Below are 72,089 nucleotides of genomic sequence, written 5' to 3' on the forward strand. Positions count from 1 at the left end.
TTTGATTTTGAGATGGCTAAACTTGTCAAGCATTTTCTCAACATAGTGAGATTGACTTAAGGCATAACCCCCACTATTTCTTCTCACTTTTATACCTAAAATGGTATCAAATCAACAACATATAGACACGCCAAGATGACATAGCCATCACAAGTCTTAGAGTATAAGCACTTGTCTGCATTATTGTGTCTAAACCCATCTGAAACTATGGTTTTGTCAAACTTCTCATGCCATTTTCTTAGTGCTTGTTTTAAACCATTTAATGATTTAACAAGCCTACACACTTTATATTCATTTCCCCTTAGAAAAAAATCTTTCGGTTATTCTATATAGATCTCCTCATCGAGATCTCCATTTAGGAATGCATTTTGACATCCATTTGATGAACATAAATGTTATATATTGATGATAAGGCAAATAAAACTCTTATTTTGGCTATCCTAGTAACCGGTGCATCCGTGTCAAAGTAATCAATTCATTCTTTTTGTTTAAACCCTTTGGCTACTAATCTAGCCTCGAAGGTTTGTAAGGTCCCATCGGTGTGATATTTCCTCTTAAATACCCACTTGAAGCCAATTGGTTTTGAACCTTGTGGAGGGTCTACCAATTCTCATGTGTGGTTTGACATAATTGAATCCATCTCATCATTTATTGCCTCTTTCCAAAAAGCGGAGTCTCTCGAAGACATTGCTTATTGATAGGTTTTGGGATCATCCTCAACTTGAAGAAACATAGGAGATGTCCATGTGACTTCTTCAAGTTTATCGTAGAATATCTCTAATTGAGAGCATTTCTCAATTGATCCCAACTCTTTAAGCTTTAGGCTTCTCAGAGGCAATATAGGTTGCTCATCAACCTTTGGATCTTTCTCTTCATGAGATTCTCCAACACTTGTGGGGTTTTAAGAGTTCTTATCACAATATAACATATTCTCAAAGAATTCCACTTCTCTTTATTCAATTATCACATTAGGCTCCAAGTCTAAAAGACTATAGGCCTTGCTATTTGAGGCGTAGCCAACAGATGCACACTTAACGACCCTTGGACCCAACTTGGTCATTTTAGGCTACATGCTCTTGCAATAATAAGGACACCCCACACTTCAAGATAGGCTAGGTTAGACTTATTTGTTCTCCATAATTTATATGGAAACACATTTATCTTTTTCATAGGTATTCGATTCAATATATGACACACAACAAGCAAAGCTTCACCCCACAAATTATAACACAATTAAGCATAAAAAAACATAGAGTTAATCATCTCAAGATATGTCATATTCTTTCATTCAACTTTATAGATTTTAAATACATTAAATGCCTCATCCTTACTCTTAAGCAAATACACATAAGTATACCTAGAGCAATCATCTATAAAAGTTTTGCAGTATCTATTTTGTCCTCTAGTCAACATGTCATTTAATCCACATAAATCATTATGTATTAAATCTAGCAAGTTTGAACATCTATCAACACTTGCAAAATATTTCTTAACCATTTTAGATTTAACACATAATTCACATTTATCATGCTCATTCACATCACAATTAATTAATCCACATTTAACAACTCTTTTAATTGTGTTATAACCTATATGAGCAACTCTATTATGCCTCAAATTAATAGAACTAGACCCAATCACATTACAAGAATTAGATGACATGTTATTATTTTCATTATCAAGAGTACATAGTTTGATCATCCCATCACATGAATAACCTTTTCCCATAAAAGTACCCAATTTAGTCATAATAAGTTTCCCGGATTCAAACTCTATCTTGATATCAAATTTACTCAATAGAAAATATTAGTTAGAGTCACTTTCTTTACATTATTTAATAACAAATAAAAGTAGCCCCTTCCAAGTACCTTAGATCTCTTTTCATTTCTCATTTGGACTTCAAGTGCCTCTTTTGCACTTTCAAAGGTTTTGAAAAAAAATTTATCATAGGTTGCACGAATGGTGGCACAAGTATCATACCACCATCCTTGCACCTTTCCTTGGGTTGCATTAACTTCATTCAATGTTGCAATGATATTAACATAAATTGCATTGGCATGTTTACCTTCTCTTGAAGTTGCATTAGTCTCATCACTACATGCATAAACTATGTCAATGTCCTTTAGAGTTACCATACATCCCCCATTAAATGCATTATTCTCAATTAGGGTTACAATGCATTTCTCATTGAAAGCATTAAATTTAATTAAGGTCACAAAGATCTCATCATCAAATAAAGTAACCCAATTAATTCATTAAGAAGTGCAATGATCTCAACAACAATTGCCTTAGCCTTAATCTTATTACGACTAATTTTACAATTACCATATCTCACATGATGATCAATAATTTTACATACAAAACAAGCATAACAATAGCCCTTGAATTTTTCATTAACATTCACCATTGTACTCTTAACATAAACAATAAACTTGAACTCACAAAAATATGGCAGCAAACACATTTCATTCAAATTCTTGAAATCTACACATTTAGAAGTAAATAATTTGATGATACCATTCTCCTTAAGTATGTAATCTCATTGAGTTGTCTCATTCGTTGTTGATGAAGACTTTGAATTCATATCCACATTCATGTAGCACATATCCAAATTGATTTTTCTTTGATATCATATGGTTATGTGTTCAACACAAACCAAATCTTGAAGCAAAGATTTGAAGATTGTAGAAGATGAACAAATTTTTGTCATTGTTGATTATGCAAAAACACAAAAGAAAGTAATTAGAGATAGAGATAGAGATTTTGATTTTTGTGAATTTATAGCTTTACACTTTCTAATTCAACAATAAATAATAGGAATAATTCAATATTACAAACCCTAGATGCTAATCAAGAACCTTATTCAAAGTATGAATGCAAATCTTGATAATCAAATAACCATATTCAAAGTATGAATACAAATCTTGATAACAAATGATTAAGTGATTAAATGATTATAAGATTAATTTAGAAACATTTAATCTTGTACACTAACTATGTAAACACAATTAAAGAAGTAAATCATGAATATAATAACACAATTACAAAGTTAGGGTTTAGAGAGATACAACCTTCGTTTTGGAAACCAAGGCTTGCCACAATAAGTATATTGTTGTCCAAAATCTCTATTCCAAGTGTTCCCTTAATTGCTTGAAGCTTTACCAATATGGAATGAGAAGTGAGATTAAACAAGCCTTGAAACTCATGCAAGTCAAGCAATGCTTGATGAGTTTCTTGGAGAAAACTTATGATATTTGAGAGCTAGAGAGAGTTGTAAAGTGTGATCAAGACTTTTAACTTTAATAACTCTATTTATAGTGTAGGTACTATCATTAAGTCTAACCAATATGATTAGAGCTTTAGAACACATCATTTGGAGCTAAAACACGCAACTGTAGGGATACATTAGTTGATGCGTCACCTTACTATAAGCGATGCATCACCTGTAGTGTTTTGCCTCGTACTTTGCTTTAGGTGATGCATCGCCTCCTAGGTGGCGACGCAATACCACCTAGGCAGGTCAAAACTCTCAAAATTGACTTTAAACACCTTCAAATGCTCCCAAACTTGTTGGGCATACTTAGATACATCATTGTATCACTTTAGACCCATAAAAAGTCAATTATAGATGCCTACTATAAAATCTCATATTTTCACTTCAACTTAAGTGAAAATCATTAAGTGTTTTGCACCACATTGTGTAAACAACTTAACTATTATATTTAACCAATCTCAACAGAACCTTCTTGCCGGATGTCAAGAAATGATCAATTATTCTCTTTCCTTCAACCTTAAACATTTTCTCATTTCCCATTTGGATTTCATGTCCTTCCTTTGAAGTTTCTAAGGTCTTGAATAAAGATTTATCATAAGTAACATAGATGGTAGCACAAGTATCATACCACCACCCATTTACCTTTCCATGTATATCATTAATCTCACTTAGTGTTGCCACTAACTCTTCTTCGGTTGAGTTGACTCTTGCTTCATTATTGTGATTCCTCTTGATCATACAATCCCGTTCAAAATGGCCATTCTTGCCACACACATAGCAAGGTCCTTTGGAACTTTTAAATTTACCTTCATTCTTATTAGGTCCCACAGGTTTGTGACCCTTGCCTTTATTCTTCCCAATTCCTTTGTCTTTGTTGTTGCTGGGAGGATTCACCACCACATTGGCTTTAGAAGTCTCTCCATTAGACTCTTTCGCATTCTTATCTCTTGAACGGTCATCTTCAATCCTCAAGTGTTTGAGAATTTGCTCTAAGGAAATCTCCTCATTCTTGTGAATGATTTTCTTTCTATAGCCCCTCAAAGAAGAAGGCAACTTGACTATAGTGACACCAACAAGAAATTGCTCCAACAATACAATATTTAGGGTAGATAATTTATTTACAATAATTTGTAATTCATGAATTTGGGGAAGAAGGGGTTTCATATCATAAATCTTAAATTCCTTATATTGAGTAATAAGGAATTTCTTTGTACATTCTTCTTCCGATTTGCTCTTGTTCTCTAATGCTTCCCAAATCTCCTCAGCGGCCATTGTGTTGGCGTAGAGATCATACAACTGTTCTGATAGCGCATTGGGAATGTGGCCCCTACATATTAATTCATCTTCTTCATGTTTCTTCCTTTCTTTGATGACTTCTTGAGTGTCATCCTCCTTAGCGGGTTCTATGGAATTTAGATCCTTGTCCAAGACATAGAACACTTTGAGAGTGGTTAGGAAAATCCTAATATTTTCTTGTCAACAAAAAAAGTTAGTTCTATCGAATCTATCCAATCTAAAAAAATCTGGTGTCATGTATTTCTATGTCGAAATCGAAGAAGATTCTTACATGATGATGTATCTCAGATAATAGAGAATTTGAATGTTGGGAGAAAGTATGATTACACCACCACAATAATAAAAATCTACACATAATTTTCCTTGACAGAGGCCAACAAAAGATTGGGATAGAGAATGGAAACCTTAGATTTTAACCAAAAATTCTTGGATCTTCTTGAAAGCTTCAAGCCCTTGTTAGAACACCACTTGAACTTTCTTCTTTTTTGATGTGAATCAAAACAAGTCTTATACACAAGGAGTATAGTTATCTAAATTATCTATTTCCTAGCAGTTAATAGATGTTTGAAGCATTTCTAAGAGGAAATGAGAATTAAGATTGAACAAGCCTTTAAATTCACAAAGAAAAACACTTTCTTTATGAATTTTTTGGAGAAAAATTGCGATCTTGAAAGCTAGAGAGAGAGAAAGGCTATAGAGAGATTTGAGAGAGTGATCAAGTTTATCAAAAATCTATGAGAACCCTTTTATAGTTTAGGCACCGTCATTAGGTCTAACCAATAAGATTAGAACCTTAAAACACATTATTTAGAGCTTAAAACATGTGTCTCTACGAACACGTTTGGCGACGCGTCGCTTGTTGGGCATCGCCGAAACCCTAGGGTTTCAAATGATGCAACACCACTCCGGCAGTTCAAAGCTCCCAGAATTGACCTTAAACACCTCAAAATGCTTCCAAACTTTTTGGGCATCCTTAGAGACCCCATTGTATCACTTTGGACCCAAAACCACAATTTTTGAATGCCTATAGAAACTCAAATTTCACATATTCACTATGTGAAATAAGTGTTTTACATCTAGCTTGTGTAAGAACACTTGACTTTGTATTTTAACCAATCCTAACACCATGGACCCGATGACCTTTCGGAGAGACCAAGACGAGTCCAGCCCCGGAGACGTTCTCGTTTGACGAGCCCTCCACGTATAATTTTCATGTAAGTATTGCCTGGTCGACCATGTCCAGCTCCTTAGTGATTCCCTTGCACTATGCTATGAAGCTTGCAAGGTCTTGACCCTTAATCGCCATCCTCGAATGGTACTTTTACTGCCAAAAAAAATAGCTTGAGTAATTAAGTGCTTAAAGCATAATAATTTAAGTATTTAAGCTACAAATATCCATAAATATATTATATTTAATCATAATAAATTTTTTGTTGGGACTATAAAAAACATTTTATCTCTAAAAAATTGTATTATAATTTAAAATATTGTAACGTAGTAATATTTTTCTAAGTGAAACATTACCTGTAATATCTCTTCCAATATTACTAACTAAACTTTTATTCACACCAATATCAAATTAAATAGTCTATAAACTATTTAAATTTTAAAAAAATAGTTCAATAAAAAAATAAAACATTTCTTAATAATTATCATGGATGGTATTTATTTTATTAAAATATCAATAAATGTGTTTGTGTCTGTTGTATATTTTAACAATGAAATAAAAAAATGAAATCACATCTGGAAAAATATTTAATAATATTACTATTAAAAAAAATAGAGTAGCACATGGGATTTAATTTTTATAGGGATCACTAATTGTTTAATGGGCCTTTTATTATAGGGATCACTAATTGTTTAATACGACAGTTCTTCAATCAAGGTACAGTATTACGTTAGTATGGATAGTAACGCACAAAATTTCGATTTCCACAATTTATATATTTTATAATTCTCTTCAAAAAAAAAAAAACCAAGAAAAGCAAACAAATAAAATTTTACTTGTGAATTTCTTTGCCACCTAATATTCCACCTTGAGCAAAAAAAGAAAAAAAAAATCATATATAATGAGTTTGCCATTAGTAGTCATTTCATACAAGTGACAGTCAGTACTGAAAAGCATCTTGAAACTGGAGTAAACCAAAAACCATGTCCATCATGATGAGCATGAGTCCTTCTCCGTCACCGTCGCCGTTAGCGTCTTCACCGACGGTATCTTCCTCACCGCCGTCGTCACTGCCAGTGCGTACGATTCCAGGAAGCTACGGATTGCCGTTAGTGGGGCCCATCTCGGACCGGTTGGACTACTTCTGGTTCCAAGGCCCCGAAACGTTTTTCAGAAAACGAATGGAGAAATACAAGAGCACGGTGTTCCGTACCAACATACCGCCGACGTTTCCTTTCTTCAACGTTAACCCGAACATTGTAGCCGTGCTCGACTGTAAGTCCTTTGCTCATCTTTTCGACATGGAAATTGTCGAGAAAAAGAATGTTCTTGTCGGAGATTTCATGCCCAGTGTGAAGTACACTGGGAATATTAGGGTTGGAGCTTATCTCGACACTTCTGAACCACAGCACGGCAAGGTACCTGATTTCCCTCTAAAATCTTTGATGGTTATTCTTGATTGAAAAATTGAATTGGGTATTATTAATTAGTCTTTGTAAAAGTCCATTTATGCATCTAGCTAGCTTGTGATTTTCTTGGGGTTTCTAAAAATACTTAATGGGTCGTTATAGTATATGATTTTAAGAAAGAGGAAATGGATTTTAGGTTCCTTGAAATGTTTAGTGGTAACAATCAAAAGAACTAAAAAAATTTATGGAAATGGAGAGAGAGTGAGAGATGTATACATAAGGATTTGCAGTTGAAGGCATAGATTTTGTTTAGTAATTAATTCACTAAGAGTATATGATAAGATATTTAGCTGTAGAAAAGGAATCTGGGAAATTGAAATTATTGGTTCTGTGGCAGCTTACATGGAGCTAATATTAAATAATTGGGATCAGAGAAAAAAAAGGAGTTTCACGGTGTATCTTCTTGTTTAACAGATAATTATCTTTTTAAAATTAATTGTGGTGATAGTTCTCGTACATGTATATTAATAAATTGCACTTCGAGTATAGATTTTTTTTTTTTTGCATATAATATATAATGGAAAAGTCTAAAAGGTCCAAATGTGTAACACGTTGAGTGGACTTAATTATTCCATTTAAATGGAGAAGTGTGATCTCTGTCACACGTAAGGGTAGATGCAATAATATAGCTATTCCAAATTTTGTAAGTTTGCATGAGATTCTGACTTGTGAGTTCAACTAGAGAACCACTTCTCCACCCTATTCTGGGACCATTAATTCCCTGGTTGTCAATTTCCTATCATAGGTCCAATGAAATTATAGAACCCAACTTTAAGAATGGATATAATTTTTAGGTTTAGTAAATATATAGGCACACATCACTTTCACTTCCAAATTTATTTGTTTGGGATTGTCCCCATCCAATGTTGTTAGGATTTATTAATAATAATAATAAAATTCTTGAAAATATTTTTTACTTTTAATTCTTAAAAGATTATTTTTTTTGAATTAATTCTTAATAGATTAATTAAATAATTTTTTTAAATATTATAAATAATAAAACTGAAACTCGTCTAAAATTAAATTATTTATTTTTAATAATGATAGAGTTAATAAAGTTTTTTATAATTATTTTGAATTTTATTTTTTCATAAGAAATATATTTTTTAATTTTAAATTATACATATGACAGTGACGTGGCAATGACAAGTTAGTGACTAAATAGTCACGTCAGTAATCCGTTAGCCACATAGGATAAAATTTAACAGAAATGTCACTTTACACTGTAAATAGTTTGGGGGTAATTTTTAACGGCTCGAAAAAATTGGGGCGCATAATAATGTATTAGTCATAATTTGGGGGGCAAAAGTCCTAAACAACTTAATAATAATAGGAAAATTTACAAAATACACTTAATTTCGCAAAAAAATTACAATTTTGCAGACTATCAAATTTTTTTTTTAATTTTATGATTTTAAGGAATTTTTTATATTTTTACGGTTTTGCCTGTTTTTCGTATTTTGTGTTATTTTTAGTTGTTTTTATGTTGTTTAAGTTTATTAATAGTTGTTATCGTGTTGTTTTTCGTTGTTTAATTTTATGTATAATTGTTCTGTTGTTGGGTTGATGTCTAATTGGTGTTTAGTTATTTTTAGATATATTTTGATTTTTTTTTTTAAAATGTGTTAGTATGCAATGAGTTGACTTCTAGTTGTTGTCTAATTGTTGTTTTTTAGTTATTTTTTAATGCAGTGTTGATGTCTAATTGTTGTCCAATTATTATTTTTTAGTTACTTTTTTTACACCTTATTTTTGTAAATAATTTTTTTTTGAAAACGTAAGGTAGTCACTAGGAAAAAAAATTGAAAATTTAAGAAAATTAAATGAATTGATTCAATTGAACAAATCAAGTTGTAAAAAATATAAAAAAAAAATAACTGAGTTTTCCAGTCGATTTTTTTAGTCCGACTGACCAAACTTCATATAAATTTTTTTTTAATTTTTATTATATTTTTGTAATGCTTTATATTTTTATACAATAAAAATAATCTAATAGAAAATTCTGATAAAATACAATCATTAAAATTAGTATTTTTATACCTATTTTTGGAGTGTCACTATTCACGGCCCAGATCATGCCTAAGGCCTAGTCACTTGTAACTTTATATAATTTTTTGGCCAAACCCAACAACTTAAGCTCACACTCAAATGTAACCTTAACTCTTCAATATAAATGAGAGGAGTAGGGACCAAGAGAGAGATGAGAGAGGAAAAAAGGGGCGGTAGGTTTTCACAGAGAGAGCTCTCCATCTTCAATGGAGCCAAATAGCTAAAAGCTAAATACAAATGTAATTAATGACTTGCAAGATCAATGACAGTGACTAAGTTGATGTAGGTCATCTTTTTGAGGTTGAATCACTATAAAACTCTCTATCTATTATTTCTGGGCACTAGAAACATCTCATATACTTTATTTAGCTCTCACAAATCTTCTTAATATTATTTTATGGGTGTTAGACGAGTTAACGAAAAAACAAGTTTAACATTTTGGTGCTTTCGTTGAGAGTTGAACACAAGGAAAGAGACATTGGAGTCAATTAAATTTCCCCCAACGACTAGCTTTCCTAAGTCATCTCTGTTGGGCGATATCTCAAACATATCGCTACAGTAGCAAGCAAATCGACTCATCAGCTTCCCTGCACTGGCGAATAACCTCAATTATGCATATCTTAGGCTAGTTGGATATGGGAACCCATCTCCAAAGACGTGCTTAGATACTGGAACATGCCAAACGCAAAAGATCACTCCTAGGCGATACCGCATGTCTAAGATCGCTTGGGATTGTTTAAAGGGAGAAGTTGCCCTTGAGCATTCCTCTTGCTTGGTTCCTTGAGGTCCTCTAAATCTGGAGCATTCAATTTGATTGGTTCCTACAGGTCTTTGGAACCTTGAGCATTCATCTTGCTTGGTTCCTAGAGGTCCTCGGAACCTTGAGCATTCTTATTGCTTGGTTCATTGAGGTCCTCGGAACCTGCAACTTTCATTTTGCTTGGTTCCTAGATGTCCTCGGAACCTTGAGCAAAGTTTTGCTTGGTTCCTAGAAGTCCTCGGAACATTTGAGCATTCATTTTGCTTGGTTCCCAGATGTCCTCGGAACCTTGAGCATTCCTCTTGCTTGGTTCCTTGAGATCATCGGAACCTGCAATTTTCATTTTGCTTGGTTCCTAGAGGTCCTCGGAACCTTGAGCATTCATTTTGCTTGGTTCCTCGAGGTTCTCGGAAGCTTGAGCATTCAACTTTTCTTGGTTCTTTGAGATCCTCAGAATCTAGAGCATTCATTTTTCTTGGTTCCTAGAGGTCCTTGGAACCTTTGAGCATTTATCTTGCTTGGTTCCTTGAGGTCCTCGGAACCTAGAGCATTCATCTTAGTTGGTTCCTAGAGTTCCTCAGAACCTTGAGCATTCCTTTTGTTTGGTTCCTTGAGGTCCTCAGAACTTGCAACTTTAATTTTTTTTTGGTTCTTAGAGGTCCTCAAAACCTTGAGCATTTATTTTGCTTTGTTCCACGAGGTCCTCATAACCTAGAGCATTCATTTTGTTTGGTTCCTAAAGTTCATCGGAACCTTGAGCATTCATCTTTGCTTGGTTCCTTAAGGTCCTCGGGACCTATAGCATTTATTTGGCTTGGTTCCTAGAGGTCCTCGAAACCTTGAGCATTCAGTTTTGCTTGGTTCTTAGAGGTCCTTGGAACCTTTGAGCATTCATCTTACTTGGTTTCTTGAGGTCCTCAACCTAGAATATTCATTTTTTTTGGTTTCTATAGGTTCTCAAAACCTTGATCTTTCATCTTGCTTAGTTCCTTGAGATCCTCGGAACCTGGAGCATTCATCTTGCTTGGTTCCTAGAGGTCCTCAGAACCTTGAGCATTCGTCTTGCTTGGTTCCTAGAGGTCCTTGGAACCTTGAGCATTTTGCTTTGCTTGGTTCCTTGATATCCTCGGAACCTAGAGCATTCATTTTGCTTGGTTCCTAGAGGTCCTCGAAACCTTTAAGCATTCATTTTTCTTGGTTCCTAGATGTCCTCGAAACCTTGAGCATTCTTCTTGCTTGGTTCCTTGAGGTCTTCAGAACCTGCAACTTTCATTTTGCTTGGTTCCTGTAGGTCCTCGAAACCTTGAGCATTCAGTTTTGCTTGGTTCTTAGAGGTCCTTGGAACCTTTGAGCATTCATCTTACTTGGTTTCTTGAGGTCCTCAACCTAGAATATTCATTTTTTTTGGTTTCTATAGGTTCTCAAAACCTTGATCTTTCATCTTGCTTAGTTCCTTGAGATCCTCGGAACCTGGAGCATTCATCTTGCTTGGTTCCTAGAGGTCCTCAGAACCTTGAGCATTCGTCTTGCTTGGTTCCTAGAGGTCCTTGGAACCTTGAGCATTTTGCTTTGCTTGGTTCCTTGATATCCTCGGAACCTAGAGCATTCATTTTGCTTGGTTCCTAGAGGTCCTCGAAACCTTTAAGCATTCATTTTTCTTGGTTCCTAGATGTCCTCGAAACCTTGAGCATTCTTCTTGCTTGGTTCCTTGAGGTCTTCAGAACCTGCAACTTTCATTTTGCTTGGTTCCTGTAGGTCCTCGGAACCATGAGCATTCATTTTTCTTGGTTCCTTGAGGTCATCGGAACCTTGAGCATTCAACTTTTCTTGGTTCTTGAGGTCCTCGGAACCTAGAGCATTCATTTTGCTTGGTTCATAGATGTCATCGAAACCTTTGAGCATTCATCTTACTTGGTTCCTTGAGGTCCTCGGAACCTGGAACATTCATCTTGCTTTTTTCCTATAGTTCCTCGGAACCTTGAGCATTCCTTTTGCTTGGTTCCTTGAGGTCCTCAGAATCTGCAACTTTCATTTTTCTTGGTTCTTATAGGTTCACAGAACCTCGAGCATTTATTTTGCTTTGTTCCATGAGGTCCTTAGAACCTAGAGAATTTATTTTGCTTGGTTCCTTGAGGTCCTCAAGACCTAGAGCATTCATTTTTCTTGGTTCCTAGAGGTTCTCGGAACCTTGAACATTCAGTTTTGCTTGGTTCCTAGAGGTCCTCGGAACCTTTGAGAATTCATCTTGGTTGGTTCCTTGAGGTCCTCGGAACCTGGAGCATTCATTTTGCTTGGTTCCTATAGGTCCCCAAAACCTTGATCTTTCATCTTGGTTGGTTCCTTGAGGTCCTCGGAACCTGGAGCATTCATCTTGCTTGGTTCCTAGAGGTCCTCGGAACCTTGAGCATTCCTTTTGCTTGGTTCCTTGAGGTCCTCGAAACCTGAAGCATTCATTTTGATTGGTTCCTAGAGGTCCTCGAAACCTTGAGCATTCATCTTGCTTGGTTCCTAGAGGTCCTCGGAACCTTGATCATTTTGCTTTGCTTGGTTCCTTGAGGTTCTCGAAACCTAGAGCATTCATTTTGCTTGCTTCCTAGAGGTCCTCAGAACCTTGAGCATTCAACTTTGCTTGGTTCATTGAGGTCTTCGGAACCTACAACATTCATTTTGCTTGGTTCCTAGAAGTCCTCAAACCTTGAGCATTCAACCTTGCTTGGTTCCTTGAGGTCATTGGAACCTAGAGCATTCTTTTTGCTTGGTTCCCTAAGGTCCTCGGAACCTAGAGCATTCATCTTGCTTGGTTCCTAGAAGTCGTCGATTCCTTGAGCATTCAGTTTGCTTGGTTCCTAGAGGTCCTCCAAACCTTGAGCATTCCTTTTGCTTGGTTCCTTGAGGTCCTCAGAACCTTGAGCATTCATTTTGATTGGTTCCTAGAGGTCCTCAGAACTTGAGCATTCATCTTGCTTGGTTCCTAGAGGTCCTCAGAACCTTGAGCATTTTGCTTTGCTTGGTTCCTTGAGGTTCTCGGAACCTAGAGCATTAATTTTGCTTGCTTCCTAGAGGTCCTCAGAACCTTGAGCATTGAACTTTGCTTGTTTCCTTGAGGTCTTCTAAACCTAGAGCATTCATTTTGCTTGGTTCCTAGAAGTCCTCGAACCTTGAGCATTCAGCCTTGCTTGGTTCCTTGAGGTCATTGAAACCTAGAGCATTCATTTTGCTTGGTTCCTCGAGGTCCTCTAAACCTTTAGCATTCTTTTTGCTTGGTTCCCTAAGGTCCTCAGAACCTAGAGCATTCATCTTGCTTGGTTCCTAGAGGTCGTCGGTTTCGTGAGCATTTATTTTGCTTGGTTCCTAGAGGTCCTCCGAACCTTAAACATTCATCTCGTCTATCTCAAATCTTGGAGCCACTTTCCTAGCTTGAAAGTGGAGCGTCTCGGACAAGCTCGCCCAATTAACCTATGAGCAGCTCAGATCTTCTTATTGTCACTATTAAAAGATCGGTGAAGTAAATTAGTGATACGTCCAAGGCCTAAAGTTATGGTCCTCGTGAAGAGAAACCTGGAGAGTTCACACGATAAGTCCGCCTTATGCAAACATGAAGACTAGCTTGGGGGGCAATTGTTATACCCATTTCTGGAGTGTCACTACCCATCGGCCAAGATCATGCCTAAGGCCTAGTCATTTGTAACTTTGTATAATTTTTGGGCCAAGCCCAATAACTTAAGCCCACACTCAAATGTAACTCTTCAATATAAATAAGATGAGTAGAGACCAAGATAGAGAGGGGAGAGGAAACAAGGGGCAACAACTTTTCACATAGAGAACTCTCCATCTTCAATGGAGCCAATAGCTAAAAGCATAGTACAAATGTAATACATGGCTTGCAAGATCAATAACAGTGACTAAGTGGATGTAGGTCATCTTTTTGGGACTAAACCACAATAAAACTCTCTTTATACATTATTTCTGGGCACTAGAAACATCTCATATACTTTATTTAGCTCTCACAAATCTTCTCAATATTATTCTATAGGTGTTAGACGAGTTAACGAAAAAACAAGTCAACAAGTATATTATTATATTTAAGTTTTAAAAATAATTAAAATTTTAATTTAATTCAAATTAAATTAAATATTTGTAAAAAAAAATATAGTAAAACCAATCAAATGTTGTCAAATAAAAAGTTTCTATTTGGTTCGGTCGATTTTTTTTTTAATTTAGTTGGTTACTATCAATCGAATTCTGAATTTTTAATTTGAAAAATCGGACCTACACTCCTTTGTCAAAGTGAAACTAAATTTAAGTATTAGACATATTTAAAGAAGTTAAAGTCTAAAACATATATTATGGATGTATATGATATTTCTTTCACCACATTCAAAGTTCTTCTCTTAGATTTAGAGCATATATAGACAAGGTCAGATTCTACTTGAGAAAATATTCAAAATGCACACTATTACGAAGGTACTCTCTTAATTTTTATCTCAGAACTTAAACACTGCAAGACTGAAGAGCAATGATCAAATATATTAACATAGGCACTACCAAGAGGCAATTTCGAACTACTGCATGAATGGAGTTACGAAAATGTACCAAAGAGTACGAAATTGCTATACATTTCTAAAATATTTACTCTGAGAACTATTCATAGATATTTTTAGTATACTTTACACTACAACTTTCTAGTTATATTTGAGAAACAAAAAAAAAATACTTGGTTAAAATTCCTTCAAGTGAAAGAAGAATCTAGAACAAATAATACTAACCACAAAAGTAAAGTGAATTAGCCACTATATAAATAAATGGTGTAAGAAAAAACAAATAATCAAATAATAGCATACTATTAGCTAATGTATTCTACACTTATACTTTACTCTTCTAAACCAGCTATTCTCGTCCATTTTCAAATTAAACTACAACAAATTAATATTTTGTTTACCCCAAATTCATAAACCATCATTTGGACTTGTGGGTAAGCATTGAATCAGATAATTGTATTTTAATAAAAAATAATATAGCGATTCATTACAAGCAACAACATTTTTTGTGGCTCGTGATAAATGAATCCCATCAGCATAAATCAATTTTGCTGGTGCGTTAAGTTGCATTCAAGGTTTAGTCCAGTCTATTTTATGTCGTTAAAAGTGACTGTGACCGTAAAATTCAAATGTCTTTTGCAGGCGCAGAATTCTTGTTTTTTATTTGTAAAACTAATCACATGTATGCCCGACGTAGGAAGAGAGATAAAGCTTTTTCTTTTTTTAACATTTTGCCTATAAATATCAATCTAAACTTTAGGATTATTACATCAAAAAGTGTATGGTCGAATTGAGCCATATTATTACTTGTTAGCCATTTTATACGTATACTTAGTGAAACTATATGGTTGAAATCATGTACAGGTTAAGAACTTCGCAATAGATACACTAAAACAAAGCTCGAAGGTATGGGTGCCAGAACTGACATCGAATCTGTCGACAATGTGGGACACCATAGAGAAAGATCTAGCCGAGAAGTCATCCTCATCCTACCTAGTCCCACTTCAAAAGTTCGTCTTCAACTTCCTCATCAAGTGTCTAGTTGGTGCCGACCCTTCCAGCTCCCCCAAAGTTGCAGAGTCTGGCTACATCATGCTCGACCGATGGCTCGCCTTCCAGCTTCTTCCCACTGTGAAGATTGGTGTCCTTCAGCCTCTTGAGGAGCTTTTCATTCACTCTTTTGCCTATCCTTTTTTCTTGGTCAGTGGTGACTACAATAACCTCTCCAATTTTGTAGAGGAATATGGTTAGTTTACATACTCTACATATATACATGCACTACAGTATATCGCTGCTCTATATATTACTATGGGACATTATTGATGTCAACGTCATTTGATGTAATGTACAATTCTTGCTTGTTCCCTCTAGTGGTGTTGGACAATATAAGCCCACAACGATACTAAAACATATTATTCCAACTGTTAAAACAATTGATTTAGGTAAGAATTAAAACATATTTTTCCAAGCTGATGATTTGATAATAATTGATAATTGTGCTAGTAATATTTTTTATATATATAAACAAGTTTGAGAAATTATTTGTGTTTTTATAAACATTTTACAGGTAAAGAAATAGTACAGAGAGGGCAAACCGAGTTCGGGCTGAGTAAAGAAGAAACGATTCACAACCTTCTGTTCATTTTGGGTTTCAACGCCTTCGGGGGATTCTCTGTATTTCTACCAAGTCTCCTCGGCACCATAGCCAGTGACACAACCGATCTACAACAAAGACTGGTCAAAGAAGTCAGAGAAAAAGGCGGGTCAACTCTGACCTTTGACTCCATCAAAGAAATGCCACTCGTCCAATCGGTCGTGTACGAGACGCTCCGGCTCAACCCGCCGGTTCCGCTCCAATTCGCCCGGGCCAGGAAGGACTTTCGGCTAAGCTCCCATGACTCAGCCTTCGAGGTCAAGAAAGGCGAGCTCCTTTGCGGGTTTCAAAGCCTTGTCATGAAAGACCCGAAGATATTCTCAGAACCCGAGACGTTCATACCGGACCGGTTCATGAAAGATAAAGATCTGTTAGATTACCTTTACTGGTCGAATGGACCGCAGAGTGGTGTGCCGGGCGTGTCGAATAAGCAATGCGCGGGTAAGGATATCGTCACGCTTACGGCGTGTTTGATCCTGGCTTACACCTTCCGTCGTTATGATTCGATCAGCGGGAGCTCAAGTTCAATCACAGCAGTTAAAAAGGCTTAAGTGAATGAGAGAGGAGTGAGGTGAGGGACTATAGTACGCATGTCATTTATGTATATTATTAGGGCTGCGAAGACATACGCGGACCATGCATCGATGGTAAACGATGTGTTTAAATAGTGTTATTTGAAGGAAGGAAAAGGGTGATGAATTGTGATGTTGATGATTAGAAGAATAAAATTTTGTTTTTGTGGGACAGTTCTCGTGTGTTTTGCTGATGAATTTTCCTCAAAGGAGACTTCACTAAGTTATATAATTATAGGGGTGAGCATCTAAACCGGCAAACCGCGGCGACCGACTGAACCGCACCACATTATACTGCAAACCGCGATGTCGAAAATGGAATGGTTTGGTATGATTTGTATCTTAGCTAAACTACACGGTGCGGTGCGCGATTTGGTGGTGTGAAATTTTGGTTTGCACCACACCGCATCGTATACTTACAAATATGTTAAAAAAAATTACTTTATATATATACCATGTAACCCAATCTGAAATTAGGAGCCCACTTAAATTAAGGTATAACCTTATTCTTTAACACATCATACACGACAACAACGCATTCCTCTCTCATCTCATTTGCGCCTCCTCCCTATCACTATATCTCACATATTTTTTAACACACTTACACTGTGGAAAACCACCCAAACCACACTGCAAAAAATGGTTTGCTTTGGTCGGTTTGGTGCAATGAAATCACACCGCATGGCGTGTTCTAGCTACTACACCGCACTTGTGGCGTAGTGTACTAAAAAGTGTTCAAACTGCCCAAACCATACCGTGCACACCCTATATAATTAAGAGATTTCTACATCAAATACTCATTTTCCCAAAAAAAAAATTACTATTTTAACATGAACAATTTTTTTTTTAATTTTATGATTTTAAAGAAATTTTTATATTTGTATGGTTTTGTATTTTTTTTATATTATTTTTATGTTATTTTTAAATTTGTTTGGGTTGATGTTTAGTTGTTATGATGTATATATTATTTCTTTTAGTTTTTTTTTTTTTGTTGATTAGTTTTTTTAAGTTGTTTTTTAGTTTCTTTGTTAGAAACTTTATTTTTGAAGAAAAAAAAATAACACTCTTTAACAAAAATTTTAAAAAAAATGTGTATTTAAAAGAAAATCCTTATAATTGATGTAAGCGTAAATTTGACGAGACCCTCATAAATTATGGCCCAACCAAGAAAGGCTGTAGCCAATCCGAACCACACTAAAAAAAATGGGAATTTTAAAAAATATGGCTTTTATACCATCAATGTGCAAAAATATGGAAGTTATACTTTTCTTAATTTGTATGGGAAATTTATTAAGGAAAAAGTTAAGGTATGGGAAACACAATTAGTAGCTAACTAAAATATGGAAATATCACATTTTTTTTATCATTGTTATGTTTTCTTTGATTTTGAAAGTAATTTTTTTTTCCATCATTTTTTCTTTACTTGTTTTTTCTCAATTTTTTCCTTTTTCTTTTTTTTTTTTACTAATTTTTTCCTTCATTTTTTTTTCTTTCCATTTTTTCATTCTTCCTCTTCTTTTTTTCAATTTTATCCATTTATTTATTTTTTTCTTTAATTTGTATTGTTTTAATTTTTTTTTTCATATTTTTTCAGTTTTTTTTTTCATTCTATTTTTTCTTCATTTTTATATTTATTATTTTCTCCTTCCATTTTTTTTTCTTTTTTCACACATATAAGCTTTTTTTTTTCTTCTTCAATTTTTTTCTACCAATTTTTTCATTCATATTTTTTTCTTTTCATTTTTCCATTATTTTTCTTCTTCTTCTTTTTATTCTTATTTATTCATCTATTTTTTTTCATTCATCATTTCTTTTGTTTTTTTTTCATTTTTGTACTTATTCTTTTCTCATTCTATTTATTTTTTTTTTCTTCATTTTTTTCACACATATTTTAACATTACATAATTATTCTACTATTTTTTTTATTTATTATCTTTTATTATTGTAATTTTTTTTTATATAGTTTTTTCCACTATATGTAAAAAAAAATTCAAATCAATTTTTTTAGCATTTTCTTTTTACTGTAACACTTATAGGAATACCAAAATTTGGAAAGAAAACTAATAAAAATATGAAAACGTGAATGGGTAACTGGTTACCTTCACATTCTGATGTGTGTATATTTATGGTTTATTTATGGTAACTAGTTACATATGTTACTAAAATCATAGTTACTTCTTCTTCCTTTTTTAATGAAGTGTTCTTCCACTTTTTCTTTCAAATTTGATGTTTATTTTCATATTTAATATGAGTAACTCGTCACCCCTCTTAGGTAATTGGTTACCCATCTTATGGCAGAAAGTTACTCATCTCAGGATAACTGGTAACCACTGGTTACCCCTCCTGATGCATGTTATTTAACCTAGCTCTAAATTTTTTTTTACATAACTGTCAAAGATCAATAAAGTAACTGGTTACCTTACCCAGAATTTGAAAAAAAAAACATACAATCTAAAAAAAACGTGTTTATAATAAATAAAAAATAATTTAAAAAACAATTCATATTACAAAAAAAAATTTGCAAAACAACCAAAGAAAAATTTAATATAAAATTAGTAATATAAAAACAATATAAAAAAACAAATAAGCTAAAAAAATAATAATCAAATTTCAAACATACCCTTCCAAATTAATAAAACTTGATTAAGAGTAAAATTATGGCATAAACCAACTTTTATACAAAAATATGGGAAAATAAACCCATAAAAGTGAAAATTATTAAAATAAGCCATAGATTAACTTTTTTTTGAAAAAAAGTCATATTTTTGCACACTCTAATAAAAATCTCATATAAAATGTAATTTCAAAAAAAAAAAAATTTGGGGGAGTTTTTGAAATCAAGTTGGACCACACTATTGAATAATCAAGTATTGCAATCTTCACATTTGGCTGGACCACTGTCCTTCGACCATGATCTCACTGTCAGATTCACACACAAATTTGATATTAAAAAAAATAAAAATAAGGTCAAGACCATTTTATTTTTAAAAAAAATTAAGACGAATATGGTATAGATTAAAATTATCAGAAAAATAGATAATCAGTCTGGAACATTGGAATGTTTACACATCCAGGTGCTAAGCGAAAATGATCCCACTGCTGATGGCATTTGATTGTTTAATAGATTGTGTCTCATGCTTTTTGCTATCATCATAAGAATAAAAATCAACTGTTTCAAATTCTATATTCATTCACTGTCACACTAATGAAGCTGCTCTTTTTTTCTTCGTTTTGTGTTTTTCCATTAATTTGTATAGGGTTTATATTTTTTTAAATTATGTGTTTTGTCTCATTATCTGTATAATATTCAGTGTGTAGATAAATTACTTTTTGGATCCTATGTTTTGTAAATAGTTCAAATAGAACTCTAAACCTAATTTTGGTCAAAGCTTTCTCAACTGAAATCATAAATAATTCACCAAACTAGCAATTTAGAACAAAAATAAAATCATTCTGCTTAAAAATTGTGTTGTTATATTTTTTTTTTTTTTTATCAAAATTGAGTTTTTGTGTCTATTTAAACTATTTTACAAAATATAGGGTCCAAAAATAAATATTTTAAAACATAGGGTCCAATAGGTTATCGCAAAAAATACTGAGTTCAAAAATGTATAAATCCATTTGTATAGGTTAGTAATTGGGAAAGTAAATTTTTAGGACAATAAAATAGATTTGATATATTTATTTAAAAAAAGAAAAATAAAAAGTTAAGTTATACCAATTTAAATCAATTATTTTATTAAAAATATCATTTGCTTATTTTTTTTTTATTTTCATAATCTCCTATAAAAAAAAGAGTATTTTTTTTTTCATATATGCATCGTATAATGTTTTTTTTTTTTTTTAATTAAATACATATATATCTTTTGGATATTCCCTTTTATAGGAAAGAAAAATAATATGCTTTCTTACTAACACTTTTTGAAGAAAAATGTATGCTACATAATTTGTTAGACAAGAATTTAATTCATTTTTAATACCAATAATAAAAAAAAACATAAGTTTAATTTGTCTTGAATTTTAATTAAAAAAAATACTTTAAAAACTTTTATGAAAAATACTATAATAGAACATACCAATTATTGGGAGAAAAATAAAGGGAAATCTACAAAAATGCACTAAAAGTTAAAAAAAAATCTTAAAAATACGGTGCATTACAAAAATACGAAATTTTTGGATAAAAACACAGAATAGCAAAATTGTAAATACGGAGTGGTAAAATCATAAATAAAAGCTATAAAATACAATTTCTTGTGATCATCGTTTACAAACTAATAAATATATGTTACGAACTTGTAAATATCTGTTACGTGTTTGTAAGTAATATTTACAAAATCAGTTATAGAATTGTAGATTTTTTTTTTTTTTTTTGTAGATAAAACTTACAAACAAATTCGTAACTAAATTTTTTAATTTTGTAACAATAGTTTACAAATATAGTTTTACAACTAAGAAAGATATTTTTGTAACTAATATTTACGAAAATATTTTATAGTTAAGAAATCATAAACAAAATATACATAAAAAATATTATAATTTTCCATATTGTTACAATATTGTACCCAAAAATTTCATGAACCATCATATTTATACTATACAACTTAAAAATATAAATTTAAGATATTCATTATTTATAAAACACTTTATTGAATATAGTGGTGAAATACAATATTTTTTTAAAACAAGTTTTACATTTTTGTAACAACAATTTACAAAACTAATTTCACAACTAAAAAGTTTATTTTTGCAACTCACATTTACATAAATATTTATAAATTTTTTTAACATGATTATTACAAAGATTTACAAAACTAATTTTTTAACTTTAAATATATTTTTGTAACAAAATTTGAAACTTGGATTAGATTATAATTTTGGCTTAACATTGAGTGTTGAGACTTGACTAGCTATGATTTAAAAAATATATATAATATTTTTATAAAGAATAATAATATTGTGATTATCTTTAACTATATATTGTAACATATAGTTATTAATATTAATTTTAATTAAGAGCATATTGTAATTTGTATAAATATTTATTTATTTTTTGAGTAATTATATAAATATTAATTTTAATATTAATAAATATATTTATTTTAAATAAAAATAAATTAATCTACTTTATTTTATTGAAGGTAGTAACTATAATTATTATTACTTTTATTATTATATTATTTGATATGCCTAAATTCTTATTAAAAATTAAGACAAAAAAATAAAACAAAGGGTCAATATATATATACACGGGTGGGGAAAGTCATATTTTTGTAATTTATTAAAGATACTGTATAAAACGAATTTTTTTTATATTACGGTGGGAGATGTAATTATCTCAAAAATAAAACTAAAAAAATGCTTCTATAAAATTATATAAAAAATAATATTTTCTTGCACACTCTTTGCAAATAAAGAAAAAATATATAAAGTTAGAGTGATATAATTTTAAAAAATAATATATTTAAATAATTTTTTTAAGAGAACAATATTATCAGACTCATAGATTTTTTTTAAATAAATATACAATAATAATTCAAAAAATAAATAAAAGGCAGAGCATCCAAATAAAATAAAGAGTTTTTTTAAAATAAAATTATAAATTTGTAAAAGATATTTAAACAAATAAATATTTTTAATAAATATCAACAACTTTCCCATAGACTAAATTAATGGAGTTCCTTAATTTTATTTATTGTAAAATAATTGTTTGTTAAAATTGAAGAAATTTTAAATTCATCCTCTTGTTATAATTGTTCCAAAATATATACATAATTTTGTAAAAAAAAAAAGATACACATAATTATAAAATAAAAAAAAGAATTATAAGTTTGTCAAAGCATTACATGTATAGAGAAAAAAAGACACTATGTAAATAAATAAGTAAATAATACTTTGATAAAATAATATATTATAGGGCTATTGGTAGTGATAATACCCAAAAATTTTCAAAAATTACACTTTAATACTCAATTTTTTTTTCAGTAATAATACCTAAATCTATAATTTTGGTGCAACGTTCATACTCACCGTTTACTGCCCGTTAAGTATCCACGTGGCATATTTTTATTAGTCTAATTGGCAGCGATGATACCCAAATCTTTTCAAAAGTTACACTTTAATACAATTTTTTTTTTGCATTAATACCTAAATCTACAATTTTAGTAATACTTACCGTTAACTGTCCATTAAGAATCCATGTGGCACATATGAATTTTGGGATGATTTTAGACTAAATTATTTAAATATTATAAAAATCATTTCAAATTTTAAAAAATCTAAAAGATTATAGAATTTGTAAATTTTAGTTTTATTAATTAGTATCTAATAATCTTTTAGATTTTATAAAATTTAAAATAATTTTTATTACTTTTAAAGAATTTAAGAATATTGGCGGCGATAATACTCAAATCATTTGTAAAATTACACTTTAATATCTAAGTTTACGAGTATAAAAATGTGCAAAGTTACTTAACAGATAGTTAATAGTGAGTACTAACGGTTGCACAAAAATTGTAAATTTATGTATTATTACTACAAAAAAAAATATTAAAATATAACTTTTAAAAAAAAAAAATTAAGTATAATCGCCGTGAATATCCTTATATTATATTGACATGACATTTAAAAAGAAAAGATTATGACAATTTACTTTTTCTAAGATATCGACTATTCAAGTTCAAATAACGGTATATTAATGTTGAATTAAAAAAAATGAGCATCTGTCAAAATTTTATTGGTGCTATCAGTGAAGAGAAAGGGAATGTGGGACAGCTGCCTTTTATTCTCTCCATACTGCTCCAACTTAGATATATCAGCGGAGAAAAGGAAGGGCGTGGAAATTTCATTGGAGCATGGATTTGAATGAGAAGATTACAGATTCTTGCAACAAAAAAAAAAAATTGATTGCTTTTAGAAGGTGATAGATGACTACAAGGTTTCTATATTTTGGCTTGAGATGGTGATAACATATATTTATAAGTTTGTAAATATAGCATATTGGATTAATAATACAACTCCCTTTGAAGGTGAAAAGTAGTACCAGTGGAGGCAATCTCCTTGTGAACGCAGCCTTGGGCTGTTGTTCCACACAATGTCATATGGTGCTTCTTCTATGCTGTCTGGACATTTCCTTGTGCCTGAGCACGAGACTTGGCCATCCCTTCTTTCCATCCTCTCTGACGAGCTCTCTGCTCCCACATTGCTGTTAGTCTCTTCTGGGCAGTTAATGCTGCTTCAGCTTTCTCCCTTGCTTCTTCACATGTTTCCATCCCGGAAGTGCACTTGTCTGCTTCCTTCTGATACTGGGAAGTCACCTTCTTAGCCTCAAGCAGAGCCATGTCTGCCCGTCGCTGATGTTCCAAAGATTCGGCTTCCCTTAGCTTCAGTTCCTCTGCCAGTAAGTCAGCAAAGTTCTTCTCAGTGTCTTCACTCACCTCTGGGTCACGTTTTGCACAATCTGCATAGCATACCAAAATGGAAAATCAGTAGTGGTAACAAATTGAGAGAGTGGACCAGGATTAAGCAAAATCTAAAACCTTCAATACATCAAGTACAAATCCATGCAGCATGTAGCTTCGCTGAAAAAAACTCAAGTTAACCAGGTTGTATTACTTCCTGAGAAACATCTCGAAATCCATCTATGCATACACACACAATATCCAGAATCAGTTATTCCTAGTGTGGGGAACAGGTGCAAGTGCAAGTATCATGCTATAGGTGTTATAGTGGCAAGATGTGTTGCAACAGTTTATTTAAAGCAAATGCCCCTCAAGGTGGTACAAGAGGAAGGATGACATTTGTCTCCCAAGATACTATTCATAATAAACAGCTGACTAGTACTTGGTCACTACTTTAAGCAAATTAAGAATGTTTAAACTTCTATGGCCGAGTTGGAACAAAAATCCTTTATACTATTAAATTTAAGACTCCTGAAAACAAAGAAAAAATAGAGATGATTCAAGTGATGTAACTTACAAATTTTTCATGTGAAGAATAAGAGAACACCTCCTTGTAATACACTTGGATGAGGAAGATTTAAAATTCTTATTATTTCTCATTTTTATAATATATTACAATAGCCATTATAACTTGTAACTTCCTAATAAGTACACAATTACATAGAAAATTGAACAAAGTCTTGTTGTTACCAAAAAAAATTAGAAGCTCTCTCAAGTGTAAATTTTTCATTCACCCATGCTTTATTTTTCTAACAATTTCGCGGCCTAAAACCTGTTTAAGATAAATAGGTGTTATCCTTTGAATCTTCCCTCATGTAAATATGTTTACTTTACTAGCTAATCATTAGAAGTGTAAACGATGACATACTCCACACACAAGTCTTTCTAGTACAACTCAGTTTGCATAATTATGTTTATGTTAGCCATGAACATCTCCCTATGAGAATTTCTAAAGAATTAAGCGCAAGTATATCCCCTTTAAAGCAACCACACTTCTTTCCCACATAGATGATCTCCTAATTAAGAGTAGCTCACATTATCTCGTTTGGATATTCCAACACATAATAAATATTAAAATCCTGACTCATCAGTTTTCCTTACAAGTATCAATGTTTACATCATAGGAATGGATTCTCCTTTTGAACCTAGATCTTGAAATCTCCAGTCCATTAGATTGGGTTTCTATTGTATCGATCCATCCTTTCATGGATTTTAGTATCATTATCCTTGATGACTTCTGAACTAAATTTCTATTTAACCTTCTCAGTGAATGAGAAATTGAAACCCCTTCATCTAAATTCTATTTAAGAAAATGCTCTCATTATTCTTCACACTAAAAATTTGAAAGCTCCTTCATCTTTCGAATTTTTTCTATTTTTGTTGTTGTTGTTATGAAGAGTCTTGTTCTTAGCAGCATAGATGGTTTTTGGTCTAGGTGATAGAAGTTTAAGCATTCTCAATTCAACAACAACATGTGTGCTAGTCAGCTGTTGTATCATGAGAGACAGATGCCATTTATTCTCTGAAACTACTATGAAAAGCAAATCTATGGAAACTGTATGAAACACAAACCTCAGTCCATCCTACCACTAGTACAGCCACTATGAAGTTCTACATTCTATTACTTTGTACATTGTGTAATTTACTTTCTTTTATCATTGTTATTTTCAATTTGTAATGCTAATTTGATCGTCTAATTTTTACAAAAAAAAAAAAAAACAAACAAACAAATTTATTCATACAAAGAACAAATTAGTGTCGTATGAATACACCACTAAGTCCCATGCTTTATCATTTCAAACTAAACATACTAGATATGCAGTAATGATCTATATCACAAATGAGAAGTGAAGTTTTTTATCTGGTAAAAAACTACAGATAGCAAGAAAATGTGTGAAGGTAATGTAGACACGGGTAGTTTTTAATCAGAGACTAACCTGTAAAGGAAGTGTTGCTCAGTCCTGCACACAAAGAAACCAAACAAACAGTAAATAATCATTTCATCCAAAATACTGCATCATACGACCCATTATGAATGAATCAACGCTAAGAAAAGAGTATCTTGCAAAATTTAGCACTCCCAAGGAGCTGTTAACTTGGGGTTTTCGTTGAAATTAAATTGCCTCAACTACTAAACCATGACCCAAGCAAGTACTCTAAAATCCTCACCAAAACAGCATAAACTGGATCAAGATCTACGAGCAAAGAATGATCAAATGAAAGAGAAACTAAAATAGATCTAAGCCGGATCCGGTGTCACAAAATTGAGAGAAAGAAAATACCGATGGGGATGGAAAGGAGAGGCTGAGAAGAGCAATCGCAGACACAAGGGGGGCAAGTAGAAGAGGAAGAAGATTGGCTAACAGCGGCCAAACCCTCCATGAAATGCCAGTAAAGAGGGGGGCCAAGAATGTAGCCGGCAATGCAGAGAGCGATGACGGTGAGGCCCGTCTTCAAGACCACCGGGCTACAAGCCCCCGCCGAGCTCTGGGTCATCGCCATAGATGCGACAGTGGCCGTACAAACAGTGGTAGTAGCAGAAAGAAAGAAAGATGTGGAATTGAAAAACAGGGAGAGACAGCTGGTTTGCGCGTTCTGGTTTGAATGGGGAAAAGGAAAAGACAGTGAAGAAGATTAGAAGAGTGTGAGAGATGGGTTATGGCCTAATAAAAGTGTGGGAGATCTACTCAATTTAGTCTGCAACTACAGTGTTCTGTTAATGTGTTTATTAATGGAATTTCATTTGTTTTATTCCCCAAAACAATCAAAATATGTAGAGGAAATGGCAAAACAGTGTACATAGAATAGATTATAGATAGATCCACCAAATTTATACTCAGATGTCTCATGTTTCCTAATACTCTGTATTGTCATTTTTTTTTATTTTTACAAATATTTTGTGAATTACATATGCAAAAATTTATTTGAGCAAAACTGTCCAAAACTTTAGATTTTGTTACATTTATATAACTATTTTTTTAACTCACTCCCAAAATGTGTGTAACTTATCCTGCAATCATTTTTCATAGATATATAAGTGTAGTTAATTTGAAATTTTTGATAGTTAGCTGTTAATATTTTTAAATAAAATTAAATTCTATAATAATTACTATCTTTTTAAATTTTGTTTTAGCGTTTACAATTTTTTTTTAAAGGATGCCACATTGATAAACTTAGGCAAATTTGTAAATAATATGGAATTTTCTATAGATTTTATTTTTATTATAATGTATATTATTACTTTATTATAATTATTTATCATGGAAAATAATTTTCATCAATATATCTCAATTTTAATTGACACTTTTATTGTTTTGTAGGTTAGTTACTTTACATAAGGAAATTTAATTATCGAAATATTCGATTTTTTTTTATAATATTAAAGAGAATATCATTTCTCTTAAAATAAAAAAAAAATCAAAATGCTATTTACTTTTTATAATTATTATTATCTCGAATTTATAAGCATTCTGAATGAGATTTTTCAATTTTAACTCTAATTTTTTTTTTATAATAGTATTTATTATAGTCATAATAGATCTCTTGCAAAATTTTAAGAAAATTTTGATAATTTATAATGCTGAAACTAAAGGTATAATAATTTTTTGTACATATATGTTTTAATATAGTTGAGAAAATACGTTATTTAAAACTCTAATTTTAGCATTGTTAATTATTCAAATTTTTAAAATTTTTTGCAGAAATCTACTATAACTACAATAAATATCATCTTAAAAAAACACAGAAATAAAATAATTTATGTGCCTAAAAAGAGGACCATATCTTAGTGTAACGTGCCTTAGTTTGAATTTCCTTATTATTTTAATATTGATTGGTGTATAACTAAATGCAAATCTCTATATATTTTATTTTAAATTAAGCATTGAATATTATTTTTTAAAATATATATATTGTACCTCCTCCTTAAAACTACACTAATTTAGAAAAATATTGAAAGTTTATTTTTTGAAAGATAGTTATAAGATTTATTTTATATTTTTGAAATGATACTTATTAATTTGTATATATATAAAAAAAGACACTTATGAAAATAATTTATTTTTACTTTGTTACAAATTCACATAGATATTTCTCAAAAAAAAAATCACATATGTAAATTATTATTTTTTTTTTTAGCAGGGAAAAAAGTTTAAAGCAATTAAATCGGCTTCACATTTATTTAATTTTTTTATATATAAAATTAAAATATGGCTTTTGGGAAAGGTAATATGATTATGTCAGTCGGTAGAAATGGAGGTGCGATATTATTAATATTAATAAACTGAATGTCGAAGAAAATGGCGTTAATAATTCCTATCTGAGTAATTTTACCACTGAGAGAGGGCACAAATTAACGACATGGAAATTCCAATCGATCTGATAAAGCAGGTACAGATCTCGCTCCGGAGCCACGCCAGTTTCTCCTCCTACGACCCAAACGACAACTCCTTCCCCATTCTCCCTTCCCTGGAAGAAGCTCTAGCGTCCCTTGATTCCTCGCCGCCATATCTTCGCTGCAGGCATTGCAATGGCAGACTCCTTAGGGGCTTACAGTCTTTCATTTGCGTCTTATGTGGTGGAGAAGCAACTAAGGAGGACCTCCCACCTGAACCCATCAATTTTCGAAACACTCTTGGTTATCAATGGCTTCTTCAGTCCTTGAGTTTGGATGGATCGGTATAACCTACTCTCCCTCTCCCTTTCTCTCTCTTTTGCATTTTCTTATCTGTTTCGTTTTTAATTGGCTCATATCAGTTGGGTCGCTTCACATTAGGTTTTAGAGGAAGAAAACAATGAAGCTTTTGATTAAACTGTTCATGTACTTAACAATTAAGTTTAATGCTTTGTGAGTAATTGAACTGTTGTTTCAATCGGATTTTGCTACTTTGGAAGATTAGATATTGATTCTTCTTCTATTTTTTTTAAGGTGTCTAGTAATCTGTTATGGATCATAATGGAAATGGATATCAGGAAAGTGTTTTCCTTTTACCATTTATTTTTGTTTACTTGCAAATCGGTGACATATTGGGAATCTCTTACTTAATTAGTAATATTTGCAAATTTTGATTCATTTCCAGTACTGTCTATATTTTTTTACTCATCACGGATCTGTAGACATTGCCTAATTCCGCAAGTGCCAATGAAAGTTGCTAGCTTTGCTTAGCTTTTTAGATGTGACTTTGTGAATTAGTGCTATAGCTATGGTTTTGATGATAATACCAATTTTTCAGAACATTATCTTAGAATGTATTTTTCACCCATAATTTTTGTTATGTCCTGCAATCTGCTTGCTGGAGCTTAGAGATGTGTTGCATTTTGGGCTAAAATAAGAAAAAGATGTTTGTTGTCTTCACATACTAGCATGGATATGGAAATCGGATATTATGTCTATGATATCTATGTAAGTCTGACATGTTGTTTTTCAGGAGACCGTGACATCACCTGTTGAAACCAATAATTCACACCGAGGAAGGAATGCAGCGAATGATGAATTCCCATTGTCTGAACTTTTAGATCTAGAGATAAAATGGCCTTCTGAATCGGAGAGATTTGAATCTCGTTTCCTAAAGGAGATGCCAGATCAGAGCAAAAGCTCCTTAAATTTGTCAGGAGTCAGGCTTGAGATTTTTTTTGCTGAAGAAAAGAATGGTGATGGTTCTGATGCGACTGTAGAGTCATCAGTGAGTACCAACCAGGTCAATACCAAACAAAGTGTACAGGGTTATGGAAATCTTGATTTGTTTGAGAATGCTCAGCATTTTGAAACTGCTGTTCTATCTAATGAAGGTGAGAGTAATGTCTCTGATTCTGGTTGGGGTGCAAATTTTCAATCTGCTTCTTCTGCAATGCCTAACGAGGAAGCAAAACCGTTTGACCCTTTTTTGGGTTCTGTGGATCTTTCCAATCACTTAGATGAAGTATTTGGAGAAAGATGTAGAGACAACAGGATCTTCATCCATGGCTAGTGAGTGGTTTGTGGATGATTCATGGAATAATTCCAAATCTGGGTTAACTGGTCCTTCAGATGAGTTTAAAACGAACACAAATGTGAATACTGGAAGCTTGGTGGAAAATGTGAGTTATTCTTCTTCAAAGCATGTTGATTGGGTTCAAGATACTAGATGGCGAAGTACTAGCAACAAGTTGCCTGACAGTAAGGCTGATGAGGGACATGATTCATTTGATGATTGGAATGACTTTACCAGCTCAACTGTTACAAACAATCCTCCTAATAGTTCTTTGAAACAAACCTCGGTGCCTTTTGATGACATGACATCAGAAGTAAATTTGTATAGCTCAACTAATCACCAACAGGATATAAACTTGTTTGATAGCCTTTCACAACAAGGTGTCGGTTCAGCAGCATTTAGCAGTCCAACTGGTTCCACAGAAGGGAGTTAAATGCTGTCAGAAGCCTCTAGTTTAGACAGGTCTTATACTTGTCCAATTTTCTTTCAGACAAATACATTTGTTATTAGTTTACTTTGACATGCCTGGTTATACGTTATACTTCTATCTCTTGCAGTATCCAATTATTCATCACAAGAGTATGTTTAGTATAAAAGCCACTCACCTCTTGGGCATTTGACCATATTAACAGAACAGAACATTTTCCAGTTCTTATTTGTGTTGGGTTATTGATTTCACCCGAGTTTTATTCCCCTCTTTTTTATCATTTTGACCTGTTGTACTTCTCTGAAACCTGTTTTTAAATACTTAGAGACCAGTCTCGAATGAATGTAACCTTAAGAAGGTTCCGGAAACAACCATTTTGACCTTTGATCTTTCTTGAATCTAGAATAAATATTAGTCAAGACCTTTCTCAATTCTCACAGTTTCTCTTCATGTTGCAGGACATCTGGTGATAATACAATGGTTGGAGGGAACCCAGAAGATGTTGAGAAGGGCAGAAATGCAGAAATCAAGTCTGAGGCAAATGATGTTGATATGTTGCTATCTCAAATGCATGATCTTTCTTTTATGCGCGACAGCAATCTTTCAGTCCCTTCCTCGCAAGTAGAAGGCTTCAACTCATTATCTCAAAATTGAGGCCTAATATTCTCCATCGTTATATCTGATTATGTAATGTTTATTCTTAGATCTGTTTTTTCAATTGTATTACTAAACTATTTTTTTGACATATGAGAGAGATTGTCTTGATCTCATTTCCACAAACACAATCAGCCACCTTGATTGTCATTAGCTTAAAAGAAAATTCCGAAATAATGGTTCAAAGTTTCAGTACCAGACGTAAGGTTCAAAACATTGAAATTTAAAGAACAAAGACAACTTATAACTAGTTCCATAAAAAGCATAAACCGCAAGTCTCATCTTCAACTTAAATACTGGTGGCATTCATTGTTCAGAGATTGATAGCAAGCAATTTTTACTTGCGAAGGGTCAGCGCCGGATGCCCAGTTGGCTGTAACTTTTTGGTGCGATGTCCAGTAGAGACTTTGTGGACCAATGCTTGCACAGAAGTAATTAATGTTGGATCATTCTGCAAAAACACCGAAAGCTTAAAAAATTAGATTTCATAGGGAATGTGTTACATATGAAGTAGGCTTATATTGCCTAGCAAGTAGTAAAACTAAGTTGTTTTTTTTAAGAAGTTAATTGCGGCAGTACTTGAAGGAAGGTAACATCAGTAAGCTTCCCAGGGAAATACCACTCCAAAATGTCACATGTCCAATCAAGAAAATTCCAGCCCACATCAATAAATGCTAAATTTACAGTAATTCAACCAAACCATAATCATAACAATGTTTGAAACCAACATGGGATTCTCAGCAAGCTTTATGTAGCAATAAATAATGTGCTTTAGAAATAGTTGACAGGGTTCTCTACCAAACTCATCAATCTTCTGGGCCAAAGTTCGGGTCAAAGAAATTAATTTTTCAGCAGAAGAACAACAATGTTCTAGACCCTCCTCGCCAATTGTCAAAAGCCTTTCAAGAATGAACGCAGCCACCTTCATAATACACTCACATGTGTTATCCGATAGTTTCATATATAGTATGCGCATAGAGTGGGAAGCTATATACTCAAATTATTATTTCATAAGAATTAATTAAATACGAATATACTTTGTTGGAATCAATCCAATCTAGTGAAACTTCTTTGTCCAATCTGTTGGATTAAAATTCTATTTTATGGGCACATATGTATAATGTATAATGTATAATGTATAATGCTATTATAGAGTGTGATATAAAATTAAGTGACCAATTATGTTATAAATATCACAGGGTATTAAAGTGTCATGGATTTAATGTGTAGAAACATGAAAGTGGATTTTTAATTTTATAATGGGAAAAATTGGAAATCACTAATTATAAATTAGGTTGCGGTCCACTATATATGTAACGCCCTGGATAACCAAGACCGTTACACTGTGTGTTTAAAATAGTGCAGGACTTGCTAATCAAGTCATTCAGACAAAGTGTAGACTCTATACCGTTATCAGAGTAGGAATAAAAAGATTTTGGTCACAAACAGGCTATTTTCATTAAAAATGACGGTTTAATACTTGGAGACTCAAAATAGGGTTTAGATGTCTTAGTTACAACAAATTCTAGAAATTACAAATAATTCAAGCCACTCTAATGGCAAAATATACATTTTAGGTTTCCGTTCCTGTACAATTTCTCGACCGTGGCGGCCGAGCAGCTGACGATGTACACCTCGCCCCCAGAGCTCTCCAACTCATGGTCGATTCAGCCTACCCTTGCCTTTACCTGCACCACGTAGCACCCGTGAGCCAAGGCCCAGCAAGAAAGCATAATAACATAACAAGATCAGCAACACTTATCAAATATTTCACAAAGCTCAACCAAGAATTCAATATTTCATAACATTTATCCAAATAGTGATAACAGTTGTCATCCAGACAGTCAACCAACTATATCCATAACACAATATTCACATGTATAATCAGTAAGTTATCATATCCATCAAATAACATTCAGGGTTGGCGCCCTTAGTCGCACCCTCTATTTAACACACTGTCTTCGGCTCATTAGGGCCGCCCCCAGTGTAATACTCACTGACTCTGGCCAGCTTAACCGAGCTCAGTGACAAATAAGCTGCCTCAGCTCCCAGTGGCCGAGCCGCGCCCCAGTGCGCAAATATTGATTCCGACACCCTTAGGCCGGTAATCGCATGTCCCATGGCATAATAACACCATCTCACGACATGATACACAAATGTTGGGAGCTCTTAGTCCCATCGTGTCCACATGGTTAATCACATTCACATAACAATGCATACAAACATAGGGAACACTTAGTCCCAACCTAACCACATACTCAGGTGCAACTTTCTTACCTTTGGCTTTCAAACGAGCTAGTTATGAGCGATGCTCCTTGAGCGCGATCCGATCCCCGAGCCCTAGCTTACCACCTAGTCACAACCAAGATAAAGGATACCATTAACAATCTTAAATGAGCTTCTAAACCAAGTTCTAGTCCTCGGAACATTGAACTTCACCAAATATGGTAAAAGACTCAACCCCAAGCACCCTAGGTTAAATTCCCATGCCTAAATTCTCAAAATCCCAAAATCCCTTAAGCGCCGCGGCATGGGCTATCCATGCCGCGGCATGGCCCCTGACAGAACCCTCCATGGGCACAAAAACAGGTAAGGGCCGCGGCATTGCTTGGACCATGCCGCGGCCCGCCCTCCTTCCTCAGCATGCCACAACATCGAAGGGCCGCGGCTCACCAAGAACCATGCCGCGGCCCGACCCTTCGAACCCAGAAAAACACCATTTTCAATCACTAAACCTCACCTAAAGCCATCCTAAAGCCCCCAACTCAAAACCAATTAATAATAACAACATTAGAATGATTTAGACAACGCAACCCAACCAAAAATCCAGCCTAAGACTCACCAAAATCCCAATTCCAACTTCTGAAATTTCAAACCCACAAACTCAAAACCAGCCATGAAAACTCTCAAATTCAACCACCAAACTTCAAATTAATCCTTACCTCAGCTGTAGAATCGTTCTAGCATCCAACCAGCCTCAAGCCCTTCAACTCCTCAGGTGCATATCCCTTTATTCCATCCAAAACTCAAACTTAAAAACTAACTCATTAAAACTCAGAAATTCACATCAGAAAACTTTAAAACTTACCTCAATTGACTGGCTTAACTCTGCTAGTTCTTCAAGCTTCACCTAAGTCCTTAGCCCTAAGCTCCATCCTGAGCTTGCTCTAGAATTCCAGCTCCAAAACCCACAAGGAATGGTGAAGAGATGACCCAGCCGAATGAGAGAGAGTGAGATAACTCTAAGTGTTCTGTTTTTTTCTTTCTTTCCTTCTTCTTTTCTTTTCCTTAAGTTTCTAAGTTTATCTACAACCTCCACTAACATCATAAAGCAGAATATAGCCTAACCTTAAATAAGCCAAATGACCACCTTGCCCTCCCAATAATAACTAAACCTTAAACATTCTAAGGGCATTTTAGTCATTGCTCCCAATTCCCACTAATTCCTCCAGTGTCTTAAATATTTACCACTTAATTCCCGTAATCTAATTAGTCACCAATTATATTTCTCAATACCTAATCATCTCCAATACATTCTCCAAAGTCCCATTTATACCCCTAGGCTCACCCCGAGCCGGGTATAAATCCCCGCCATGACTTTTTCGCTAATCTGCTCACTAGGATCGTCTCAAGTCACAGATCACAGATATATCCACATAATAATGTGGTCTCAACATTAGCCTACCAATATACACACAAGTACACAATTACGCTCTCAATGAGCCAAATTACAAAAATACCCTCACAGCAGAGTATATAACCCCATGCATGCCTTCATCATCATATAATAATATGACCCACATAATCATGCATATAATCATATAATAGCACCGTAAATCAATTATGGCCATCCCGGCCTCCTAATCCAGGTCCTAAACCTTACTAGGAAATTTGGGTCGTTACAATATATATATCATTCTATTCTGTCTGCCATCCCATTAACAGAAAAGAAAATAAAGACTCTTCTCTTATAGAGATACATATTATATAGGAATATCTAAACCCTCTGTGCAATCTCCAACAATGGCTTCAGGTTAGTGCTTCTGCTCTTGTGTTAATCTTTTTATTTAATTTAGCAAAGGATCTATAGAATTATGATTTAGGATTTCTCATATATGCATTTATAATGACATGATTTTGGATTATGTGCTGGAGATTGTTGTTTGTTCATGTTATTTGAGTGTATTAGAAATTCTAACAAGTGGTATCAGAGCCACATTTACTGAATTAATTGAAGATCTGATGATTTTGTTGAAAGAAATTTGGGCCTTTTATAAAATTAGGATTTTGATTTTCCATTATGTATTATTTTCTTGCTTTCTGGTGATGAAGACATTTAACATATGTGATATCATCAATGACATTTTTTTTTTATTATGATATAATATGCGATATGGCCTTTTCTCTCGTCAAATATGTGCTGATTGCTTATTATGTTATATCTATATAATGAGGGTTAACATATATGGATAAAGTTGAATACATATATGGATGATTTAGATTTTGTTTTATGTATATACGATACCATTATGGTTCATATTATCATTTATTTATTTATTATTAATTGTATTCATGGCTTATGAATATATAATCCATTATGTTAAATGACATAATCGTATTTTGAATAATGGCTTATTTTTCATTATGTTATTTGTTCATGTGTTTACGATTATGACGTCAGTTCTGTATTCATTGTATATTCAATTTTGTTTTATTATTATTATTTATTGAATATATATAATAGTTTCTGTTAGAATAATAATAATAAATAACAATTAAATTCAAATTTGGTTTTGGTTTTAGATTTTATCAAGAATATCTAACATTTTAAATTAATTTATTGAAACAAAATATCACCAAAGTGATCTCTTTTATGTAGATTAGTTTAATTAAAATATCAAGATAATTGTGTGCATGTAATTCATGCATTTATTAACTGGCCCAAAGGTAAGTTAATATTTGGCCAAGTTTCATGCATACCTGTGGTGATAAATATGTGACAATTATAGGGTATTTTGTGTGAGCAATATGTCAGTCCAAAGATTGATTTATTGTTTGACATAATTTATTGTCAATGTTTGATTGCTACAACAAGAGTATCGCTTATAATTAATATTATTGTCCAAGGACTTAATATTAATGTTGTGCTTGGTATCTTGAGATAGGATTAACCAAAATTTGAATTTATTGTTTGATTATGCATATTGATGTGAGCTTGTTTTGTTTGTTTTGTTCTATATTCGGCTAGTTCATCTTTTGCTGTCTCAATATCTGCTAATATTAATTCTATTCCTATGCTTAATGGAACCAATTTCAAGGATTGGAAAAGGAACTTACTTATAGTTCTGGGATGTATGGATTTAGACCATGCATTAAGGGATGAACAACCTGCACCTCTCACTAAGGAAAGCACCCGTGATGAGAAAACAGATTTTGAGAGGTGGGATCGTTCAAATCGCATGAGTTTAATGATTATGAAACACAGCATCCCAGAAGCCATTTGAGGCACAGAATCCGAAGGGATTACTAAGGCCAAGAATTTCCTTGAACAAATTGAGGAAAGTTTTGCTAAAAACAATAAGGTTGAAATGACAACACTTCTAGGTTCTTTGATGACCATGAAGTATAAGGGTCAAGGACATGTAAGGGAGTACATTATGGAAATGCATCATATTGTCTCAAGGCTTAAGACACTTAAGATCGAGCTTTCTGATGATGTGCTTGTGCTTTTGGTTTTGTTAATGCTTCCTACACAGTTTAACCAATTTAAAATTAGTTACTACTGTCAAAAGGAGAAATGGACTCTCAATGAGCTCATTTCTCACTGTGTGCAAGAGGAAGAAAGGTTAAAAAAGGACAAAACTGAAAGTGCTCACTTGGCCACTGCCTCTAAGGATAAGGGCAAGAAAAGGAAATATGAGAATGAAGCTGCTAAGGGTCCAGCCCAAAAGAAACAACAGAAGGATTCAGAAGGTTGTTACTTTTGTAACAAGCCTGGACTTGTGAAGAAAGATTGTGCCAAGTATCACGCATGGCGTGCAAAGAAAGGTATGATTCTTACTTTGTTCTGTTCTGAGGTTAATTTAAATTCAGTACCTAGGAACACTTGATGGATAGATTCTGGTGCTACTACTCACATAAGTGTTTCTATACAGGGTTGCCTGATCTATCGAAAGCCAAGTGATGGTGAAAGACACATCTTCGTGGGCGATGGAAAATCGGTGGAAGTGGAAGCAATTGGGCATTTTAGGTTGTTGTTAGGAACTGGTTTTTATTTGGATTTGAAAGACACTTTTGTTGTACCGTCTTTTAGACGGAATTTAGTTTCTGTTTCTTTGTTGGACAAATTTGGATATTCTTGTTCTTTTGGAAACAATCAGTTTAGTTTGTCTTTAAATTCAAATGTTATTGGAACTGGTTACTTGAATTCTTATGACAACCTTTATTTGCTAGAAATAATCGCATCCTATAATGAAACCTTGCATGTGGAATCATGTGGTACTAAACGCAAATTAAATAAGGAAAATTCATCGTCATTATGGCATAAACGCTTAGGTCATATCTCAAAAGGTAGAGTTGAGCACCTTGTGTCTGATGACATTTTAAAATCTCTTAACTTCACAGACTTTAATGTTTGTGTCGATTGTATCAAGGGAAAACAGACCAAAACTAAGAGATTAGGTGCCAACAGATCTTCAGATACTTAGAATTGATTCATACAGATATTTGTCGGCCATTCCCTACAACATCATGGAATGATCAACAATATTTCATATCATTCATAGACGATTACTCACGTTATGGGTACCTATATCTCATTCATGAAAAGTCCCAGTCTCTGGATGTGTTCAAAGCTTATAAAGCTGAAGTTGAGAATCAAGTCAACAAAAGGATTAAAAATGTCAGATCTGATCATGGTGGTGAGTACTACGGTAGATATGATGGCTCAGGCGAATAACATCCAGAACCGTTTGCTAAATTCCTAGAGGAATGCGATATTGTCCCATAGTACACCATGCCAGGATCACCTAACATGAATGGTGTTGCTGAAAGACGCAATAGGACTCTTAAGGATATGGTAAGAAGTATGATTGCTCATTCTACCTTACCTGAGTCCCTCTGGGGAGAAGAATTAAAGACAGCAGCTTACATTTTGAATAGAGTACCAACTAAAGCAGTTGCAAAAACACCTTATGAGCTTTGGACAGGTCAAAAGCCTAGTCTAAAACACTTTCACATTTGGGGATGTCCAGCTGAAGCAAGGCCTTATAAGCCATATGAAAAGAAATTGAACTCCAAAACAATGAGCAACTACTTTATTGGTTATTCTGAGCGATCTAGGGGCTATAAGTTTTATGATCCCATAATTAAAAATATTTTTGAGACGGAAACTGCAACATTTTTTGAGGATGTTGAGTTTGGAGGGAGAAATAAGGTTAGAGACATTGCTTTTGAGGAGGAATTGAGTTCAAACTCAGTTCCTACTATCATTTTTGACAATGTTCAGGCTTCTACACCTGTCATTTTTCAAGAAATGAATCCAGAACCTCAACAAGATAATGTTGAACAAACCCCAATTCAAGATGAGGTAATTGTTCTAGAAGAACAAACTCAACAACCTCAAGAACCAGAGCCATTAAGAAGGTCCACAAGAGAAAGAAGAAATGCTATTTCGAATTGATTATGTTGTATTTCTTCAAGAACATGAGGATGACAATGGAATGATGGAAGATGATCCAATCAATTTTCATCAGGCCATTAAAAGTTCTAACTCTCAAAAGTGGATAGATGCAATGAAAGAAGAGTATAAGTCTATGCAAGACAATAAAGTTTGGAAACTTGTCCCATTACCAGACGGTGCAAAACCAATTAGTTGTAAATGGATATTTAAAACCAAGAGAGATGCAAATGGTAATGTGGAGAGGTATAAAGCATGTCTTCTAGTTAAAGGCTATACTAAAAAAGAAGGCATTGATTATACAGAGACTTTCTCTCCAGTTTCATCGAAAAACTCTTTTAGAATAATAATGGCACTTGTTGCTTACCTTGATCTTGAGCTACATCAGATGGATGTTAAAATAGGGTTTCTCAATGGAGACAATGACGAGACAATTTATATGGCGCAACCAGAAAACTTTGTGTCAGGAGACCTAAAGAATATGGTTTGCAAATTGACAAAATCCATCTATGGACTCAGCAAGCTTCTCATCAATGGTATAAAAAATTTCACCAAGTAATTATCTCATTCGGTTTTGAGATGAATGTTGTTGATGATTGTGTATATCACAAGTTCAGTGGGAGTAAGTATATATTCCCGGTTCTATATGTCGATGACATATTGCTTGCCACTAATGATATAGGCTTATTGCACGAAACCAAGAGATTTCTATCTAAGCATTTTGAGATGAAAGATCTTGGGGATGCATCTTTTGTATTAGGAATTCAAATACATTGAGATCGTTCTCGAGGTATTCTTGGATTATCACAAAAGAGCTATATCGATAAAGTACTCAAAAGATTTGGCATACAAGATTGTAGACCAGGTGATACCCTTGTTGCTAAAGGAGACAAATTCAGTCTTAGTCAGTGCCCTAAAAGTAACCTTGAAATTCAGGAAATGCAAAAGATTCCCTATGCATCAGCTGTTGGGAGTCTAGTGTATGCTCAAGTTTGTACGCGTCCGGATATTGCGTACATTGTTGGAATGTTAGGCAGATATTTAAGCAAGCCTAGTATGGACCATTGGATAGCAGCTAAGAGGGCTATGAGGTATCTTCAGAGAACAAATTGTTACATGCTCACATATAAGAAATCAGATCGTTTGGAGGTCGTAGGGTATTCTGATTCTGATTTCGCTGGGTGTCAAGATAGCAGAAAGTCTACATCAGGCTATATTTACATGTTAGCTGGAGGAGCTATTTCTTGGAAAAGTGCCAAATAGACACTTATAGCTTCTTCCACTATGGCAGCAGAATTTGTAGCGTGCTATGAGGCATCGAATCATGGAATATAGATGCGAAACTTTGTCAATGGGCTGCGCATTTTGGAGAATGTAGAAAGACCACTCAAGTTATTTTGTGACAATAATTCAGCAGTATTGTATTCCAACAACAACGAGAGCTCATCCAATTAGCATATTGACATAAAGTTCCTAGTTGTGAAAGAAAGAGTGCAGAGTGGACAAATATCCATAGAGCACATTGGGACACACTCCATGATAGCGGATCCGCTCACAAAAGGATTACCACCCAAGGTCTTTCACGAGCACATTGCTCATATGGGTGTGGTATTGTTTGAGGATATCATGATTTAGTGGGAGTTTGTATTTTATTTGCTTTATGTTTATTTCAGACATTTATGTATTTGGCTATTTTCTGATCAGAAATGAAGTTTTTCAATTCATTCACTCTATTTTTGTTATGATTCCGACCTCAATAAAGTTTAAGGAGGACCAGTTGGAAATAGACATGTTTGGTTCACATTGCATGTGATTTCCATGCTACGCATCCATGATTGATCTATGTCATTTGACTATATTTTTATATGTGACCATTGATGGGTTTAGTCATGATTAATATGACAAAGACCGCTTTGATCTTATATGGATATGGTTGATGGACGAGATTGTTAAAGAATACGTTTATATGATAGCAACTTTTGAGCTCATAAGGTTGTACATTTATAAGGAAACATATGTTGCCCAAGTGAGAGATTGTTGGATTAAAATCTTATTTTATGGGGACATATGTATAATGTATAATGCTATTATAAAGTGTGATATAAAATTAAGTGACCAAATATGTTATAAATATCACATGGTATTAAAGTGTCATGGATTTAATGTGTAGAAACATGAAAGTGAATTTTTAATTTTATAATGGGAAAAATTGGAAATCACTAATTATAAATTAGGGTTGTAGTCCCCTATATATATGTATCATTCTATTCTGTCTGCCATCCCATTAACATAAAAGAAAAGAGAGACTCTTCTTTCATAGATATACATATTATATAGGAAGATCTAAACCCTCTGTGCAATCTCCAACAATGGCTTCAGGTTAGTGCTTCCACTCTTGTGTTAATCTTCTTATTTAATTTAGCAAATGATCTATAGAATTATGATTTAAGATTTCTCATATATGCATTCATAATGACATGATTTTAGATTATGTGTTGGAGATTATTGTTTGTTCATGTTATTTGAGTATATTAGAAATTCTAACACAATCTATTATGTTCTCAACAATATTACACCTTCAATCTCACTTTGTTTGTATAAAGAACTCTATAAGAACTTCTTCTCCAAAGCTCTCATATCCATGTCCCAATACATACCTTTTTCTTTGAGATCAAACACTCACCAAGAAAAAATTAAGACTCTAGACACTCGCATTAAATAGCACTTATCAATAAAAAAAATTAACACTCAAGACACTCGCATAAAAGCCTATTAAAATATGAGAGGATACCATAGATTGGATTGATCCAGATCTTAAACTCTATCACGGCTTAGAGAGTGGTACCAACTTGGTATGTATAAAGAGCAAAAAGTCACACCACATCTCACTAATGTGGGACTAATGCTCAACGCACACACATAATAGCCAAGGGTATAATGATTTTTCTTTATCACTATATATACACACACATGATTTTGGGGGTTATAGGATGTGTCAAATTAATATAACTAGCTACATAATTTACAATTAATATAATTTCTAATCAATTGTGTATTGTCAAGCTTATGTTTCGGACCAATCCCTTAAAATATAAAGTTAAACTGTTGTGCCTAAACTATATGCAGTGCTAGTGTATGTAACAATACATAAATGGATTTGAACATATCACAACTCACAAGTTTTTCAAATCGCTCCAATCCAACGTTGAAAATGTAACGCCCTGGATAGCCAAGACCGTTACACTGTGTACTTATAAAGGTGCAGAACTTGCTAATCAAGTCATTTAGTTAAAAACGTGTTTGCTAAAATCATTAATGCGCTAGGGTTAAAAGGTTTTGGTCTCAAAAGATACTTTTTATGTAACTAAACATTTTTACACATGGGATCCAAAAGGAACAACGTTTAAAAGTCAGTTTACAAAATTTCCAGAGCACAAACAATCACTAGCCATTCTAAAGGCAAAACAGATGTTTATGGTTTTCCTGTCCCTGTCTCCCCTCAACCGTGGCGGCTGAGCAACTATTCGTGTACATTCTACTCCCAGAGCTCTCCAAATCAGGGCTGATCAAGCTTGCCCTTGCCTTTACCTGCACCACGAAGCACCCGTGAGCCAAGACCCAGCAAGAAAGCATAATAGCATAACACAAGTACTGATAATAATTATAAATTCTTTAAGCATGTTTAAACATTTAGCAACCCCTAATAAACATATAACTCAATTGACATAAACATGAATTCACAAGCTAACACTTAGCCATTCAGCATATCATATTCAACAATCAACCACAACAACCGGATTACACAATAAATAGGGTCGACACCCTTAGGTCGCACCCTCTGTTACTCCGACCCGCTTAAACCGAGCTCAGTGCATAATAAGTTGTCCTTAGCTACCCGTGGCCGAGCCGCGCCCTGTGCGCTAATGTAAACTCCGGCAATCTTAGGTCGTTTGTCTATTATTTACATGGCATAAAACCATCCTCTATAAAGCATACAAAACAGGGAACCCTTAGTCCCATTATGAATACACAACTGGGTGCAATTTTCTTACCTTTAATTTCCAAACGCTCCGATTACGAGAAATACCCCTTGAGCGCGATCCGTCTCCCGATCCCTAGCTTTTGTTAGGAAAATAGAAATTGCCTCAATGGAAATGGTAAGAAAATATTACAACTCTATGCAAAATATTACAATAGACAAGGATTGATTAAATAAAGTGTTACAACTCTATAACTGAAAATACAAATAAAAGGAGAAGGAGATGTAAGATGATAGAAATAGAAAGTACAACTCTATTACAAAAGGATACAAGTAAACTAGAAGTGTTTGAACAAAGGAAATAAAATGATTACAACTCTTAAACAAAAGTACAAGTAAATAGAATAAGAAGAAAAGAAGAAAGAGTAATAGAAGAAAAATAAGAACAAGAACAAGAACCAAAACAATAAACTCTCACTCACACAACCAAAGTGAAGAGTGTTGGGGATCACCAACTTGAACAAGGTTTGAAACCTTTGTCTAAAAGCTTATTTCCCCCTAACTCAAGCACTAAGGGATCTCTCACAGATTATAGGAAATGCTTTCTGGAATAATCAAGCCTCAAGGTGAAACTAGCCAAGTGCTCTAATGGATAGAAATGTTGTGTCTTACAAGTGAGCTATAGGCTCCTATTTATAGAGTTTAGAGACACCCTTTGAATTTCAAATTCCACCAACCCCCATGATTGTTACCAATGTTTATTTGGATTAATATGGAATTAAAAATGAGATTTGGGAGTTATTTGGTATAACGCCCTACTACCTTAGAGCCGTTACTAAGTGAGGTTTAAATATGCAATCAACTCGTTAAACGAGGTTTTTAGAAAAAAAGTGTGATTAAATAGAAGTCTAGGCTGTAATCTTTAAAAAGTACTATATTTCATTAAAAGTTCAAGAGTTTAATATTCGGGATCCCATAACTCAGTTTACAAAATATTTACAACTCAAAACAAGTTTATAAGTAATTAACCATCAAAACTAGGGTTTGTACAGCCATTTCTCAAAAATACTCCCAACCAAAGCAGTCGGGTAGGCCAAACATGTACGCGCCGTCCCCACGCTCTCCGTACTCATGGCTGGTTGACTTTCTCTTTGCCCTTACCTGCAACACAGAGCACCCGTGAGCCGAAGCCCAGTAAGAAAACTCAAACAATACATAACATACGCATAATATACAGTCACTATAGCAGATAACTCACATCTAGTCAGACAGTCCATAAAATCTAACACATACACGGCCATGCCGTCCCAGAAGCATTACCAAAGCCTGGGATCTCGGTCTATACCGTAAGGATATCCCAGGTATCCATTGGGGTCTCACCCTAACTACGAGCACTCCATGTGCTAAGTGGTATTCCCAGCCCCTCTGCCGTTCTCGGCCCTTCGCCGTTCCCGGCCCTTCGCCGTTCACTCAGCTTTTACCATATTTAGCATCCACAAATAACAATCAAATATACGATCATTCATATTAAGCTACATCCTAGCAATAATACAGTTTAGAGCCGCACCCTGCAACAATTCTATGGGCCCAAGCCCTGTTCTACGGGTGCTACAGTTTTCTTACCTGTACCCTGAGCTTTTCGATGCACCACGGTCACGAGCACGGTCCTCTAGCGCGAGCCTCTCCAAAATCCTAGTCACAACACATGTAAAACACTCTTTAACACTAACAAATCCATAACCAATCCAAAACCACTTCCCGGGACCACTCCCACACTCACGGGACCTCTAAATCCTTAAAACAACGCATTGGAACCATCCCCCGAGTCCCCGGGCAAAAGCCCTAAAAATGCAATTTTTGGCTGTCAAAAATGGCCTAGGGCCGCGGCTTTCCCTCATCCTGGTGCAACCTCGCGCCGCGGCAGCCAAGAACAGGGCTGCGGCGCTCCTTCGCGAACCCAGATTTCTGGGTTTTCTCTTGCGTTTTTTCCGAGCCAAAACCATTCCAAATCATCCCAAACAAGTACCTAAGCCCCAAAATCAATTCAAAACCCCAAATGAACCCCTTAACAACCTATAAGCATCATAACTAAACTCAATTACACAATCACACCAAAAAATCCACTCATGAGCTCAAATTTCAGAAACCTAAACCATGGCTTCTAGGACTTAAACCATAGCTTGAAAAATATGAACCTTGCTTCTAAAATCTTAAACCACATCAGAAACTAAAATATAAACATGTTAGAACTCTTACCTCAATCAAGAATCTGGCTTGAACCCTTCTCAATTCCAGCCTCCAACCTCTTTCCCCTTGATTATCCTACTTGAATTTCCAAGTGAAACCAGCCATATCCCCCTTTAGATTTCCACACTCAATCTCTGTAAATTCAAACTTAAATACAACAAAAACAGAGCACAAACTCTTACCTCTGAACAACCTTGGCCTAGGCTTGATCTTGGTCACTTCAAACCTCTTGATCCTCCTCCTAAGACTCAAATTCAGCTTATTTCTTCTGCTTTTCTTTTGTTCTATCTCTAGGTCCCAAATTTTAGCATAAACCAACTATCACCAATGTTATACGTATATCCCTTTTTCCTTCTGCTGAAGGTTATCTATCTTGTCAAATGACCATTCTACCCTTCCTCAAATATCCCTTCCTAACTAAGCCTCAAGGACACCTTTGTCATTTCATATCTATATTACAATTCTACCATTTTCCCACCTAAACCTATTACTCTCAGCGGTTACTAACAGTTACACAAGTTACCAAATTTCCAGTTACCATTAACTCACAAGAACCCAATTACAAAATCTTCAAAATGCCCCTAGGCTCCTCCCGAGCCAGGTATTAGTTCCCGTTGTGACTTTTGAGTTATCTAGTTCGCTAGGACCGTCTCGGCACGTGCATCACATTAATATCACCACACCCACGTGGTACAAACCACAAAATATAATTATCACATTTATGCCCTCAACGGGCTAAAATTACCAATTTACCCCTATCATACAAACGGGGCTCACATGCATATTTATACCACCTAAACATGCATTCTAATCACATATTCATTTAAATTAACATATTATCATATTAATTCACTTATTGTCCTCCAGGCACGCTAATCAAGGTCCTAAACCTTATTAGCAACTTAGGGTGTTACAATTATCCCCTCCTTACAAGAATTTCGTCCTCGAAATTACCTGAACAACTCGGGATGCCGCTCCCGCATATCGGACTCAAGCTCCCACGTCGCCTCTTCAACCTTGCTGTTCCTCCAAAACACTTTAACCAAGGAGATGGTCTTGCTCCGCAAGACTTTGTCCTTTCTATCAAGGATCTGAACAGGCTTCTCCTCATATGATAAATCCTGATCCAATTCCAAGTTCTCATAACTCAACACATGAGTAGTATCTGACACATATTTCCGAAGCATGGACACATGAAACACGTCATGAACCCCTGATAGAGCTGGAGGCATTGCTAACCTATAAGCTACCTCACCAACTCGTTCTAGAACCTCAAAGGGGCCAACAAACCTGGGACTCAGCTTGCTCCGAACACCGAATCATTTCACTCCTCTCAGGGGTGAAACCCTGAGGAACACATGATCGCTGACCTGAAACTCCACATTCCTGCGTCTGAGATCTGAGTAACTCTTCTGACGGCTCTGGGAGGCGAGCATACGAGCTCTGATCTTCTCAATTGCCTCATTGGTCCTCTGAACCATCTTAGGACCTAGATATCTTCTCTCACCTATCTCATCCCAGTGTATCGGTGACCTGCACTTCCTTCCATACAGCATCTCATACGGAGCCACTCCAATAGTCGCTTGGTAGCTATTATTGTACGAAAACTCAATCAATGGGAGATACTTACTCCAAGATCCCCCAAAATCTAGCACATCGTCCTTTGTATGCCCTCACTTATTGCCATATTATCATATTATCATATTAATTCACTTATTGCCCTCCAGGCACACTAATCAAGGTCCTAAACCTTATTAGCAACTTAGGGTGTTACATTTGGGGTTTTGAGCCGTTCAACAAAGATTGAAAAAACTGAAAAATTGGTCAGTTTTGGCCTGTGGCCGCGGCCAGAGACATTAGTGGCCGCGGCCACGGCCACTGGTCTCTGACCCACAGGCCACGGCCACTGAATGTTGGTGGCCGCGGCCACCTACCAATTTCAGCACAAAAAATGTGTTCTTTTTCCAAACGGTTCCAAACCCTCCCAAATGATTTTGTAACTCCCAAAATACATTATTGGTGTTAAAATCATATCTCTAACAGCCGTATCACATATGGATTTATGAAATTCATCTCAATATTGTGTAACAACAATTTTACACAATAAAGGGTAATATTTGGAAGTTACAAATTTGTAACACCAAATATGTTACATTATTTGGATATATCTCATATATCTAAATATTGTAACTCTCTATTATATGTTACAATATGTGACACACTTTGTCACATTTATTTAATCTAACCAAGATAATATAATATTACATTATATTGTAAAATAATATAACAGCTTTTACCTAGTCACAACCAAGATAAGGGATTCCATTAATATTCGAATAAAGGTTTCTGGGTGAAGTTCTAGCTTCCGGGACATCGAATTCCACCAAGCACGGTGGTGGAATCGATCTCGAGCACCCTAGGTTAGGTTCCCGTGCTTAAAACTTTCAAATAACCAAAAATGCCCTTAAGAGCCGCGACCCTAAAAACCTGCGCCGCGGCCCGCCCCCTAAAACAGAGGCTAGGCCTCTATGATCACAGACACGCACCGCGGCGCTTCCCTACCACAGAGCCTCCTTGGCTCTTCTTTGCTCTGCAGGGCCACGACACTCTAGAACAGAGTCGCAGCCCGGCCCCTCGTGCCCAAAAAATCCACCATTTTTTACATCCCAACCTTGCTCAAAACCACCCAAAACCATCCTAATTCCAAAACCCATTGATCACAAAACTTCTAACATCATTCTAGCAACATAATCCAGCAAAAAACCTAGCATAGAAACTCATCAAAATCCCATTTTAATTTTTGAAATCCAAAAGCTCAAGAACATAAAAACCATCCATGAAAACACCAAAATTCAAACATTAGATCATAAATTCAAGCTTACCTTCACTGCAGAACCACTTCTCTAAGCAAACTCTGAGCTAATTCCCAAGCAATCTGCCTTAATTCAAACTTGAAATTAAGAACCTAAGAACCCTTAGAATTTAGCCCCAAAACCTCATAATCAACTGATCAAAATGAAATTCAATGCTTACCTTAGTTTCTAGTTTGATTCCCTAGCTTCCACTGAGTTAATCCTCCAATTCCTGAGCTCAAACTTCTGAATTCCCAGCCAAATCCCCTTAGTTTTCAGTGATTTCCTTGAGAGAGAAAAAGAGAGAAGGAGAGAGGAAGGAAAGGGTCGGTTCCTAATATTTCCACTTTTTTCTAAGTATTATCTATCTTTCCTTAAACAATTAAACTAATCCCGAGGCTCGGGGTACCGGAAACGTCCCCGAGGGAAAAATGGTAAAATTCCCCAGTATTCCCTCCTAAACTTCCTAACCTCAAATATATCTCCAATTATTTATTTCCATGACCTGATAACCCAAATAATCATCTAGTACCCGAAAATACCCCTTGACTTGCCCCAAGTCAAATATTAGGCCCCGTTGTGACTTTCCTGCTAACTAGCTCCCTAGGATTGCCTCAAGTCGCATGCTGCAGACTTACCCACATAATAATGTGGTTCTCACAAATATAACATATAATCATACAAGTATGCTTATCATAAAATCATGCATTAAACTAATAAATTCACACACAAACCAATTATGCCCTCCCGGCACACTAATCAAGGCTCTTAAGCCATATTGGTGATTTTGGGTCGTTACAACTATCCCCTCCTACTGAGAATTTCGTCCTCGAAATTTACCTGAATAACTCGGGATACTGATCCCGCATCACTGTCTCAAGCTCCCAGGTCGCTTCCTCGACCTTGCTATTTCTCCACAATACTTTAACTAACGGAATAGTCTTATTCCGTAGAACTTTGTCCTTCCGATCCAAAATCTGAACTGGTCGCTCCTCATAGGAAAATTATGTCTATAATTCCAAATCCTCATACTTAAGCACATGTGTCGTATTTGAAACATACTTCCGCAACATAGAAACATGGAACGCATCATGAACTCCCGAAAACGACGGTGGCAAGGCTAACCTGTAAGCCACCTGTCCAATCCTTTCTAGAATCTCAAAAGGTCCAACAAACCAAGGGCTCAAGTTGCCCTTTACTCCAAATCTCCTCACCCTTCACAGTGGTGAAACTCGCAGAAACATTTGGTCCCCAACCTGGAACTCCACATCTTTACGCTTGGGATCAGCGTAGCTTTTCTGTCTACTCTGCGAGGTAAGCATTCTGTGTAATGCCCTAGTTACCCCAGAACAGTTACGGTGAACGGTGAACCAGAAATTTAACTTGCTACCCGAGTCCTTTGGTTAAAAATGTGCTTCTAAGTGTTATTAACAGGCTAAGGTGGAAAACCAATCAAAAGGAAAAGATATATTTTATTTAGAACATAAAACTGTTCATGGGCCCATAAAAAACGTTTACAAGTTATTTACAACTCAAAATAGTCATTACAGTCAAGTTTACAAACCTCTCGACCTAAGCGGCAAAAATAGGGTAAACCCCCTAGTTCCTCTGAGAACTCCTTGGCCGTGGTGGTCAAGCGGCCGCATATGTACACATCACCACCTAAGCTCTCCACTCAAGGCTGGGTGAGCTTTTCTTTCCCTTTACCTGCACCACATAGCACCCATGAGCCAAGGCCCAGCAAGAAAACACAATATAGCATGAATATTAACAAATGATTATTATTATAATCACACAGAGCTTATAGCTCTAAACATATGAGTGCATATCACTTGAGGTTACAATAACCATGAAGGAGCTTATAGCTCTTAATTAAATGAGTGATTCAACACCTGAGGTTCTGGTAAACCATACTGAGTGACTGACAAGCAAGTCACTAACTTAAGCAGATGAGTGACTACTGGGTAAGTCACTAGCTTAAACAGATGAGTGACTGCTGGGTAAGTCAATAGCTTAAACAGATGAGTGACTGTTGGGTAAGTCACTAGCTTAAATAGATGAGTGACTGATGGGTAAGTCACACAAGCGCTTTTAGTTTTCCTCAAACTTGAGGTCGGTCCGGCATTAACGCTCTTCTGAGTCATTTAATGCAGATGTCGATTAGATCTAATCTTTATTGGCTTGCGTTGAACACGCTAAGGCCGTTCCTAACTTATGACTTAGCACTGTGTGACCAGTGCCCAATACCACTGCCGAACTTGACTAATAAGTCACAGCTTCACAGTTGATACTGCACCTTTGCCAATTTTGACTAATTAGTCAGTGCCATGCACAAGTGAGCAATCTTTGCTAAGCATTCAATAATCAATCCATATCCACATTTACACATTCAACATGCCTCATGAATAACCATACATGTCACATATGGGGTGCAGTTTTCTTACCTCTGGTTCGAGCGAGAATTAATATAAGAACGACCCTTGAGAACGATCAACCTTTAGATTCCTTAGCGGTTACCTAATCATAACCAATTATAATCCATTAATAAAGTAAATCAATAAATGGTTCACAATCTAAAACCACACTTCCGGGATCAATTCCACACTCTCAGGACTTTCAATCTACTCAAATGGGGTAAAGGAACCAACCCCCGAGCCTTAAAAACCATCCCGAGCCCTAAAAAATACATCCCCTGGAATTGGCCTAGCGCTGGGGCGCTGACCCAAGGCAGAGAGGCCCTAGCCTCTGCCCTGCATAGTGCTGGAGCGCCAGGACTGGCGCTGGGGCGCCAACTTTAGACCAGAAAAGTTTCTGGTTTTCCCTCCTTGCGACTTCCTTTGAAACCAACCTTCCAAACCAATCCCAAACCTTACCAAAACATCCAATTCAACCCCTAAACTTCATCTACATCACACCCTCATCGAAACCTAAGCAATCTTACTCAAAAACCTCCACTAATTCCCAACTATCCACATCAAAATCCATATCTGAAAACTATAAGAAAAACAGAGCAAAGCTTAAAGTTCATGGATGATTTCTTACCTCAAGCTGGTTTTGAGTCCTCTTCAATGGATAAACTAAGTTTATAAACTCCAATCCTTGATTTCCTAGCTTGATTCTTCAATTTGGGCTAAAAAAACCCAAAGGAGAAAGAGGGAAGAAGTTGAACGGGAGGAAGGATGAAGCAGCTCTATTTTTGGTTATGTTTCTACAGGTTACCAAAATCATATATATCCTAGGGGTGAAATGACTATTGTTCCCCTAGGTTATTTAAAAGTTTCTAAAGACTCCCAAGGGTAAAATCGTCCTTTCCAACCTATTTCGTCAATCATAATTAACACCCTCCAATTCCCGCTATTCTCGATATTCTCAAATACTAATAATTCATATCCCGTTACCCTTTTTATTTCCGGCAACGCTCTAATTATTAAAACATCTCGAGACTCACCCTGAGCCTCGAACTTAGTCCCGTTATGACTAAACTGCTACTTAATATTCAAAGATCGTCTTATGCCGAATAACTCGAAAAAATCCACATTATAATGTGGCCTCAACAATATATCACCGACATGCATACAAATATACAATTACGCCCTCAGCAGGCCAAATTACCAAAATACCCCTGATAATCAAATGTGGACCCACATGCATGCATTTAACATCATATTATAATATGATTTACATAAACATGCATATAATCATTTAATGGCATAATTAAACAGTTATGGCCTTCCCGACCTACTAATCCAGCCATTAAACCGCATTAGGGATTTCAAGGCATTACATTCTGGCTCGAATCTTCTCGATAGCTTCATTTGTCTTCTGAACCATGTCTGGCCCTAAGTATTTCTTCTCACCCATCTCATCCCAATGAATGGGCGATCTACACTTTCTCCCATATAACATCTCATAAGGAGTCACTCCAATCGTGGACTGATAACTGTTGTTATATGAAAATTTGATCAACGGGAGATACTTACCCCAAGATCCCTCGAAGTCAATCACACACGCCCTAAGCATATCCTCCAACATCTGAATCGTTCTCTCAGACTGTCCATCAGTCTGAGGATGAAAGGCTGTGCTAAACTTCAACTGAGTCCCCATGGCTCTCTGCAGAGCTCCCCAGAACTTAGAGGTAAAAATAGGGTCTCGATCAGATACAATAGACTTAGGAACCCCATGGAGACGAACTATCTCCCTCACATACAACTCTGCATATTGTTCCACTGTGTAGGTCGACCTTACTAGCGGAAAATGAGCTGACTTGGTGTATTTGTCCACTATCACCCACACCAAGTCATAAAGTCCTACTGTCTTGGGTAGACATCCCACAAAATCCATGGTAACGTCCTCTCACTTCCACTCTGGGATACCCAAGGGCTGAAGCAATCCCGCTGGTCGCTGATGCTTAGCCTTCACTTGCTGACATGTCAAACGCCTGGCCACATACTCCACCACATCCTTCTTCATCCCGGGCCACCAATATAATGTCCGTAGATCTTAATACATCTTCGTGGTACCCGGATGAAGCGAGTATAACGTAGTGTGAAACTCATCCAGTATCTCTCTTCTGATCCCTTCATCTGTCGGAACACAAATCCACCCCTGATATCGAAGCATACCGATCTCAGAAACAGAATAATCCTTAGCTATCCCTGCTGAGACATTCTGCCGAACTTCTTGTAGCCGTGCATCTACCAATTGACCCTTCTTGATCTGCTCTAGTAGGGTCGACTGCAAAGTAATATTGGCCAACCGGTCTACCACCAGCTCTATCTTTGCCCTGGCCATCTTATCTGCTAACTCTCTGGAGATCTGAATAGAACTAAATAACTGCCCCGAGCCCCTCCGGCTCAGTGCATCTGCTACAACATTGGCTTTCTCTAGGTGGTAAAGAATATCACATTCATAATCCTTAACCAACTCTAACCAACACCTCTGTCTTATGTTCAGATCCTTCTAGGTGAAGAAATACTTTAAACTCTTATGATCAGCGTATATCTCGCACTTCTTCCCATATAGATAATGTTGCCACACCTTCAGTGCGAAAACCACGGCCGCCAATTCTAGATCATGGGTAGGATACCGTTGTTCATACTCCTTCAGTTGCCGTGATGCATAAGCTATAACTGTAACGACCCAAATTTGCTAATAGGGCTTAGGGCCTTGATTAGCGTGGCTGGAGGGCAATAAATGAATTAATATGCTAATATGTGAATTTATGTGAACGTATGATAAAGATGCATGTTTAGTTGAGTTAAATGTGCATGTGGGCCTTATTTGGATAGTAGGGGTATAAATGCGATATGTATGTGATTTATCTGTGTAGCACGGCCCGAAACAGTCCTGGGGAGCGGTTAGCCATAAAGTCACAACAGGGTTGAGAATCCGACTCAGGGCGAGTCGATGGGTAATTTGGGCATTAGTTATTATATTGAGTTATCAGGGTATGGAAATAAATATTTGGAGATATATTTAAGAATAGAATGTCTAGGAGGGAATATTGGGGAAATTTACCGTTTTGTCCTCGGGGACATTTTGGTACCCCGAGCCTTGAGGTAACCTTAAAGCTTAAGTTAAATAAAAAAAAGTTTAGGAAGCTAGTGGAGACCTAGAAACCGACATTCACCTTTCCTTCCCAGTTGAAGATAGTCTCTCATCTCTCTCTCTTTCACTCTCTAAGACAAACTCAAGGGAATTAAGCTTTGGGTGGCCATTAGCCAAGAACTAAGGATTGAAGCTGAGCTTGGGATTTAGAGAATATGAACAGAAGTATAATTCATCAAGGTAAGTTCTTAATATGTTGATTTGAGCCAATTTTGCAGCTGGTTTAAGTTTGTATATAGGAGTTGCATGTGGGCTAAGTTTGAATTGGGATTTGATTGTTAGGCTGAGTTTTGGGGGCTGGTTTTTGATAGGTTTTGATGTTAAAACTGGGCTAGAACCTTTGTGATAATTATCTAGGATTGCTAGTTTGGTTTTGGGTGAATTGGTTTGAAGAAAATGCAGGAAAAGGATGAAGATTTCTGGGTTGGAGGCTAGGGCCGCGGCCCTAGGAGGGGCATGCCGCGGCCCGTGTGCGCGCGCAGCCATGGGAGGCCGAGAAGCTTGAGGCGCTCCGCGGCGCTTGGTGATGCGCGTCGCAGCCTGTGTGTGTTACAGGGAAGTGCTAGCCTCTGTTTCGAGGCTAGCCACGACGCTTGTGGGTAGGGCCGCGGCTCTTAGTGTCAGTTTGAGTTTTTAAGTGTGTTTAGGCTAGGGAACTCAATGGTTAAGGCTCAGGATGGATTTTATCACTCGGATTGATAGAATTCAAGATCCCAGAGGTTAGAGATATGGCTCAAAGTTATTTAATGGATTAGAACTTGATGGATGGATATTGTTAATGTGTTGTGAGTAGGGTTTCAGCGAGGCTCAAGTTAGAGGACTGTGCTCAAGATAGCAGTGCTCGGAGAGCTCGAGACTCAGGTAAGAAAACCCTTGTTCCCATAGAGCTTGTATGCAGGGCTGAGCCCAGTATGTTTGAATTGCAGGGCGTAGCCGTTTGATTGAATTTGTTAGTGTTCAGTGTATGTCTATAATGCTATGAGTGCAATTATGTGAATGATCGGCAAGAACTGGGAATGGTGTAGGCCGAGGTCGGCAGGGGCCGGGAATGGCAAAGGGCCGGGAACGGCGTTGGGCACGTTGAGTGCAAGGCCGAGTACGGCAAGGGGCCAGGAAAAGTGTTGAGCACGTGGAGTGTGAGCTGCCAGGGCAGGACCCTAAAGGATACCTGGGATATCCTCTTGGTGTGGACCGCAAACCCAGGGCCTGGTAAAGCGCCTGGGACGGCTTAGCCGTATGTGTTTAGCCTATTGATGGCCTGTTTATATGCTATGTGTTGATTTTTGCATATGTTATCTGTTTGTGGGTTTTCTTGCTGGGCTTCGGCTCACGGATGCTCTGTGGTGCAGGTAAGGGCAAGGAGAAAGTCAACCAACCTTGAGTGTAGCAAGCATGAGACGGTGTGTACATGTTTTGCCTGCCTGGCTGCCACAGCCAGTGGATTTTGGGAGATGATTGTAATAAAACCTAGATTTTGTCATTTAGCCGACTTGGTTGTATTTATGTGCTGTAAATATTTCTAAACAGTGTTTTGGGATCCCAAGTGTTAAACTTTTATGATTTTCAATGAAATAGAGTTATTTCTAAAGTTTTTCCTCTGATTATGATTTAATTACACTTTTGCTTTATAAGCCTCAATTAGCGAGTGATTGCACATTTTTAAACTCACTTAGTAACGGCTCTAAGGTAGCAGGGCGTTACAATAACTTTCTCATTCTGCATCAACACACAGCCCAAACCCATCCTCGAAGCATCACAGTATACCACAAACTTTCCTTCCTCCGAAGGAAGACTCAGTACAGGTGCAGTAATAAGTCGTCGCTTTAATTCTTGGAAATTGTCTTCACACTTCTTTGACTAAACGAAGTTCTGGTTCTTCTGTGTCAACTCTCTCATTGGTGAAGCAATCTTCGAGAATCCTTCTATAAACCACCTGTAATAACCTGAGGAAACTCCACACCTCCGAGGCGTTCCTTGGCCTCGGCTTATCTCTCACCACTTCCACCTTGGACGGATCCACCTTAATCCCCTCTGTGCCAACTATATGCCCAAGAAAAGTCACCTTTGGCAACCAAAACTCACACTTCTTAAACTTAGCATATAACTGATGCTCCCTTAACCTCTGTAAAACCTGTTGAAGATGTCGCTTATGCTCTGCCTCTAAACTGGAGTACACTAAGATGTCGTCGATGAAGACAATGATGAACTGATCCAAGAAGTTCTTGAACACCCTGTTCATCAGATCCATGAAGGTTGCCAGGGCATTGGTCAAACCAAAAGACATGACCAAGAACTCATAGTGCCCATACCGCGTTTGAAAGGCCGTCCTCGGTATGTCCTCATCTTTGATCCTCACCTGGTGATAACCAGATCGAAGATCAATCTTTGAGAACACCATCTTTCCCTGTAATTGATCAAATAAGTCATCGATCCTTGGTAGAGGATACTTATTCTTGATGGTCAACTTATTCAATTCCCTGTAGTCTATACACATCCTCAGAGTTCCGTCTTTCTTCTTTACAAATAACACTGGAGTGCCCCATGGAGAGTAGCTGGGCCTGATGAATCCCAAATCCAGAAGTTCCTGTAGCTGTATCTTCAACTCCTTCAACTCTGCTGGTGCCATCCTATATGGTGCTCTTGATACTGGTTTTGTCCCCGGTGCTAACTCAATAACAAACTGAATCTCCTTGCGCGGTGGGTCTACACAGTCTATCAATAACTTTACTAGAAACAAAGGAATGTGTAGCACCAGAGTCAATCAATACAGTAAAAGGTGAGCCAGCGCTAGAAAGCTGACCTGTCACTACCGAGGGACCAGCCTCGGCCTCTACCTATGTCAAGGTGAACACTCGAGCTGGAGTCAAGCTGTCCACCTTTCTTGCTTCCCTTTTCTTCACTGTTAGGCAGTCCTTCTTGAGGTGCCCCACTGTTCCACACACATAGCAAGCCTTGGCCCGGAATTCACCCTGATGGCATCTTCTACACCTCGGGCACTCTAGATAACTCCTCCATGGCTCACTACTGCTCTGACGGCTGCCCTTACCACCCCGACCCCTCCTATCAGGACCAGCAGCGGTCGAAGTGTCAGGAGTCTTTCTCTTGAATTCATTGGGGCCTCCGCCCCTACCTGACCCAAAATAAGAAGGCACCACCCTGCGACCCTCGCGCCTCACTGCACTTTCCTTCCAAATCTTGTTCTTCGCTTCCTCAGCGGTAAGAGCCTTCTCAACGGCCTGGGCATAAGTTGTTCCCCTAGGTACCATTGTGATCCTAACATCCCGGGCTATCATAGCATTAAGCCCCCTAATGAACCTGTCTTGCCTGGCTGCATCAGTAGGCACAAGGTCTGGTGCAAATTTCACAAGCCCATCAAATTTTAGGGCATACTCAGTAACTGTCATACTGCCCTGAACCAACCCCACAAAATCATTAACTTTCGCTGCCCTGATGGCAACATTGTAGTATTTCTGGCTGAACAAGTCCTTGAATCCATCCCAACTCAAAGCAGTGACGTCCCTGGTCTGTGATGCCACCTCCCACCAAATGCGGGCATCCTCTCTCAACATATATGTGGCACAGGCCACTCTGTCATGTCCCTCTATCCTCATAAAGTCCAGAATAGTAGTAATCATAGTCATCCATTGTTCGACCTTCAGTGGATCCGGTCCTCCCTCAAAAGTTAGGGGATGCTGCTTTCGGAACCGCTCATACAATGGCTCCCATCTGCTCCCAACCTTTGCTAGCTGAATAACTGGTGCCACTACAGGTGGCTCACTAGGTGCAGCACTCCCTGCTGGAGCCTGTTGTTGTAGTAGACGAATATGCTCATCTTGGCTATGTAATCGTGCTTGCATATCTACCATAGGTTGTTGCCAGTTCTCAGGAGCTGGCGAAGGAATCTGGCCCTGATCATCATCTCCGGTCCCAGACCTAGTGCTGGCTAGTTGCGTAGATTTTATTGGACACATAACTATCCAAGTCAATCTGCAATCAATGACTCGGCAATCAGACCATGATGACAGGGTAAAAGCTTCTCCAAAATCTACCTAAGGAATATAACCAATCATAAACAATCAAGATATAGGCATTTATTCACATGCACCAGCATTGCTAATAAGCATGCCCCAACATTTCCACACAAGAGCTAAGATATAAACATCCATCCATACACAATATGCAGTTAATCATTCAAATATTCTTTTACATGCACGACGATGCTAATAAGCATGCCTCAACATTTTCACACAGCAGTCAAGGGCCAGGCCCTATCAATATCTCATGCTTCCTATTAATCCAATAAATGACAACATTCATAAGTCATTCCAGGCATACAAGCATATAAACACAAATACACATTACCAAACCCTGAATCTAGCTTGTCTCTAGCAGCGAATGTACATGTCCAGCTGATCCTCAGGAACCTTTAAACCTAGGACGCTCTGATACCAAGTTGTAACGCCCTGGATAGCGAAGATCGCTACACTGTGTACTTATAAAGGTGCAGGACTTGCTAATCAAGTCATTTAGTTAAAAACGTGTTTGCTAAAATCATTAATGCGCTAGGGTTAAAATGTTTTGGTCTTAAAAGATACTTTTCATGTAACTAAACATTTTTACACAGGGGATCCCAAAAGGAACAATGTTTAAAAGTCAGTTTACAAAATTTCCAGAGCACAAACAATCACCAGCCATTCTAAAGGCAAAACATATGTTTATGGTTCTCCTGTCCCTGTCTCCCCTCAACCGTGGTGGCTGAGCAGCTATTCATGTACATTCTGCTCGCAGAGCTCTCCAAATCAGGGTTGATCAAGCTTGCCCTTGCCTTTACCTGCGAAGCACCTGTGAGCCAAGGCCCAGCAAGAAAGCGTAATAGCATAACACAAGTACTGATAATAATCATAAACTCTTTAAGCATGTTTAAACATTTAGCAATCCCTAATAAACATATAACTCATTGACATAACACATGAATTCACAAGCTAACACTTAGCCATTCAGCATATCATATTCAACAATCAACCACAACAACCAGATTACACAATAAATAGGGTCGACACCCTTAGGTCGCACCCTCTGTTTACCCCACTGACTCCGTCCTGCTTAAACCGAGCTCAGTGCATAATAAGCTGTCCTCATCTACTAGTGGCTGAGTCGCGCCCTATGCGCTAATGTAAACTCCGACACTCTTAGGCCGTTGGTCTACTATTTACATGGCATAATACCATCCTCTATAAAACATACAAAATAGGGAACCCTTAGTCTCATTATGAATCCATAAACGGGTGTAGTTTTCTTACCTTTAATTTCCAAACGTTTCGATTACGAGAAATGCCCCTTGAGCACGATCCGTTTCCCGATCCCTAGCTTTTACCTAGTCACAACCAAGATAAGAGATTCCATTAATATTCGAATAAAGGCTTCTAGGTGAAGTTCTAGCTTTCGGGACATCGAATTCCACCAAGCACGGTGGTGGAATTGATCCCGAGCACCCTAGGTTAGGTTCCCGCGCTTAAAACTTTCAAATAACCAAAAATGCCCTTAAGGGATAAAAAGCTGCACTGCGGTCCGCACCCTAAAAAAGAGGCTAGGCCTCTCTGATCACAGACACACGTCGCAGCCCTGCCCTGTGGCACTGCGGCGCTTCCCTACCGCAGAGCCTCCTTGGCTCTTCTTTGCTCCGCAGGGCCACGACACTCTAGAATAGAGCCACGACCCGACCCCTTGTGCCCAAAAAATCCACCATTTTTGACATCCCAACCTTGCTCAAAACCACCCAAAACCATCCTAATTCCAAAACCCATTGATCACAAAACTTCTAACATCATTCTAGCAACATAATCCAGCAAAAAACCTAGCTTGGAAACTCATCAAAATCCCATTTTAATTTCTGAAATCCAAAAGCTCAAGAACATAAAAATCAGCCATGAAAACACCAAAATTCAAACATTAGATCATAAATTCAAGCTTACCTTCACTGTAGAACCACTTCTCTAAGCAAACTCTGAGCTAATTCCCAAGCTTTCAGCCTTAATTCAACCTTGAAATTAAGAACCTAAGAACCCTTAGAATTTAGCCCCAAAACCTCATAATCAACTGATCAAAATGAAATTCAATGCTTACCTTAGTTTCTAGTTTGATTCCCCAGCTTCCACAGAGTTAATCCTCCAATTCCTGAGCTCAAACCTCTGAATTCCCAGCCAAATCCCCTTAGTTCTCAGTGATTGCCTTGAGAGAAAGAAGAGAGAAGGAGAGAGGAAGGAAAGGGTCGGTTCCTAATATTTCCACTGTTTTCTAAGTTTTATCTATCTATCCTTAAACAATTAAACCAATCCCGAGGCTCGGGGTACCGGAAAAAACCCCGAGGGAAAAATGGTAAAATTCGTCAGTATTCCCGCCTAAACTTCCTAACCTCAAATATATCTCCAATTATTTATTTCCATGACCCGATAACCCAAATAATCATCTAGTACTCGAAATACCCCTTGACTTGCCCCAAGTCAAATATTTGGCCCCGTTGTGACTTTCCTACTAACTAGCTCCCTAGGATCGCCTCAAGTCACATGTTGCAGACTTACCCACATAATAATGTGGTTCTCACAAATATAACATATAATCATACAAGCATGCTTATCATAAAATCATGCATTAAAATAATAAATTCACACACAAACCAATTATGCCCTCCCGACACACTAATCAAGGCTCTTAAGCCATATTAGTGATTTTGGGTCGTCACAGAAAATCTCTAGAAACTTACCGTTTTGATAATTAGATTATCCATCTCCAAGCAAAGTAGGCATTTGGAGAATATGTCACCTTGAAGAATGTAGTCAAGGGCCTCTGCATCATCCTCCTGTATTAAAAAATATGGTAGAACAAACTAATTCAAATAAAATAACCATATTAAAATAAAAATTGCACTTTAATTTAAAACAAATAATACAATCCGAAAACATTAGAGTGCTCCCATTAGCCTTTTTTTTTTCCTCTATCCTTCAATACCTCACGAACACCCTAATTTTTTATTTTTTTATTTTAGGGATATTTGCAGCGAAAGTACCTAAATTATTGTGTTTGTAGTACTTAAGTACCTCTTTTGGCGGTGAAAGTACTTTTCGTTCATGTGTTTGGTGCAATTTAGTACATCTGTTTGTTTCGTCATTAAGTCCGCCACCATGACATGAAATTTACTTATAACTTTGTTACTTTCGCTGCAAATATCTCTTAAATTTGGCACTTTCGCCACAAATATCCCAATAATTAGGTACTTTCACCGCAAATATCCATTTAATTGAGTACTTTTGACTACGTGTTACAATCGAACTTAACAGTGAGAACTGACGGTTGTATTAAAATATACCAAAACATGGACGAAAGATACTTTCACCACTAAAAAAATAAGATGGGTACTTAAGTGCTACAAACATAATATAAATTAAGTACATTCATCGCAAGTATCCCTTTAATTTACATCAAACTTTTACATTACACTATACATCAACTTCTCTATATTTTTTTTACTTTATTTAAATATTTCATTTTTAATATATTTTAGTCATTTTAACAAAAAAAAAGTGGAAATGAGAGAAAAATAAGAAATGATTGATATTTAAATTAAATAAGTTTTAGAGCACAAATAATGATTCTCGTACCTAAAGTAGAATGATTAAATGTAAATCAGAAGTAAAATAGAGTAGTTGATGGAGGGATATTTTAGCTCTATTTTGATGTATTTTATATATGTAGCTATTTTAAAGCATCAAGTGTGAGTGATCTTAGCATTATTTTCACTTATGACTATATGAGACTCATAAAACTGCTACCAAATTTCTTTCTTGAAAGATTATCAAGTTAGATTCTAATACCTCTCTGTATTGGTTAATTAATGTAATTAAATGAAATAAGATATGAACAAGAGAAGACATAAAAGGACTTTGTTTTTTTTTTTAAAAAACTTATGTGGTGCTAATCTCATTCCCATCTATTTTGCCTATAGCAATCAAAGGGTATTACTATTAAATGAGACTAAATGGGTCTTTACCGAATACTGATACCATACATAGGCCCAGAAGGAGAACACCCGAGTCCGGCCTGGCCCAGCCCAATGCATTTAGGAAGTTAAAATGAAATGGTGCAAATTACACCTAGTACCCAATTTAAGTTAACCTCTTTAATTTTTACCCACATTTTAAAACTCTTTGATTAATACCCAAACTATTAATGACTCTACCCATTATACAGTGGTCTAGTGAAACTGACAGTGGAATATTATTTAAAGAGGGAAGTAAATAACACGACAGAGGCAAAGATTGAGATTTTTACATTGAACTTCTAGTAGTATTTTAAGGGTAATATGGGAAATGTACTTAAAAAAGTGGGTAATATTCAACTAAATATTATTAGTAGCTATTTTTAGTTAACTAATCCTAAAACTGGGTATTTTTCAAGTTATCCCAAGTTAACGAGTGAGAACTGTACGTACCTTGAGTAAGGAGCCAACAACTCCTAAGCTGGCCACCCTCAGATATTCATAAGGCTTTTCTTTCTGTGTTGTGGCAATCAAAGGGTATAGATATTCTGCAAGATTAGCTAAGAAAGAAAAACCCTCTAATCAGATACATACTAATAACACAAATCAACAAATGAGAAGTGAAACTAATAAAAATAGTGACTCAGTAAGATATTGTTCGAAATAGAGGTGTTATTATGGATACTGCAGGATTATAAATCACAAAGCAATAAACTATAAACTAAAAGCTAGATATATTCATCTTTTCTTCCTCGTAAATCTCAATAATAAGACTCATTTACCTTTGATGAACTCATTCCTGGTTTGTGGGTGTGAAGCTACTGTAAAAACAAAAACAAATATATATATATATATATATCTTTATATAAAAAGTGTTTAGATAACTTAAATTTTAAGTTTAAACGATTTTTTTATTAAATTTAACGGAAAATTCTAAATATTTAACAGAAAATATTTTTAAAATTAATTAAAAATAAATATTTATTAATTATATTAATATAAATTCAATTATTATAATAGTATTTAATATAAAATTATATATTTATAATAATTATATTAATACAAATTTAAATTTAAATGTTATAAAACATGATTATTATAATAATATATAATACAAACCTAGATATTTTTAATAATTATATTAAAATAAATTTAAATATTTTAAAATATTATTATGATAATATAATATAATTTGAATTTTGTATTAATTATGTAAATAAATTTTATAAATAAAACTAAACAAATTTGGATTACACATTTTGTATCTAGTATATATATTATGATATTATGATGATTAGATATTGCTAAACAAGTTCAAATAAAACTAATATATTAACATCAATTTTTAAATGAAATGGCTTGACATATATATATATATATATAGGGTATTGCTCAAGTGGAGACGGTAAAAACGTCTGCACCGGTGGTATACCGCCCTCATGAAGAATCAGAGTATCTTTGCCTGTTTATGGATTGAACCCATTAATAATTCATTGATTCTGTCCAAGCTTGGATATCTCTTTGTAACGTAGGGACTAAATATATAGTTAATTGAACAAAAAATAAAGATAAAATCTAGTGAAGAAATTCACAGTTTCCACCTATTATACGAATGTAAATTAACCATATATGTGTTTGGCAATGGGACGTTAGGCTGTGGTTTCAGACGGGGTTTCAAAGCAATGCTACTGGTGGTTTCTTATTTGTGGATTTAGGGGCTCCGGAGTTGGAGAGTGAAGTTTCTCTGTCCAAGCACCGAAGCAGGTTCGACTCTGTTATTTTGGGGTAATTTTTGTGTGGTTCGTAGTGATGTTAGATTTGTAGCAGGTTTGTAAAATTATCACCAGTAATAATAGTTGATTTACAACTTAACTTAGCCCTGACCTACTGTGTTTAGTGATTTTAGTTTGGCATTCTGTTTGCTTGTTATGTTTCAATGCGAGGGGTTTGCAGGAAAAAAATGCTAAATTAAAGAAGAATGATGTTTATGCATCGAAGGTGTCATTTATGCTATTAGGTTGATGAAGAGGTACTGTTTATGCAGTTGAGCGGATTGAACTTTTGCTAAGGATTTGTTAAGTATTAAAGCATTTCTATTATTTTATATATATATAAATACATGATTTCATGACTTCCCTTTGGTTTGTTGGTTTTTTCTGAAGTAGTCTGTGAAAACTTATTTGAAATCTATTCCCATGAATTGAAAAAGGTTGTGGTGGTTATAGCTATGTATAATATTGTTATATATAAAACTAGGGACAACATATTCCAATACTACTGGGTTATGATATGTCATTAAAGTTTAACAATAGACTGCAATTAGTTTTGATTGGGAATTAAAGTCGTTTAAAATGACTGTTTTTACTGTTGTTAATATATTGCCCAATTTTGGGGGGTTTCTCCAATATGTTAGGGGAAGCTGATATTTTGGTGAAGCAATTATTATTTTAATGTGACACCATTGATGATGTGTAAATGTCGATAACCAATTTAAATTATTATATAATAATTATAATTATGGAAAGAAATGCTTTGTTATTGTAGGCAACTATGGATAGGGAAAAGTTAGGCGACATCTTGTTGGCATTGAATTCACATGAGAGTGAAGTGAAGGAATTGAAGCAGGAAATTGCATCTCTTAGACATGGTGTTTCCCAGCTTCGTTTGTCTGAGGTTAGAGAAGGAGAAGAGGGCAATTCTTTTGAAGTTTTTTTGGAGAAGGCATCTTTGGAAATGAGTGAATGTAACATTGTGAGTGAGAAATTGAGTAAATTGGATGGTGCAAATGTAGATATGGTGGAGGTGGGTCGTTTGGAAGATAAATTTAGTGTAGGAACACCGTCGATGAATTTGGGAAAGGTTGAGTTATCTAAATCAAAAACATTACAAGTGGAATTGGAGTTGCGAAAAGTTGATCCCGTTGATGGGGGGGTTAAAAATGTTCAACTTGAGTCGGAGGAGGTTTGTTTGGTTGACTTAAATGAGATAAGCGAAGTTGATAAGTTGCCTAGTGTGCTTGGTTGCGATGAGTTGGGTGTAGAAATTGGAGAGGGGCCTTCCAATATTGGTACTTTTACTCTAGAAATGAATGATTTAGAGGTTGATGGTGTTGATGGTAATAGTTTGAATGATAAGATTTTATTTGATCCTGAAGTGGGTAGGGAGAAGAAGAGTGGTGTATCTAATCATAGTGAGAAAGTGTGGTCTAGTTGTGTAGAAGGGAATGATTTATGTATGCAACTGGAAAAATTTACAGATATTGTTAGTGAGAGCAAACATTGTGATAGGATTTCATTGTCGACGACTGAAGAAAAAATAAAATGGCACTTTGAGGATGAAAGGAAATTGGTTTTGAAATTTGGAGGTAGTGGTTTTGATTGTGATATGTATGACATTGAAGATAGCGAAGTTGATAAAATTGTTGGGAAGGTATTGTTGATTATATTTTTTTGATTTTGGTGTACTAAATCCAATACAAATACATGTAGTTGGAATGATCTTAGAATCTACTTAACTTGTGGTGTTTGAATTTAGTATACTTTGGATCGTTGTTGCATTAGTGGAGACCTCTTAAGCCGAACAAAGTGGTCAAATTTGGAGTTGTTGAACGATTCTGAGGAAAAGTTGCTGAACTATGTGATGGACTCGAAATTACCTCCGGAGTAAGCTTTTGAATGCTTTGTATTTAAATATTTGGCCATGTTATATTTAAACAGATGATATAATTATTTGAACTAATTTTTTCATTTACAAGGGAGATAGTTTTCTTGGGAGACAAAGTAGTTGGGCGGAGGTCTGATTTTTTGAGTTTGGGAGATAAAGAACTATGCAGCGCAAGAGTGAGGATGTTAAATAAATTAGTAATTTTGAGGTTGGTCAATGAAGACTTATACTCAAATTAACTAATATGTGACAAGTTTTTTAATGTTGAAGGTTGTCAACTGTATGATTGATATTTTATCAGCGGTTGAAGTGGAAAAGAATGGGAAAAAGATGAGATTCTGGTGGGTCCCGACAGCTTTATCGGTTTGTATTAGTTAAAAGAATTTTGTTGTTCTTTTTGTATGCCATGTTGATGACAATATTGTTTGGTTTTTTTAATTTTCTTTTTGTAGCGGCCAGACAGTTTATGTTATAGTACTATAAGTAATAAAAAGACATGGTTTGAATGGTGTGGATAGGTTGATCAGTTGGAAAAGGTTAAATTGATTACTTTTATGAATATAATTTATGGTTTCGTATTTTATTGTTATGAGATTTTAGTAATTCTTATTGATGAGTATTTGGCAGGTTTACGTGCCTGTGCTTGCTAAAAGACATTGGTTTCTAGCCGTAATCAATATGTTTGAGAAGAAAGTTAATGTGTTCGATAACTTCAGCATTCCTTCGTATTTATTATGTGGTGGCATAATTATGTCGATGGTTTGTATATATTGTGTAGTTTTTGATTCACATTATAATTTTATTTTTTACAAATGTTTCAAAATTTATGAACTATCAATTTTTTACACATTTTGAATATTTTGTCTCTTTTGTGAACAGCTATGCTCCATGGACAATGCATTCAGTGAACAATTCAAAAAAGTTTACGGATCCGATTTTTCTTTTACACAATTTGGTATCCGTGAACCTATTTCCCATCGATACAAATGCGTTGATTATGATTGCAGTGTGTATGTCACAAGAATTCTTCTACAAGAATATGTGAAGGGAGTGTTAGGTGATGAAGCAGATGATGTGGTTGATGACTATGTTCCTGGAGTACCTATTCGAATAGGACCATTATATGTTAGTGTATCTGAATGTTTAAAAAAAATTGTGTGAAAATATACTTTTACTAATAATTAATGTCTCAATTGTATTAGGTACCGCGGGAGTTTGATTGGAAGGTTATAGGGGCACTAATTTTGACATCTTCACTGAACAAAAGAAGAGATTTTATAATAGAGAAAGCGTCCTGCGTTTGTTAACTTTGTTTTGTAATTTTGTGAGTAATGTGGATAGGCACACAATTATCAAATGCAAAGATTGCATTAGTTAGAAAGCTACTCTAAGGAAGAAGAAAAAGAAGATATTGAAGTGTATTGGAATCAATGAATGTGTTGATTTAAGTTTTGTAATATATTGCAATTTATCAATGATTTTATAGTTAATATACCTTATTTTGGATTTCTTTGTCCAGTCTACAATCTTTGGAGTAGCTTTTTTTTTTAGAAATAATAGTGATTTCAATTGACAAAATTAGGGAAAAGCTTGGTGTTGTTGAGGCTGTAAATTGTTGAAAAATATGTAATTAAAGATGTTTGAACTTAACCAATGAGCCACACGCGTGGCTGATATTTCAACCATGAAACTGTTAAACAACTATAGGAAGCAGTCACTAATTTTGGATGTTACTTAGATTAAAAAACAAACTGGTTATTATACAAAACTTTAGCACAAGTGGTCATATTAATTAATAATACAGAACTGGAAAATTTGGGAAACAATAGTTGTTTTTAAAGTAGACATATAAATGTCCATTAATAAACAACAACCTGATTATTGTAATTATGTTCTAAAAGTGAAGGAAGAACAAGTATTAATTTTATTCTTGCTGCTGCCCCACGACCCAGTATATGAATTGTTGATGGAGTCATTTTAATCTCCTTAGTTGTCCCTTTTGAAATCACTTTCGCTGTCTTCACCTGTCCATTGAACCTGCAATTTGATAAAGTTCAATTAGTTTTGATTTAAATATAATTCCTATTCTTATATTGTGGATTGTTATTTGATTTAAGGTACCATTTCCTCGTGGACATTTCAAGTATGGACTTGTAATTATTCAAGGCAGTCGTTGTTGTAATCATTTGTTGCATTAACTCTCTTTGAACCGCATCTATTTTTCGTATAAGTGTTTTTGGTGTTGACTGTGTTACCTAATATTGAATTTGAAAAAAATATATAAGATTGCTCTAAGTATTCAGAAAAAGTTTATGGAATGCTAGAAGGAAGGATGCAGCTGAGAAATAGATGTGTCTTTTTGTACTATAATTAAAATAAATAATGTTTGGAGTTCGTGGCATAGCGAGATAAAGTGAGATTAAATTTGTTTAATACAAAAATACACAGTGCACATACCAAGTGAGTTATAATATTGCAGTTAACTTGAAGTTATAATATTGAGTCATCATCAAATTGAATAACATACCTTGTGGTGTGTTATTGTACACAAAACTTCTCTTTTGTACTTTTCACAGTTCTCCTTTGTTTGTTCTTCCCAGAATTTTGATGCCGATTTACCAGACAAACACCACGGCTTTGTAATTATGACCAGTTTTTCTCTAACAAGCATTGACTTGGGTGGTAGTTGTGGTATTCGGTTGGGAACAATTCCACAGCTTTGCATTGAAACTCGCTCCCCCAAATACCACTCTGCTCCGTTTGGGCCAACCAGTAAGATTCGACTTGAGTTGGCTACCTCACTTAGGGCAACATAGTAAGGTTGAATTTCTTCATCTCCCCATGGACAGAGGTCAACCTGGTTAAATTAGAAATTTAGTGAATTTGGTTTCATAATTACAGTCTATACGCTAGCATAGCGTACATTTGATTTTACCTCGTCCAATGTTAGATGTGTTAGTTTTTCCCTATAGTACTTCAACAGAGTCGCAATCCCTATTGTTGGTGGAGGGCAATTACTCCACAGAAGGCTTCGTGGAAAGACTTTTGATGATATCGATTGTGGTGTAACACGTACACATGGTAGGTATTCCCTTGTCCAAACCTGTTATAAGGAGACAATTGTTTGTTAAGTTTCAATAATATATTAAAAATTAATGTTTTATACAACATTCTATGATGACTAGAAAAATGGCAACACAAACATGCCTCATACAGAGATTTTGTATTACCTCCCATGCTTTCCAAAGGCCTCCCATGCAGTGTGTGTTGTGTCTACATAAGTCATCCATTTGCTGGTACATAAAAGCCAATGCAGCTCCCCCCCAATTGAAAGATCCTATATCTCCTATACTAGCCAAACACGGTAAGTAGTACAAGTGCACCATCTTATTAGAACGTGCAAACAAAGTGCACCCAAGTAGTGTGAGTATGAAGACCCTAGTTAAAATATCATGGTCTTCAATATTTCTTAGTTGCATATTGCGATAAGCTGTGTATAGCCAACTCAATTTCACCCTTCTTCTTCCAATGGTTGCTAATGGTTGTCCTACTAACTTTGTTAGTTGTTCTATATTTTTGTGGATGCGTCTATCCATTTTCAATGGGTTACCATGCACTGGTATTCCAGAAATTGAACTAAAATCCTTGGGGGTCAATGTCATCTCTCCTAATTTCTCGAATATGAACGTATGTGTTGTGTCCCACCACTTCTCCCCAAGTACTTGTAATAGTGCAACATCCATTTCTGATTGGTTTATGCCGTCCACTAAAGGTTGTAATCCTGTCACTCTAACTCTATCTTTTACTGAATTTCGGAGCTTAGCATACCATTCGATGATTAGTTCACAATCTCCTGCCCCGTCAATATCAATCTCTTTCTCCTGACATGGTATATTAATTAATTTTGTACTCATAATAATACAAATTTTCAATTTTAAGATAATTTAAATAACCCACACCGACCTTCCCAATACAAATGGCCAAATTTTATGTTGTATGCATAAAAATAGAAACAAGTAAAACCAAACGAGAGGTGTAAGGACTAGGAATGACTTTTAATAATACGTTGGAATAAGTGTTTGTACAGCTAAATGCCTATATGAAATTGGAGCTATATATACTTAAATTGAGTACCTCAAATGAAAGGTGGTCCATTGAATTTAATCTGATAGTGTCCACTGAATTCCTTGTCCTTAATTTGTTTGGTCTACGAATGCCATGCTGTCCTTGGTGTACAATGATGTCTGAGTTGTGGTCGGATTTCCCCACCATGAATTCCTTGGTGCCAGAGCTGGAGGAGGAAGAGATAGGGGTGTCCGACTTACATACACGCTTGGAGGCCAGTTTCATCTTCACCTCATCGGACATGGTCATTCCTCTTTTCATGTTCCGTGTTTTGATAAATTTGATTACCAAATTTAAGCTAGATTGAAGTGACAGTTAAAATTTTAATCAAAAATGGGATGGGACAAATTAAGGTAATAGTACAACAAAGAGTTCAAATAAATTTGTGATTCCTACATGGCCAAATATGTATTCCCCAATGACAAATTAAACATATTTTCTAACCCCCACCTCAGGAGTGCAGTAAAGTTGTCATTTTTGAGATATGGCTTTTACTTGAGGATGCCATTCTTGTGTCCCTCCCTATGTTTTCCTAAACTTTGTTGCATTAGTTTGGAGAAGATATATGCTTTATATATATATATATATATATCACAACGAATGGTTTTGGTCGGTTTCTCAGGTCCCTAATTTTCCTCCAGCTACATTTTTAAACATAGATTTTCGTCTCTAACTTGAATGGATATTAAGTAAATAATAAATGGATGAAGTTAAAATGGAAAGTGATTTATTTAAAGAACATACACCTTTTAACGGATCTGGAATTTCTGCTTGCCGACGATTGGATTCGAAGGTTGTCGGCGGCTGCGATTTTTAATTCGGCGACCACCGTTGTCCACAGAATATTTTTGTACCCACCCAGCACCGCTGTCGAATCTGTTCGATGGTACAAGTATTCTACACAGACTTTGTGAAGGTTGGGAATGGAGTTTTGAGATCAGATTCACAATAGTTGTACAGTGTGAAAAAATGTTAAAGAGAAATCTGTATATTTTATCCCACAAATTAATTGACAACCTACCCAACCCAAACAGGTACACATGGTCTTTGTTAAAATAGGTGTAACGGTCCAAAATAGGCCAAAACCATTCAATTATAACTCTGGTTTTTAACTAACCATTTACACTGATAACCATGTGTAAATTGACATAGCTACCCTCATACATTGTTTTATGGAGAATATTACTGAAGCATGAGAAGTACAGATAAAAGATAAAATACTATTGTTTAAGAGAGGTGTATTCTGAAATGGTGTGACAGGATAAAATTTTATTATGTTGATAAATTAAAATTTTATAATATTACATTAATTAAATTCATAATAATTTATATTGCATTGTCATTAACTTTGATATTTTTTATAAATTAAAGTTATATTTTTTAGGGCATTAACTTTATTAGGGTATTAACTTTATTACTTTTATTTTTTTAGGGCATCAATTAGTGATTTAAAAATTGTATTTTGAAAAAGTATTATTCTAAAAAAAGATTCTAGATTTAGTGTATGAATATGTTCTAGATTTAGTGTCTGAAGACTATTTTTGAATTCTATAAGAATGAATAATTTTTTTGTAGAAATTCTAAAAATTGAATATATAACATATATTTTTTATTTTTGGTATAATAATAATTGAAAGGAAAATATTTTTTTTTATTTATTTGTTGTAATTATTATTTGATCAATGAATTTTTTTAGAAAATAAATTGTAATTTAGAATTAAATTATATTGTTATATGATTTTATAATTAATTATTTTACTAAATTTATATAGATAAACATTTTAAAAAGTAATTGACTTGTAAAATGGACAGAAGAAAAAAAAAATCAAGACTGTAAGAAAAATTAAAGAAAATTAGGAAGAAATTTTGTTTTTTTAAAAAAACTCAATTTACAATTTGTGGAGTTAGAAAAATATTTTATTTTGTTAGCTATTTTTATTTTATAATATTTAACTTTTAGTATAGAATTGAAATGATAAATTTATATTTATTTATTAATAGTAATTTTTTTTTGTAATCTTGATTTTATAAAATATTTTATAATTACCTTAATTTTATTTAAAAAAATATATTATAAATTAGAATCAATTGCATCCCTTTGTATAATTTTACAATTAAATAATTTCACAAATATAGTTATAAAGGTGAATAAGAATTTAAAATTGAAGCAAATACCCTTTTTATTAAAAAAAAAAGAGAGTAAATAATTTAACACCAGAAGTGTAGAAAGAAAAAAAAAAATTTGTCAGTAAAGAGAAATTATTGTACATAACATAGACCTTAAAAAAATGTAAAAAGTCTATTAATATATAATGAGAACATAAGAAACAAGTAAGAAAACGTGAAAACATTATTTCCTAAATCCTTTGATAAATTAGAGCTTGTTTTTAAAAATTATTTTAAAAAATGATAAACCAAACAACCAAACAAGATTTTTGTGTACGTCCACAACTTTTAAATTTTAAAAACATAAAATATGATTGGAATTCTATACCAATCACACCCTTAATTATTTATTAAATTAAATAAAATATGTTATATATAATAATAATTAATTAATATGTTGTGGGTATAAAATTTCAAAAAAAGTGTTATTATTTATACACATGTGTAAACAGC

At 35.2% G+C, this 72,089-nt stretch overlaps 2 protein-coding genes and 1 pseudogene across 2 annotated transcripts; 2 read left to right on the top strand and 1 right to left on the bottom strand.

Annotated features, from left to right (window-relative positions):
• The first annotated feature begins 6,650 nt into the window (after window positions 1-6,650).
• Window positions 6,651-16,954, top strand: LOC133817529 (fatty acid hydroperoxide lyase, chloroplastic). Its single transcript, XM_062250080.1, has 3 exons — window positions 6,651-7,156; window positions 15,419-15,800; window positions 16,122-16,954. Exons 1-3 carry the CDS (start codon window positions 6,722-6,724, stop codon window positions 16,757-16,759), a joined length of 1,455 nt encoding a protein of 484 aa, XP_062106064.1. The 5' UTR covers window positions 6,651-6,721; the 3' UTR covers window positions 16,760-16,954.
• Window positions 16,955-23,666: 6,712 nt separating this feature from the next.
• LOC133817530 (uncharacterized) lies at window positions 23,667-27,000 on the bottom strand. The gene is made up of 3 exons (XM_062250081.1): window positions 26,520-27,000; window positions 26,175-26,198; window positions 23,667-24,236 (listed from the first exon to the last, which is right to left on the bottom strand). The coding sequence occupies exons 1-3, from the start codon at window positions 26,737-26,739 to the stop codon at window positions 23,890-23,892; spliced, it is 591 nt and encodes a 196-aa protein (XP_062106065.1). The 5' UTR covers window positions 26,740-27,000; the 3' UTR covers window positions 23,667-23,889.
• Window positions 27,001-28,536: 1,536 nt separating this feature from the next.
• Window positions 28,537-31,479, top strand: LOC133814055 (uncharacterized; annotated as a pseudogene).
• The last annotated feature ends 40,610 nt before the right edge of the window (window positions 31,480-72,089 follow it).

Source organism: Humulus lupulus, chromosome 2 (genome assembly GCF_963169125.1).
Source record: "Humulus lupulus chromosome 2, drHumLupu1.1, whole genome shotgun sequence".
Lineage (NCBI taxonomy): Eukaryota > Viridiplantae > Streptophyta > Magnoliopsida > Rosales > Cannabaceae > Humulus > Humulus lupulus.

What these genes read in the sequence shown, in the direction of transcription:
- LOC133817530 (XM_062250081.1), bottom strand. Translation starts at nt 26,739, where the DNA reads ATGGCGATGACCCAGAGCTCGGCGGGGGCTTGTAGCCCGGTGGTCTTG. An exon ending in TCTCCTTTCCATCCCCATCG is followed by an intron (nt 26,199 to 26,519) that starts GTATTTTCTTTC and finishes CTTTGTGTGCAG; the next exon opens with GACTGAGCAACACTTCCTTT. An exon ending in GAGCAACACTTCCTTTACAG is followed by an intron (nt 24,237 to 26,174) that starts GTTAGTCTCTGA and finishes TATGCTATGCAG; the next exon opens with ATTGTGCAAAACGTGACCCA.
- LOC133817529 (XM_062250080.1), top strand. Translation starts at nt 6,722, where the DNA reads ATGTCCATCATGATGAGCATGAGTCCTTCTCCGTCACCGTCGCCGTTA. An exon ending in CTGAACCACAGCACGGCAAG is followed by an intron (nt 7,157 to 15,418) that starts GTACCTGATTTC and finishes AATCATGTACAG; the next exon opens with GTTAAGAACTTCGCAATAGA. An exon ending in CAATTTTGTAGAGGAATATG is followed by an intron (nt 15,801 to 16,121) that starts GTTAGTTTACAT and finishes AACATTTTACAG; the next exon opens with GTAAAGAAATAGTACAGAGA.